The sequence below is a fragment of the Amborella trichopoda genome, chromosome 9 (genome assembly GCF_054954075.1).
Source record: "Amborella trichopoda isolate Santa Cruz 75 chromosome 9, AtrichopodaSantaCruz75HAP2 v2.0, whole genome shotgun sequence".
Taxonomy (NCBI): domain Eukaryota; kingdom Viridiplantae; phylum Streptophyta; class Magnoliopsida; order Amborellales; family Amborellaceae; genus Amborella; species Amborella trichopoda.
In genome coordinates this window covers 12714313-12786401 of record NC_142344.1, presented here as the reverse complement: position 1 = coordinate 12786401, position 72089 = coordinate 12714313, and the positions used below count along the sequence as shown (strand labels likewise).

Genomic DNA, 72089 nt, shown 5'->3' with positions numbered 1-72089 from the left:
AATTAGGAGATTTTTGCCAGCAATTTGGCTATCATATGGACCAAGGACATAACCAAGGACATATAGATAGAACTAAACCGCATAAAATACATAAAGTATATAAAAGGAAAAAACACCGAGATAAACCCGATAAAACGTATAAATCATTTCCGACTAAGCAGAAAAAATATAAGAAATTTACAAAACGATTTGCTTCTAAATCATTTCAAAATAAGAAAAAATTACCTGTTTGTTATAAATGCGGAAAGGTAGGCCATTACAAAAGCCAATGTAAAGTTAAACAAAAATTAGATTCGATTACTTTAGATGAATCCATTAGAAATAAAATCTACGATATTATTCAACTATATGATTCAGATAGCTCAAGTTCAGATACTACTTCTTCTAGTAGTGATACTTCCTTTATAGGAACAATACATAATGATGATTTTTATTGGTCAAATAACAGTTCAGATATTGACGATGATAATGAAATATGCAACTGTCCTACATCATCTGATATCCATACATTAACAAAAGAGGATAATCTTATTCTAGACTTGATAGAAAAAATATCCGATCCCAATGAAAAAAGAGAAATAATTACTCAATTTATAAATCTAACTAAATCAAAAACAAAACATACACCATTAATTAAACCTCCTGATAATTATAATTTTTCTGATATTATGAAAAGAATCAGTCAACATGAAGCTACCCAAAAGGAACCTACCATTGCTGAACTCAAAGCTGAAGTTAATACTGTCAAAATAGAATTATCCCAACTAAAAACAAGAATTCAAATTCTTGAACTTCATAATACTTCTGAAGTACAGACTGAAGAAGACATGGTAGAATTCAATCATTTACTCAAATCATACCATCCCAATGATTATTCAAAACATCCTAATGATTATTTAGAACAAATACATTGTGGTGAATCTTCATCCAATAGACATTCGGTTAATATAATAAATAAAGTAATCACACAAAAATGGTTTGTATTAATAACTATTGTAATAAATGATGAATTTGAGTTTCAATCTTTAGCATTAATAGATTCAGGCGCTGATTTAAATTGTCTTAATGAAGGATTAGTTCCTACTAAATATTTTGATAAAACCACCCAAATCCTTAATACAGCCGATGGTAGCAGACTATTTATCAAATACAAACTTTCCAATGCAAAAATATGTACGGAAGGACATTGCTTCCCTACTCCATTCATTATGGTCAAAGGACTCAGTCAAGCTGTAATTTTAGGAGTCCCTTTTCTCACTTTATTATATCCAGTTACAGTTTCCCATACAGGCCTTGAAACAAATACACATGGTACACCCATTAGATTTGAATTTCTTGATAAACCAAGAATTAAAGAAATAAATACCGTTAAACAAAATATCAAAAATAAAGAAAGCTTCTTAGGATCATTACAATTGGAAATCAAACATAAGATTATAAGCGAAAACCTCCAATCTTCTGAAATAATACAGAAAATACAACATCTTAGAAATATTATTGAAAAAAGAAATATGTAATGAATTACCCAATGCATTTTGGCATCGAAAACAACATATAGTAGGATTACCATACGAAACCAGTTTTAATGAATCAAAAATACCAACTAAGGCTAGGCCAATCCAAATGAATACTGAATTATTACAAACATGTCAAAAAGAAATAAATAATTTACTCAATAAGAAATTAATACGTCCCAGTACTTCTCCCTGGAGTTGTTCTGCTTTCTATGTTAACAAAAATGCTGAACAAGAACGAGGTGTTCCTCGACTAGTCATCAATTATAAACCCCTTAATAAAGTTTTAAAATGGATACGATATCCTATTCCTAATAAAAAAGATCTCTTAGATAGATTATTACATGCTGTAATCTTCTCCAAATTCGATTTAAAATCCGGTTTTTGGCAAATTCAAATAGACGAAAAAGATAAATATAAAACAGCCTTTAATGTTCCCTTTGGACAATACGAATGGAATGTCATGCCATTTGGATTAAAAAATGCTCCATCAGAATTTCAGAAAATTATGAATGATATATTCAATCCCTTTTTTAAATTTATGATTGTTTACATTGATGATATTTTAGTCTTCTCTGAAACTCTAGAACAGCATTTCAAACACTTACATACTTTTATCCATTTAATAAAGACATCTGGTTTAGTGGTTTCCTCCACTAAGTTAAATCTATTTCAAACAAAAATAAGATTCTTAGGACATAATATAAATCAAGGAACTATCATCCCAATTGATCGCTCAATACTTTTTGCCGATAAATTCCCTGATAAAATCTTGGATAAAACTGAATTACAACGCTTTCTAGGATGTCTAAATTACATAAGTGATTTTTACCAAAATCTTGCTTTAGATGCAAAACCTCTTTATGATCGCTTAAAAAAGCATCCTCCACCATGGACTGATATTCATACGTTAGCTGTTCAACGTCTTAAACTTAAAGCTAAAGAACTTCCATGTTTGAACCTAATTGATCCCATTGCATTTAAAATCATTGAATGTGATGCTTCTGATCTTGGCCTTGGAGGCATTCTAAAACAATCTCTTAATAATTCCAAGGAACAATTAATACGGTTTACTTCAAAAGCCTGGAATCCGACTCAAAAGAATTATTCCACTGTTAAAAAAGAAATACTTGCTATCATCCATTGTGTTTGCAAATTTCAAACTGATATTCTCAATCAACATTTTCTCATACGAACTGATTGTAAAGCTGCGAAGGATATTCTGCAAAAAGATGTCCAAAATCTTGTTTCTAAACAAATTTTTGCTCGATGGCAAGCAATTTTATCTGCCTTCGACTTTTCCATTGAACATCTGCACGGTTCTTCGAATTCCCTTCCTGACTTCTTAACCCGTGAATTTTTGCAGGGGGGACCATATCCATCATCCTAAAGAAGACAACAGGACGAAATCATTTCGCCCCACAGTTTTCTCTTCCAAAGGTTTGCACATCTCTAAACATATTACTGATACAAAAATGAATCCTTCTTCAAAAGGCAAACAGCCAATGGACCTAATTCAAAGCAATAGATATGGGCCTCTCATGCCCAGTCATTCTTCTCTCGACCTAACCCCTATGTCACCCTTGAGGTCCACAAATGTACCAGAATACATAATCCAATCTCCTCCACAAAGTCCATTTGTTACCCCAAGTCCAGCATTCACCCCAGCATCGTATCCCAATAAACAAACTTCAAATTCTCCCAAGTCAGTATATACTGATATTGCTTTCTTACCAGAAACTATCATCTCAGACAACCATATTGGCTTAGACCCATGCAAAATAGCTCCCCTATATTTATCCAACCATATGAACTCTTCTTATGGTATCAAATCCCGAGAATGGTATGAAGCCATACTTATGGAGACTGGTTCAGTTTCCATAGTACATTTCTACCAAGAAAACACCAAAATATTTGCATATTCAAAATTGCAAATCAAAAGGTTACTTTCATATGAAGATTGGGGCTGCAATCCCAATCAAGGGAAAAAGCTTCTCAATCCAATATTCCAATATAAATCATATAAGTATAGTGAATATATTGAAGCATGGCACAAAGTCTTTGCTTACCAAAATCAAAATAATACACACTCCTGGTATATCCAATTCAAATTCCCTATCCTTGAGAGATTCCCTAGCTGGTTCCGACATTGGTTCCTAATCTGGGGATCCTTAACCCAAATAATGCCAGAGCCATTTCAAGCCTTACAGACTAAATTTGTTGAATATAATACTTGCACTGAAACCGATGATTATCACATTTATTTCATGGCCATCTACCAAATTCCCTGGATTCTCAAATGGGAATATTCAATCTCTGAAAATAATACTCTTGACTATACTTACATTCCCCAACTTGGCAAAACCGTAAAGGTTAAATGGTGGGATATCTTCAATACTAATCCTGCTACTTTACCTTTAAAAAGAATACCTCCACAACCCACAACCTTCAACTCTGCTACATATAATACAGTCAGTCTCCCTACTTTCTCAGCCTATCTCAAAAGGTTGAAACAGTCAAATCCCAATGCTACGTTTGAGGAAATAGAGCAAACATTGCTCCATGTTTTCACTCCCAATAAAGCCGTACCAACATCATCAGAAGAAACAGTCCAATCAGGAAATCCCCTGTTGGATGATTTCAGCCAAAGGCCCACAGAATGACCCGACCCGGTGGTCCGATTCCTTCTTCAGCAATGATATGACTACACCGACAGTGACACCGACAGTGATAAGACTACTACAGCACATAATATTCTCTTTTCAATAAAGAAAAAGCATCCCTCTACAGGAACGATTCCTTCTGCACAAACGACAAAAGCCACGTTGCACTCCCTCTACAGGAAAGATTCCCTCTTCATAAGACGACAAAGGCCACGTCACATAAAAGACAACCTTGTCCCCTTTCAGGTCACATCAACCAATAGCCATCAGCAAATCAACGATAGCCACGTATCATCTCCTTATCTTTACGATACCTTCTCCAGCAAGCAAGCAATCCTGAGCCACAACTTCCTTCAGCCAATCACATCCTTCCCTTCGTCGGCAAGCAACTAATACCAGCCACTCGTTGAAGACCAGGCCCTCTATAAATACCTCTTCAAGCCAAGAAGAAACCAGGCAAGCAAGGATATCTTCCGGCATACCAGCAGACGATCACAGCAGCACAGCCTCTTTAGATCTAGATCTTCTCATACTTTCTCTCTCATAAGATCTCTTCTCTTCTTCTTACCTTCTTCTCTTCTCAATCTGTATCTAAGAAAGGTCATCGACGACTGAACTTCATAAAGTCGGTAACCTCCATAACTTTTATGTGTGATTATGTGTGATTGTAATCAGTCCTCTTTACCTTCCTATTTGCCTTCCGAGTGGAGGAAATTCGCAAGCCTGTGTATTTGTAATCAGTGAGTAATACAGTTCAAGTTAGTTTTTATTTTCAAGTAAGTAATGCAATTCAAGTTAGTTTTTACTTTTAAAATTTCTGAATATACTCATACTTCTTGGATTGTCTTTGACATCTCAGTATTACCAATTATTGTTATAATATTTGCATTTCTTTATTATGTTTCTATACTTCAGCAATTAATAAGTTATAATACTATAATCTTTTCCTACTTATTATAAATTCCGCAATCTTTTAGCAATCCTTTAATAATTTCCTTACCAGTTTAATACTTAGGGAGATTCTTGGGCTAGAATGGTATCATATATATATATATATATATATATATATATATATATATATATATATATATATATATATATATATATATATATATATATATATATATATATATGGAAAAGTTTATATATGGTTGCAACCTTAAATGTAGAACTATGGATGCACCTCAAAAATCCATCGGTAAAGGTTGTTTTAACATTGAAAAACCCTCTAATTGATCATTTAAACATCGAGATGTATGACTATGAGAAAAAAAGTTTAATCATTTTTTGAGTTTAAAATTTTATAATTAGTTCTGAAAATAAATTTTGAGATAATCTTAAGGGTATTTTACATCAAAATTATATGTTATGATAAAATTTGAAGGTGAATGGATTGTTTAAGGTTGCAACCTTATGGAAACCACACCCATATATATATATATATATATATATATATATATATATATATATATATATATATATATATATATATATGTACCTTGGGAATATTCCAATTCTGAATGTGATCTTCAATGTCATTTATTATAATTTGTTCCTTATTTTTTACTCTGAGTGTTTGAGATGAAGTTGCAGTTTTACTGGTAAGATTCTTAAGTAAATTTGTCATCCGTAGGTTGCGGATAATGACAATCTGGACGATCAAGGGTCCAGCGTTTTCCCCTAAGCGGCTCTCCTGGCCTTGGCGGGTACTTTGCAATAGACTTCTTTCGTCTCTTGCCTTAACTCTCGGACCAACTTTCTTGGATGTAAATTTACTTTTGTTTCTTTATTAAAGATGTAACTTTTATCTCTTACTTACAGTTTACTGTTTAAGAACAGTATTATTGTTTGTTCCAGTTTAACTGTTTGCACAGTTCCACTGTTTGAACAGTTCTACTGTATGGCTCTGATACCAAAACGCCCAGGATCTACAGTCCGATCCTATTTATTAATAATTTAGAGTATAAGGAATCTATAGTAAGTATGTAAATATGAGACTATTATATTTTATAAGTTCTTGTAGGATTTTAAAATAATTTAAGATGAAAAGGATTATGCAGACAAGGGGTATGATAGATATATCAATAACAAACCATTGAGCATAATTAAAATCTCCAATTTTTACATTGAACAATATTTTAAATTGTATAATAAACAACTGATATTACAAATATTGTATAAACAAGTTAAAACAAACTGTTACAAAGCAAATACTGTAAACAAACTGTTACAACGCAAACACTGTAAACAAACTGTTATATGCAAACAGGCTAAAACAAATAAAACTAGCACAGAACTAGAACAGAACGGATTTTGAAAACAGTAGACTTACTGTTTACAGATACAGTAACTGGAAAAGAGTTTCCAGTGTTGTGGACAATACGAAGGGAGAGAGTTTATATTGCAGTCACACATGATGTTTATAGAAACAGAAAGGTGAAGGATAGAACCTGGTAAGTGACTTAGGATGTATGGAGCTATGAAGGTCAGGATAGCTCTGATTACTGATGCAGTACTCTGAGACTCATGGGAGAGAGAGGAGTGCAGCAGAGAGAGAAGCAGAGAGAGAGAAGCAAAAGCAGAGAGAAGAGCAGAGGCTGCGAGTTTAGACCTGCCTCGAATGAGAAGGGTGAAGCCCTTTTTATAGCCGGAGGTTGCTTCATGGGGAAGTAAATCAGAGGAGAAAAGGACAAAAGGGAGGAAGCCGAGTGGGAGACAGGAGACAGGAAAAGATAGGAATCAAAAGTAAAAGACAAAAATAAAAAAGTGGGAAAGCATCTTGGTACAGTTCTTTCTTGTCCTCTTTCGTAGTGGCTACAGTGGTAGCATCTTGTACAGTAATATCTGTCGGGGACGTGGCCACAGTGAATTGCTTTATGTACAGTAATCGGCATCTTTTAACTATGCTTTCTTTGGCGTATTTGTCGGTGGAGATTCTTTTTCCTTTGACGTATTCTTCTTTCTTTGGCGTATTTATCGGTGGAGACTATTCTTCTTTTAGACTATATGTCGGTGCTGCTTTGTCTATGTCAAGGTCTCTGACTGAACTCTTCTGGATCTTCTTCTTCAAGATCTGTCTCTTCTGCTGGATCAGCCAGTAGATCCACATTACTAAGGTGTAGGTACTGATTGGTATGTAGTGGTGATGATTGGACTGTTTCGTCAGATGAAATTGGTTTTCGGCTGACTTCAGCAAATATTTCTTTCATTTGCTGTTCTAATATTTCTTTTGAGGCATTGGGATTGGTTTGAAACATGTTTCGTAAATAGGTTGGAAAATCAAAAGAGGTATTAGCTGTATTTGGGCTTGTCTGGTATTTAGGTACTTGTGGGGGTATTCTTTTTGGTGTAATGGTGGTGAGATCCATTTTGAAAATATCCCACCATTTTACTGAGATGGTTTTTCCCAGTCTAGGAATATAGGTGTAGTCTGCTGTATTATTGACTGATATTGTATAGTCCCATTTCATGATCCATGGGATCTGGTATAACGCCAACAAGCATCTCAACAAGATACAGATACAGATGAAATAGAATTTGATCAAATCATAATGGAAGAACCAGAAGAGATTCCAGAAACATCAGAAAAGAAATCTTATCTGGTAACTCTCCCTTCAGTTAATCCTTCAGTTAATCTAATAGATAAAATACTAATTCAAAAATGGTTTGTCCAAGTCAAAATTATAGTGGTAAAAGATTATAGTTTTGAAACTTCAGCCTTAATAGACCCAGGCGCCGACCTGAATTGCATCAATGAAGGTCTTGTACCTTCAAAATATTTTGATAAGACAACTCAAATATTGAATACAGCAGATGGAAGTAGATTATTTATATTGTATTCCACAAATTGTTCCTGCACGTTTTTTAAAGCAGGAGGTAGAACCAAAGATGTTGAGCCCTACACTAAAAACCAATTTTGAAACCATGTGGGGAATCTTTCAAATACAGGTAGCCGGAATTGGAGGTACCAGCTGTGTGTGTTATTTGGATTTTGATAGTAAAAGAATTTATGCCAAGCTTCAATATATTCGGCATACTTATAATATTTATAAGAGAAATCTGGGTTGTACAATTTCTTTCCTTGCGCGGGATTACAACCCCACTCATCATAAGAAAGTAGCTTTTTTATTTGGACCTTAGAGTAAGCAATTACTCTGATGTTCTGCTGGTAATAGTGAACCACAGAAATAGACCCTGTCTCCATTAAAATGGCCTCATAGTATTCTCTGGTTTTTACACCATTGGTTGAGTTTAAATGGTTAAGCAAATATAATGGTGCAAGTTTAATTAGGTATGTATGGATGTGTTGGTCATCTATGGTAATATCCATGAGATAGGCTCGTTCAATATATGCGGATCGAGGCATATTGGGTATTGAAGCAGACTTGGATTGGGCTGGAGAATATATAGGATTTGAAGCATGTGCTTCGGGATAGGTGATTTGATGAATAGGAGAGTGTGAAGGTGAACGGATTGACAAAGGCGAAGGTTCTCCTTCAAAAGGTATTATATATATATATATATATATATATATATATATATATATATATATATATATATATATATATATATATATATATATATATATATATATATATATATATATATATGTCATTTTTTCTAATGTTGGATTGCTTAAGAAGTTTAGTTGTCTGGTATTAGAAACACTGAACAATGTGTCTATTTGGTTTTGGTCATACTCCTACTAATAGAGATGGTTGAAAACTTGAAGGATTTGGAAATGCCAAATAGGTGAGTAATTCTAGAAAGACAAGTGCAGACAGAGATGGTCTCCACGTAATTTTTGTAAAAATGTGACCCATACCATAATAAACGCATTGAAATCCTGTGCATACGTAATTTTTTCAAATAATAAGATGAAGAAAAATGACATCTTCATAAAATTCAAAAATTTTGAGGTATTTATTAAGGAAAAAGTTATATAAGGCCCAGGCTCTAAACAGTCAAATTAGAGCCCACCTCAAAAATTTTACTAGGTTGTTTTGATGCCTAAATATCCTTCTTTTTTTTTTGACAATGTTACTAAAGCTTTGTTAATCAGTCAAAGGTTACATCCAATCAAAAAGGAAAAACATCCGAGACACCCCTCATTTTGTCAATCCATCGGCAATGTCATTAGCCTCCCTATACACATGCTGAAATAAGATTTGGAGACCCTCACACATATCCATAATATTTGGCCATTTCCTCTTCAAGCTCCATGCTGGCCTGGATATCTTATTGCACCAATTTATCACATTAAGATAATCCTCTTCTACAATACATGCATTCTGATATTCTTCTGACTCACAATCTGAACTCCGCACTCTAACGCAACCAATTCTGCTTCATTAGCAGTTACCTCCCCACAAGGGCTAGCAAAACAAAAGATCGCCTCTCCAAATGCATCTCATAAAATTCCTCCAACTCCAGATAGGCCTGGGTTTCCTAATGAGCTTCCATTGAAGTTTAGTTTGATACTCCCTAGCATAGGTAAGCTCCACTTACATTTTGGTCTCACTTTCATTACTTTTTGAAGCATTAAATTATGCAAATTAATCCCACCATCCACTTTGGTCACTCCAAACCCTTCTTTTGTCTCAGAGAACCAACTCCAAACCGAATGTAGAATCTTTCTTTTAACCAATTCCACGTCCAGAGCTTTATTATCAAATGTCCTCTTTTGATACCTAAATATCTTAAAATTGATCATCTTGACCTCAAGATGCGTGGACATAAAAAAAAAATGGATTTCAAAATTTGAAAACAGAAAGATCATTTGGATTTCCAGGAAAGCAAGCAAGGATATAAAAGGTCGATGTCTAATCATTTTCAATTCATTCTCTCCTGATTTATGATTTGGGAATTTTTATTGTGTTTTACATGTTAAAATTTTAATGGGTTTTTCTCAGTTTTACGAGAATTCACTGATCAATGAATTAGGCTAAATTTTATGATAATGAAATTAAATTTATGGGAAAGTCTGAATTACAGTTGAATACATGGTTGGCAATTACTTTGGCCTTCTTCAATTACACAATGAATTAGATTTTTTATTTTTGTGAGCTGTGGCAATTATTTTGGCCTTCCTCAATTACACAATGAATTAGATTTTTTTATTTTGTGACGCGGACACAAGCAGTAATTATCATGGAAAACTGCAATGTTGAACCTCAAAGGAACAATAGACCGAGGTATCTGACAATGGTGTAGAATCCACTAAATTGGGGAAATATGTATTGAAAATTTTAAAATTTTAATGGTTTTTTCTCAGTTTTACGAGAATTCACTGATCAATGAATTAGGATAAATTTTATGATAATGAAATTAAATTTATGGGAAAGTGTGAATCACAGTTGAATACATGGTTGGCAATTACTTTGGCCTTCTTCATTTACACAATGAATTAGATTTTTTAATTTCCTGAGTTGTGGCAATTATTTTGGCCTTCTTCAATTACACAATGAATTAGATTTTTTTATTTTGTGACGTGGACACAAGCAGTAATTATCATGGAAAACTGCAATGTAGAACCTCAAAGGAACAGTAGATTTAGGTATCTGACAATGGTGTAGAATCCACTAAATTGGGGAAATATATATTGAAAAGTTTGTTGGTTTCTTTGATAACTTTCATACCAATTCCTCTGTTACTTGCTCCTTCAATACTAATTCATGTGGTTTAGAAGGATATGTTAATCATTTCTTTTTTCTTTTTTGTTTTTTTGTTTTAATATTGACTAACAGGGAAATATTGGTTCCTTAGCAATTTTCTCATGAACCAAGAAAAAAAGAATTTCCACACGCTGATCCAGCATTTGAGGAATCCATAATTTTGCCCCAACACAAGGTGATTGTCATTTTCGTAACATATAGAAGAAGAAGATGAATGGTTGGGAAAACTGCCCAACATGATCCTTGGTCTATTGTGGATGATCAAAATAGTAACTTAATACAACTGCCAATGCAAATTCTTTTGAATTAAAACGGTTAATTACCTGGTCTCCAAGGTAATAGCTTTACCAAACAGGTTTCCCAGCTCCCTCTAAATTCTAGAAAAGTTACCAAACACAATAGTTTTCGAGAAAGATCATCTAGCTTCTCTGACAGAAAGAACTTCCAGGTTCTAGATATAGCTCAGTTGTCAAACAGGCCCTTAGAGATTTTTTGAGTAGGGGTGCAGTAGGCATACTGGCCCTTAGAGATTTTTTGATATGAGAACTGCAATTTTGGTTTAGTTTTGAGGAGAGGTGCAGTTGGCATACGGGGCCCTTAGAGATTTTATGTTACTAGAACTGCAATTTTGGTTTAGTTTTGAGGGGTACAGTTGGCGTAGCTGCACCTTCAAAATTTATCATGGTATATAATTTTGATGTAAAATATTTTTAAGATTATCTCAAAATCTATTTTTATATTTAAGTATAAAATTTTAAATTTCAAAAATGATTAAAATCAAGTAGATCTATAAACATATGAAAATCTTAAAAATGGACGGTGTAGGTAATATGTTGTAAAATGCACTATTTATGAGACTTAAAATCTCTTTATTTTTTATGGTCATACATTTCGATGTTGAGATGATCAATCAAACGTTTTTCAACATTAAAACTACCTTTTCCGATGGGTTTTTGAGGTGCATCCGTAGTTCTACGTTATAAGGTTGTATCCTTATATAAACTTTGTCCTTTGAGATGAGGCTTTGCTTTATTTTTTTTAAAACTACAAACCCCTCACTCCTAAAATGGACTCTTAAGCACTTTACCCATCCAACTTTTCCTAGCAACTTCCCACAAAAAAAAATCATGTTTCCTGATCAATACCCTTACACAAAAGGTTTTTGGATGCCAATAAAAGGAAACTCAGACCGAGACTGCTCATTCCAAGACGTCGAAAGGTATTTTTATTTTAAAAAAAAAAAAAGAACGGGTATTTGCTGACAAAAGTTGAGCGAGTAAATTGCGTAAAAAGTCGAGGCCTTTTTTTTTTTTTTTTTTTTTTTCGGCTTTTACTTATTTAGATAGGGCTGCAGCCCTATCAAACATTTTCTTATATGACAATATAGTTACCATGAGTCAAGCCGGAAGCAGAGAGGCCATGGCGGACGAAGGTGAGCAGGGGGTTAAGCGGAGGAGGGTGGGGTTATGGGGAAATGCTTTCAAGAGAAAGCACAGCTTCGTACAGTTGTTTCTGATGACAGGCGTAATGATGCTGAGCATGCGGTCTCTCGGCCAGAAATACCGCATTCACGACCTCCTGGAGGACACAGAGGCTCTAAGAGAGGAGCACCACCATCTCTCTCAGAGGATGGCCTCCATCGAGAACGCCTTGACTGATGAGGCCGCCCTAGAACCCACTGGCTCCTTCGCTTCCACCCTCAAGCTTCTTTTCCAGGGCTATCCTCCTCCTTCCTCCGAATAGGTATAGCTTGTCTCTCTCTCACTCATAGAAGATGCCGCTTCATTTAAAAAACTGGTCATTTCTGTGGAATCTTTATTGCTGATTTCAAGAAATGGGTAAGCTTTCTCATGGAAGATTGAGTGATGGGATCAAATTTTGAGTAGTTTGTTGTTTGTCGTGAGCCATCTTGTACTGTTGTGTTATTCACATATTGAATGAAAGGAATAGAAGCAGTCGGTGTTTATTTTATTATGTAAGCACTGGACTTGAACACTTTGTGTTTAGCTATTGTGAATTTCTGCATCTCTGATTCATAATCAATGTGTTGCTGATCGTTTGTGACTGTGAGCTTTTATTGTGGTTTTATGGATTCAATCAAGTGTTTGCGTTTTGGCCACAGTCTTTCTTGTGTGGTGATGGCTTACATTCAGGTTGATTTCTTGTCCTGGCATGGGGGTGGCTTTGCCTGCAGTTTTATGACCCTATGTTTGTATTTTTTTTTTTTTTAGGGACACTTTTTTTTTGTTCATGCACAATCAGTTTCCTCCGTTTGTTAGGTTTGCATGACCTTGCTTAATATACCCCAGTCCCAATGTATGCAATGGATTACAGTGCTCATTTGAGTTTTATCTCATTGATTCATTTTGTCCTACAGTCCAGTTGCATGCAAACAACGAAGCATCAATTAATTGTATGAATCATTTAAAAAATGTTTCTGTTTGTATTTACGATTACAGCAAGGAAGATTGCTTACATAATATGAATGAGTGTTATTGTAGTTTTGTGTTATATAATGAAGCAATCAACATATAGCATGAACCCATTATAAAATGGTCACGATATTATAAGATTCCATTCTATCCTCATTTAGGACATCATGTTTCTCCTGGAGGATAAAATCATGACTTGTTCTGTTGATGCAAGAATCCACTTTAATTAAGGTACTAATATGAAGTCGTTCTGGTTTTCTCAAGAAAGGCATGGGATTTGAGACAGATGGTTCATCATGTTAAACAACCAAAAAGCATGGATCTTCCCATTGATTAGGGCCTTTAGGGGTATACTTGAACACAGCTGACCATGATGAGGACTTAGCATATGTTAGATGTTACTCTTTTTCTTTTTAACAGGTGTATTAAATGTTAGTATTATTAATTGATCAAATAGAATATTTCTCGACAACATTCAAGGACAAGAGGAATCAGCAAAATATTTTGCAAGAGAAGCTGGTATGAAATTTCCTCCACAATGAATAGAATACAAGAATTTCAAAACAGTCAAGCAACTTAATTCTAAACGAAATATTGTCAAAACCCATGATTGAAATTACCTAATCTTGAATAGGAATTAGTCACTCCAAGACCATCCTTTGAAGTTACATGTGCCATGAAACACATGTCTGGACCATGTCAGGCACAAAAGGGGTCATGTGGCAAGGCTATTTGTCAAAGTTTGTATATGGAAATCTTGCATAGTTGTCTTTTACTGCCCCAAATAATAAAAAAGAGTTGCAGATGAAACCAGTTTTAGCACTCATAGGACAAAAACCGATGTAGAATGGATGTCCCTTCACTTGTGCAGGGATGATGGTTGCTGCACATGTGGCTGCTTTAAAACTTCTATTTGTTTTGTTTGGTCTCGAATCTCTATTGAACAAAACCTAGTACCTTGAAGAGCATTCACACTGTACCTTAAGCAACACGAAAGAATCTACATGACCCTTGTGAAGGTGAAAAAACAATGACTAGCCATGAACTTTTGAATTGAGGGCTTACATACATATCATGAGATATCTACAAATGTTGAGAACCAAACCTTGGGCCTAGTACCTTGATAGCTTTTGGCCCGGCATTTATGAAACTAATGATATTAAAGGCCCACATATACACAGATTGGTACTTTAGGAAATAATACTAATGTCTGTTAGGCATAGTCAATAAGTAAAAACCTAAATAGAAGCAGTGTTTTAAAATGCGGCTGCATCAGCCGGGATGCGCTCGCATCCGCATCGCGAACTGGCGCATATGCGCTTTTGACAGATGCGGGCGCATATGTGCCGCATTATGGCCGCATCCCGCATCGCGCCGCAACATGGCCGCATCCCGCATCAGACCGCATTGCGCCGCATCTGTTTTTGTGGAAAAAATTTTCTATTTTGCCCCTCAAGGAGGGGCAAAATGGTCTTTTTGTAGTTCCAAAGTTTAGGGAAACTGTTTGGGGGGTTATTATACTCCCTAAACGAAGATTTCCAGCCACTTTTGTGGCTTTTTTTGCATCAAATCGAGGGGAAAAAAAAATTTCGTGAAATTATTTTTTTCAGCAAATCTTTGATTTGGCGGTTGTTTGATCCTTGGATGTTCATTTGATGCCTTTGATTGTTGATTTGGGGATGTTAAGGTGAATTTGTGATAAGAAATTGGGGATTTCAGAATCGTAAAGAAATCGAGCACTATTTTATAGAGTCGGTAACTTTTTATTCCTTCTTGTACAATAATACTGTTATACTTATTTTTGGGGCAATGTCTTCTTCCCAATCTTCTAGTAACAAGGATCCGGCTTGGAAATATGCTAAACTAAAAAATCCGAAAGATAGAAATTGTGTGATATGCTTGCTCCGTGGAAATACTTATATGGGTGGTATTTTTCGACAAAAAGAGCATTTAGCCGAAATTTTTGGGAATGTAAGAGCATGCCCACAAGCTACATATGATATAAAAAAGGAGATTAGAGTGGATAGATTGGAAAAGGCTAAAGAGGAAAAAGAAAAGAAAATAAAGGAATTACTTGATGATATGCAATTATTTGATGATGTTGATGATGATGATGATGATATGTCTGAAGTTGCGATGAGGCAAATGGGTACTTATACTCCAACCTCAAGAGAGAGGGTTATAAATATTGGTGGTAGTGCTGAGAGAAGAACACCTCTATCTAAGGGGCCAATGGATTCTTTTTTCACCCTTAGCCCCGATATTGTGGTTCAGAAGAGAGAAAAAAACAAAACAAACCACAATTGATAATAAATATAAGACAAAACAAAGGAAGTCGGTATGTAAGTGGGTTGCAAAATGGATTTACATGGCTGGCATTCCTTTTAATAGTATAACTCTGGATAGTTTTGCATATATGGTCCAGGCAATTGGGCAATATGGCTCAGGACTTATTCCTCCTTCACTACATGAGGTTAGGGAGCTCTTGTTGAAGGATGTTGTATTTAATGTGAATAAAATTTTGATTTCTCAGAGAGAAGGGTGGGAGAAATATGGGGCCACTATTATGTGTGATGGTTGGTCCGATGGGAAATCAAGGGCATTCATTAATTTTTTGGTTAACTGCCCAACAGGTACTTTTTTTGTTAGGTCTATTGATACATCAGACAAGTCACATGATGGTACATACTTATCTAGCTTGATGGATGAGATTATCGATTTTGTTGGGGAGCAAAATGTGGTACAAATTATCACTGACAATGGTGCCAACTATGCTGCAGCTGGGCATTTCTTGACTTTGAAAAGGAAGCATATGTTTTGGACTCCTTGTGCAGCTCATTGTGTTAATCTTATGCTTAAGGAAATGGGTACAACATCTTTATTTAGTGGGGCGATTTCAAGAGCTATGTGTGTTGTTGGATTTATTTACAATCACACCATAGTCCTAAGCATTGTGAAGTCTTTTACAAAGAAGAGAGAATTAGTAAGACCAGGTATCCCTAGATTTGCCACGTCATTTCTCACTCTTCGAAGCCTAGTCAAGCAAACTTGAGAACCATGTTTGCTTTAGAGCAATGGAGTCAAAGCAAATGGTCAAAACATAAGGATGGGAGAAAGGCTGAAAAAATTATTCTGAATACGTCTTTTTGGAGTCAAATAATTATTGCATTGGAGGTGGCTCGCCCTTTAGTGAGAGTGCTTCGACTGGTTGATGGTGATGCGAAGCCCACCATGGGCTACATACATGAGGCAATGAATAGGATAAGAACTGAAATAAAAGATGTTTTAAAGGATGATGAAAATATGCGCAAGGCTATACTTGAAATTATTAATAGGAAATGGGATACCTAGCTTCACAGGCACCTCCATTCAGCCGGTTATTTTCTAAACCCATCTCTTCACTACAAGCACCCATCCATTGAGTCAGATCCTGTAATAAATGGTGGGTTCTTAGATGTGCTGGAGAGGTTGGTGCCAGACAAAGATATCCATGATGAGATCCAAAACCATGAATTGATTAAGTTCAAGTTAGCCTTGGGAAACTTTGGGAGAGATATTGCCACTCGAAATAGGGACATTACAGATCCAGGTAAAGGCCAAAAATAATCTTACTGGTCTCTTACTTTATGTATAGTTCCATTGTTTATTTTATACACTTAATTTTTAATTATATTCTAAAAATAAAATATTATACAGCTGTATGGTGGGCATTATATGGAAGCGAGACGCCAAATCTACAACGTCTCGTTATTCAAGTGTTGAATCTCACATATAGCTCATCTGATTGTGAGCGCAATTGGAGTGCATTTGAGTATGTTAGTCATTTACTCCTAATTCCTTAATCCTTATTTCTTGAATTCAATTTTCTAATCTAAAATCTAATTTATTTGATTTCAAATTTCTACCACAGCTCCATACAAAAAAAAGAAATAGGTTGGAGCAGAAAAAGTTGAATGATTTGGTTTATGTGCGGTATAATGAGCGGCTTAAGGAGAGGTATGATAATCGCACGAAGCTCAACCCTATTCAATTATATGAAGCTGGTGGTGATTACATAAGTGAGTGGACCATGAATCCAAGACAAGAGCATGTGTTTGAAGGTGAGGATCTTACATGGCTTGATGTCGAGCTAGCAACAGGGGCTAATAAAGAAGATTGACCTAACACTAGAGTAAAAAGGAGTAGAGGAGTTGCGGGGTCTAGTCGCACTCGCACATTAGCTTCAGAGGTTGAGGAGGAAGCTGACTCAAAGGAGACCGATGAAGAAGAATACATGGTGGCCGTCGAGGATGATATTGATGATGCGCTTGACGACTCTCAAGATAACTTGTCTGATTGATATTTGAAAAAATGAAGTTCAAGTTTCAAAATTGACTCTCAAAATGGATGGTTGTATTAAGTTATTATTTATTAACTATTAACTCTTCTTGAGCTTGACTTTTGATTTGTATTTTGTAATATCATTATTTTGTGCTTATGGTTGTTTATGGTTGTGCTTAATTATAGTTGTGCTTATGGTGTAAATTTGTGCTGATGGTTGTTGATTGTTGAATGCTTTATGAAGATGCTTTCAAGTTTCTAGTTTCTATCAAGGGATAGTGGATAACTGGATACAAAATCTATGACAGCTAATAGTTTTGAAGTTAATCATTAAACTAAAATACCTACTATCACATATATCACCTTCATAGTTTTTTTTATGTATTAACTTATTTTTTTAGATTTTTTTTACATTTATTGATCGCATCATCGCGATGCACCTGCATTCGGGCTGCATCGAGCCGTATTTTCCCCCCACCGCATCAGGGCCGCATCTCGCATTTTAAAACACTGAATAGAAGGACCCAGATGAATTAAACAGGAAATGGAGAAGTAATTAATAAATGAAGAAAATAAGAATGGACAAAAATGCCCTTCAATAATTTGAACATATGTACACATTTTAATTAGTTCGGGAAATCAGTGTCAATAGTGGTTAGCAAATCAAGATGGTCCAAATGTCACGTGTATAGACAAATTTGTCTTAGTCACTGTGCCCAAGTTCATTGCGAAGGAGAAGGAGGCGGTACAAGATAGATAGTAGGTATAATTTTTCAGAAATGGTGTCGATCTTTGGCAAGGCCCTTGTTTTTTTAATGATTATTCATGAGCTTTGGTAAGGCTGAAGGACCTGAATTAATAATTAGGTAGGAACAATGTGTGGTTGTTTGTTTGAGTATGGTTACTTGTGACGTAGTTGGCTCGGACTGGAGAGGTTGAGTATTTGTATAGGTGAGTGAAATTTGGAGTTGTTTTACACCATTAGATAACTTTGTGGTGGGGATGGATACTGGCGGGGTGTTCACTAATGACATGTTCAAGTAATAATAAATAGGGAAAATTGTAGAACCCCCCCCAAAATGAACTTTTTACACACTTTACCCTCCACTTAACTTTTCTTAGCAACTTCCCACAAAATTAACCCTATACAAAAAGTTGTGTTTTTTTTTTTGACGAAAATACCTTTCCATCATGTAACAAATTATTTTCGGATCCCAATAAAAAGAAACGTCGGACCGTACTTGTACAATGCCGGACTGCTCACTTTAAAACACCAGATTGCCCTTTCAAAATGCGGGACCGACATATCAAAATGCTGGACTGCTCCTTCAAAATGCCGAACCGCAAATTCAAAACGTCGGACCGCCCATTCTAGCAAAAAATAATCGTCGGACCTCAACCATGAAACTCCAGACCGGCCATTTCTGGAAAAATAATCGCCGAACCGCCTGTTCAAAATGCTGGACCGCCCTCTCCAACGAAAATAATTTGTTATGTGAGGGAAAGGTATTTTTGTCTAAAAAAAAGAACTTTTGTATGGGGGTATTTGCTAGGAAAAGTTGGGTGGGGGGGTAAAGTGCGTAAAAAGCCCATTTTGGAGTTTTTTTTGAAATTTCCCCTAATAAATAACTAATGATAAGCGTTTGAGCAGTTAACAGACGAGCCAATTAGGAATGGATGAATCAATTAGGATCCTGGTCGTGGGTGACTCCTCAGTCTGTCCCCCAGTTGTACAAGTCCTTCCTGCCACCATGGTCGAATGCTAGGATTCTACTTTGGTGTTCCTCGGTAGCTGCAATCCTTTGGGTATTATGGCAGGAGAGAAACAGTAGAATCTTCTGTGGGGAGAGAGCCACCTGCGAAGTCCACAAAGAGAGGTCATTTCCTTGGTGGGTTTTTGGGCTAAACGCAACAAAGCTTTCCACCTTTACTCCTTGGACTTTCACCACAACTTGAAATTGCAATCTTAGTATTCCCACCTCTCTTCTTACAAGGAATCTTTTCAAAGGGGAAAGACAGTTGTTTTGGAACAATATAGTTCAAACATTGATTTTATGAGCACCTCAATTCCCTTCTACCTTTTAGATTATATTTCTGAGTTATATGGTTGCTTGGATGAATGAGGACATTTCTCAAAAAAAACAAAAAACAAAAAAAAACAAAAACAAAACAACAAAAAAAAGGGAGAGAGAAAATTGCACTTCATTCTCTGAAGAAGGGCCTCTTAAATGAAGGGCAGTCCCTGCCTTGGTTGCTTACATGTCTCTTGCTTCAGCGGATATTCTGTTGATGTTCTCTACTGCTAGAGAACTCTTTTTCCCATCAATGCGCAGCAGTGGAGAAATCACAAGTCGAACCACACTAGTAAGAGGGAACAGAAATGAATCCCACAGATTCACAATTTTAAGAATGCAATATTCTTCACTGCTTCGTAATTTTTCATTTATTTATTAACAGGTATACCAGTTGGGATTCTGTATCACTCTCTATAACACTGTCTCAATCTTTTCACCAGAGCATGTAAAGTTTGGTTTTTAAAGTTTTATATCTTCGTTATGGAGATAGTATGTCATAAAAGTAGGTTTCTGATCATGCAAATGTTTGTCGGATGATAATTTATGTTATTATTGATGACCAACTACTTTTCTATGGCGTCTTTTTGACAGTAGACTGGGAGTTAAAATTTATGAAAACCAATGAACATGATAGTGAGCAAGTTTGGAATGTCACAATTTCTGCTGTTTTTTCTAGATTCTGAACTGATGTAAACATGCCATATTACATGCAAAACCTTGTTCCAGCAATTAGGCATTGCTGCTAGGGCATTGTATCATTGCGCAATGAAATTGAGCCGATGCAGTCAGATGCAACAGATATATGAGCAAAGCTAGTAAGATTGCCTTTTTTCTTTTTTTTGATCCATCAGACCACATTAATATGTCGAGGCTTTGTTGAGTGTTGGGCAAACTTCCATTAAGTGCTTCATCCCAATGTTATTAAATTCGGCTTGCTTCGGCCGAAACCTTCGATTTTCCTCATTCAACCGGAGAGAGGCGAATGCTTATCCTGAAACTTAGCTTTGCACTGAGCCGAAATTTTATGTGTTTTGGCAGATGATGCATATGATGTTGACAAGTATTTTTTGAAAAGGTAATAACTTTCGTCTTGACAAGGATTGACTTTGTACGTATATGAACTGATGACACGCATTGGTCTTTATCACTTTATACAAAACCACAAACCAATACGGGTATGAGTTAGCTTGGGACTGAGACAATTTATTGAATAGCGGTTTGAATATTTCGATGAGGTTTTTTTTTGAAGGGCCCACCAATATGTAAGTCGAAATTATGTTTTGATAATTTTTATTTTGTAACAACTTTATTTATTATTGAATTTTTTATATTTATTTTAAAAAATTTATAAATATTAATTTTAAAATTATAAAAAGAAAACCCGAAATCTTCTCCTGAATTAACCAAAACACCGAATTGTTTCATTTGTCAAACAAAACCGTAGCAGACTCCGAAACGAACTTGACAACATTGCGTCATCCTGTTGCAAATCCATTCAAAGATTGGGGATCTAAAATTTGTGTATGCATAAGGGCGTTAGATGAGATTTTTCTTTCGGATGAAATGGTAGATCAAAGTTTTGGGGCAAGAGCAAGAAGCAGAGAATGATGAGAGAAACTTACTGTTCATCTTTATTTATTGATGAGAAAAGAAAGAGTGGCTATTCTCTCACTGATTAGAACGCGAACTTCTCAAATGTCGAATTTCAATTTGCATGTATCTCTTGCAGATCATGGCCGACTGGGGAGTTTTCAAAAGCATAAGGATAGATTGACAAAATAGTAGTAGTCCTCCCCAGCAAAGATGCATCATGGATGTTGATTAATTTACAATCTGGATCCCCTATGTCCTACAAAGTTCTACATGGTTTTCAGAAATAGTTATCGAGCACTATTACTGATCTTTTGTACGTAAATGGAGTGGGCATATCAGTGAATAAAAAGTTGGACACAGGTAGGGACTTGTTAGGATCTCAATCCCGAGTGGCACTAATTTGGACCAATAGCATGCGTACGTGATTGATGTACAATCACATAATCAATGCTGGAAATTGATTTTTAATCACATATGCATGCCATTGGTCCAAATCATGAAGAATTCTGATCTTCATTGAAGCCCACCTAAAAAAAATATTAAAATTAATTTTTAAATTAAATATAATTACCAAAATACCACGTGAATCTTTCAAAGATATTTTGATCATTTTATTTTATTGAAAAGATTTTTTTAAGAATGCAAGCTTAAGAGAGGATTGGATGTCCAAATTTTGGTTTCAAAATATTTTGTAAAAAAAAAAAATTTTTTAAAAATAGTGCAAAAACATGACATTGTGATTGAGATCATCTTGACCATCCATTCAGAATGAACGATTCAATCAAGGGAAATACAAAGTTTTATGCTGTAGAGCTTGCCCATAAAAATAAGCATTTAGAAGAAGAGCATAACCGGTCCCCAATCGTATGTTTCACCTCTGTCAGTTTCTCCTTTGATCATCATGCAAACTTCAATATAATCTTCACTTAGTTCACGACACGGTCCGATATTGAGCTTCAGAGGGTGCAGCATGACTGACGAAGATTGTACACCCACTACAGGAGCAGCTTGCATAATGTTTCGACCGCATCTTTGGATTTTTTATAACAGTGACCAGCCTTCAGTAGCAGCAAATAGGCTCAGAACATCCATCACCCCCACAGTTTCGGAGTGGTACAGTTAACCCAATTTTTGTGATGTTTAATTTGTTTTGCAACCATTTGCCAGTAACATCCCATTAATATTGTACTTACTGTATGTAGCACAAATATCACGAGCTAGTGCGATTGATATAAGAAAAATTTCATAGAGAACGATGAATATGAATAGTGAATTCAAGATCACCTATCTTATCATACTCGAGAGAAAAATTAAAGAGGCTTGGCATTAATTTTGTTGGAAACAAAAAGGATAACAGTTGATGACCCACCAAAATCTAAGAACCGATATTATTGCATGCTCAAAACTGCCCATGCACACACACAGGCCAACGTCATCTTAAAAATGCACAAGAATGCCGTATGAGATGCTGAAATCCTCGGAGAATCTTTCTTGATTTACATGAATCTTTTTTCTGTATTAAAATGGAATCCAAATAAAAAACCAGAATAAAGGCACACTTTCATATAGGAAAAAGGAAGTGGGGAAAAACGCAGAAAGAAGACATCCCTGAATTACTCACTAAAAGTATTTCATACAATGCTTGGAAGTCTAAATGACCAAAAAGGTTCCCAGCTTTAAGATTTTCCGCCAGACTCAGATTCATGTCGGCGGCGAATTTCACGATATAACATTTCCATGAATTCCTGTCACAGAGAGCAGCTAGTTTGTCAATACCATGAAACTCACATAAAACATACAATCATCTGAGAAACCATAGACTCCAAGGTCATCAATGTGAGAGGGACCACCGTAGGGATCATGTGCTCTCTCTCTATCTCATCTAAAATGATGGAAAGAAGAGAGAGGGACCACCATTGGGAACATGTGCTCTCTCTCTCTCTCAAAATTTAGATTTTGAAGGCTGGCTATTATCCAAAAGAAAATGTTTGTACATAGTCCTTGAGGGATTATCGTGCACTTTCCCCTGAAGAGTGACAATAGTTACCTGAGCAAGACCCTCTTCATTAAAGAGATCTTCAGGACCAATTTCTAGACCAGATAAATGGCAGGTATTCTCAACCATAGTTTGGAAAACATCCCCAGCCGCATCAAGGCGCTCAATTTTATCAACCACCTGCTGCAAATCAACCTGTGTAACACATACATATCCAAAGCAGTTGAGTATAACCAGTTTCTAGAAATGCCTAAGCTAAACACAGCATAGCAGTATCTCAGATTATTAACTAGACAGTTTTCTTCCAGTAAATTGAGATGTTTCAGATTGCTAAAAAAAAATAATAATGACGAGCAGAAAAACGTGTTATTTTTCTGGAAATAAGAGGCACATTTATCATTCACCATCTCTAAGACATCAATGCAACAGAGTCACTAGCAAATTTGCGACCCAATATTTCTCAAAACACAAAATACATAAAAGTTGCTGATAAATCCAACGTGCTAAGGAAGAAGATGACGGAAATCATGTATGTACTCGGCTGTCAACAGAGTTTCAAAATAAATGTCAGATGTACCAAGTAAAGGTACAAGAAAGAGTTCCAAGATATACTTTTCTGGCTCAGGCTTGAGGAGAATTTACAACAAAATCTAGTTAGTGAATCAGTTCATTTTGCCATATTCATCCCTGACCATCACTTTATACATCAGTTACAGACTGCAAAGCGTAAAATCCAATTTGTTTAAATGGCTTTTAAGCTTTCAGAAACAGGAAACAGAAAACATATTTTTTTTAACAAATTTGGAATAATGCCTTAGAAAATTGCAAGTATGTTTTCTCCTAGAAGATCAACCCACTGAGATCGGAATGCCAACCTGAGAAATTTGACTGCCCTGACCACTTTTAGTGGCTGAATTTCTCAGTTCTCCAGATAGTGTCTGCAGCTCTCTGTCAACCCCCTCTGAAGGAACAGGTTGAGCAGAACCTTTGCTGAGGGCTTGCGCCACAACAGGCATCATCTGGTTAAAAATTCCCGACAAGTCCATCCCTCGCCCACTTCCTAAACCTGAAAGCATGCTTGTAAGATCAGGGCTACTGTCTTCCACCTGTTGAACAATTCGATTAAGTGCATTCCTCATTGGAGGACTTTGAGAGAGTTGCTCCAAGGCATTGCTTAGTGAAGCCACTGGGACACCCCCAGCTTGATCTGAAAATCGAGAGAGAAGATTCTCCATAGCAGGGCTGTGAATTAAGTCAGACATTACGCTCGCGACGTCAATTTGTTCACCAGAGCCTTGTACCCTAAACGCTGCATTTCCAGGGGCTTGACCCCCAATAACAGAGGGCCTTGACATCGAGGGACCACTTGCATCAGCAGCTCTACTTGTATTGGACGCCCCCTTTGTCGCAAGTGCCTGTAAAATACTTTGTCCTGTTGATATTAAGGATTGTTGATTCTCATTTGCATTGCTAGTTTCCACTTCCTTGGACTGTTGCTGCATTGCTGGCTTACTTCGCTTCTGACAAAGCATTAAGCCACAACCAAAAGCATCAATAGCAAAAGGAAATGACTCAATCCACTAAGGGCAAATCTTAATTCAAACACCTTCAGACAGTGAAGTTCAAGAGCCAAAACATTATATACTATAAAAGACAATTTCCAACATGAATAAGCCAAATTGTACGTTCTACACACCTTTGAAGGCAAAGGCTGTAACCCACCAGGTCCTAATCCTAGTGGAGCTGCTTTTGGGCCAGTCGATGTGGATGAAGATGTCGCAGTTCCCTGATTGTTTGCTGCATCTTTTGCAGAGTTAGTTTGCTGCATCAAAAAAAATGCACTGGTTCCATCATCATCACGTTTTGGCTGGCTACCATCAAATTGAGGCTGAGGATGAAGAAGAACCCACCCATAAGTGTGCATCTTTGAGGGAAAAATCCAGAGAATGACAGCTTGATGCCTCAAGCAAATTAAGAGGTTTGAATGCTTTACAATGTAGATGCCCAACAAAAAAAAAAAGGGTAAACCAGACAAGAAATTGTCATAAAAGGCAGACCTGGGGCTCCTCAACAGCAGTAGATGTGCTATAACCTTCAGCAACCGTTTCAGTTCCGTTGACAGACACATCTTTCTGGCTCTGGTTTCCTTCAACATCAGAACGTGATGCTGATAACAGAACAGATGATGTGCCTTGACGACTTGAATCTTGCAATAGGATTGATCATAGAACGGAAATTAGCTTAAAATCTCCTTGAGATAATTTTCATTTCCAAACTGGACAATGAGTAACATATACCTGCTGGGACTTGAGATATCTGAGAATTTCCATCGATATTTCTAGCATGAGATTCCACCTGGGCTCCACTGGAAACTGTTAGAGAGGGTGATTGAGAGGGAATTGGCTGGCCGGCATTTGATTCTTGTGACCTTGCATGAAGAGGGAGGACAACACTAAGAATATGGCCGGATGCTTCACCAGGAGGACGTGAAGGAACAGCTGCAACTACAGTTCTCATAGGCAGTACATGCATGGCACCATGCAAACCAGCTTGATTCGAGTTTGTTTGTTCTTGGCTTTGTCGTTCATTAGCATGAGCCACATCACCATTATTCGCTCTTGGAGCAAACGACGACACTCGTGGAGAAACTGAGGTACCTGTTATTTGAACGTGTAAGAGCATAAGAACAAGCAATTGTAAAAGAAACTAAGATACGTAATGGATTGCAATGTGCAAAAATATTTTTTGCTGTAAGCAGCCACAGACATGGGTAGAAAGTCTAACCAAGCACCATTTTTTATATCCATCCATGAATTGTATGGGATTATAAAAATGTACGTGCACATGTGTGTGTGTATTTTTGAGAGAGAGAGAATAAAAGCTCCTCACCAGCATGTATATGAATGTTAATGTTTCTTTGTATATCACCAGGAGCAGCTGAAACTTGAATTCCAGCAGTGGCCTGAAGTGGAGCAGTGGAAGAAGCACCAAAGAAAGGGGTGGACTGGTAAGGTAGAGGCTGCCAGACAACCGCTCATCAGTACATCAAGTGGATGAAGTAAAATAATTTCTAGAGGACTGATGATTACCTGAACCATAATGGGATTTGGTCCAGACGGGGATATATAAACTGCGGGCCCAGCATTCACAACTGCTTCAGCCTATAGTTTTTACATACAGTAAATATAACTTTTCCAAATGCTCAAAAGTGAATTGAAAGCAGTTCTTAGACAAAGAAATTCATACAGGAGATTGCCCCATCCGCAATGTCATAATTGTGCGACCAAGCTCAAGCAGAAGAGCCCCTAAATGGTGCGTATATATTCCAGCTTGTATCGCTTCAGCCTGAATCTGATTACGCACTACTGGATCGTTAACAGCAGCCTCACTTGCCAAACGACTTGCAAGATGCTGCAGATTTCCACAAAAACAATGAATAATACTATTCCTACAAACATAAATGTAATTCATTGGCTAAGGTAATTTATAACAATGTAACATTACTCATCAATAATCTCTTGGAAAAAATTTTATCGTGGTACACAATATTCATCTCAGATAATTATAGAAAATGCAATTAAATTTTCTGATTCTAAGACAAGAAGGTGCATAAGTGTTACGTTTATTCTGCATGAAGCCTATAAGGAAAGAAAATAAGCTCTGGAACTTTATCGGGTTGTTAGTTGCCGGAACCTCGCACTCAAAGTAAATAATTGAGAAAGGACAGGAGGTTATTGTGGAAATCAACGGTGGCTGCCTCTTTATGGGCCATTTGGATTGAATGAAACAATTGTATCTTTCATGGAGAGTATTCCTCTTGGCAAAGCACTTCCTAAAGCTCAAATATTAAGTAATGTTTTGGGTGACCAATAACAAGTTCTCCAAAGGGATATCCACAGCTGCCTTCAAACAGAATTGGGAGGCCACTCTCCAGCTCAATCCTTTGCGTCCCTCCCAAGTAGCTCTCTGGAGACCTCCTGCATAGGGCACTCTTAAGCTGAACTTCAACAGATGTTCCCTGGGCAACCCAGGGGCATCGGGAGTCAGTGAGATCCTTAGAGACCACCTGGGTTTTACAGTCACCTCCCTCTCCATGCCTATCAGGCATTCCGACTCTACGGAAGCGGAGACGAGAGCACTGCTGGAAGGCCTTAAACTTATCCACCCCCTAAATATTGAATCCCTTCAGATAGAAGGAGATTCTAGGAATGTGATTTCCTGAGCCTCGAGCTCTTCTCCCCCCCCACCCCTGGCATTTGGCTCTTCTTTTTTATGAGATTCACCATCTCTTGTAAGCATATTTGGCAGGAAGGGAATCAAGCTGCTGACACCCTAGCTAAAGAAGTAGCGACCATGGAAGACTCAGATTTTTTGGGAATGGCATCTTATTTTGGGTTGCTTTCTTTGTAACCTTCTTTAAGAAGACTTTTTGCGTCTTGTTTATTTGCTTTCCTTTTCATTCGTTCTGAGGAGCTTCCAGGTTGTGGATAGCCCTCTCTTTCTATCAATTTAAGGTTAACTTCATCAAAAAAAGTTAGCAAATTAATGGAAAACCTAAATTAGAAGTAAGAAACTACTGAAAGTATACAGAGACTGGAACAGAGACAAAGGAAATGAAGCAAGGCATCCCTTTAGATTGGTCAAAGGTCTTCTAAAGGCATCCCTTTAGAGTGAGAGAGAGACAGAGGGGGGGGAGGGAGTGCAGCAAGTTTTGCTGAGAGGTCTGAGACAATAGGAAAATGCAGCAAGTTTTGTTACTAGAATGGCACTTGTATGTTTACAATCTGCAATACGATATAGTTATCAACAATGAAATATCGTCTAAGCCATATTTCCAAAAACTATTTGGGAGATTGGGACTTATGAACCAATGGGTAACTGCATACAACAAGAGTGAAAGAAATTCGCTGGATATTCTTTCCAGAAGTCATATTTAAAACTAATTGAACTATATCCTGATGTCTGGTGTCAAATGAACTACCTTAACAGTTTGATTGTGAGGAGGGTTTTCATCATTGCCACCCTCACACGTGACTTATTTTCTAAAAGATATTCATGTATACTACTCACACAGCAACACAAAAAAGCAACAAAATACAACTTCGGAACCTTGATATGTTTGGAGGACACCGCACCTATGGTAGGATCAAGAACATATACAGAGTAAATTACAAGATACAACTTCAGAAGCTTCATCTGTTCAGAGGGCAGACCACCTATGGTAGGGTCAAGAACATATAAAAGAGAATTTGGGTCTGGGATGTGGGTATCTCGTTTGACATTGACGGCGATGACAATTGCAGTTCTACTTCCCAGCTTCAAAACCCACAAATGACCTAGCCAAGAAAAGTAGAAGAGCATTCGCATCAACCAGTGGTTTAAAAAACGGATCGGTGACCCGGATCGGGCACCCCCAAAAACCGATCCGGATAGGCGAATCGGTGATCCGGATCAGGAATCGGGCCGAATCGCTTGGATTAAGCTTTCAAAAAATTCAAAAAAATTATTAAAATTCATTATAAATGTTGTTTTCTAAGAATCCAATAAGAAATGGGAGTACTACATTATTAACTTTCATTGTTTTCATCAATTTATGAATATCGAGATGTTCTTTCTCTGTATGAACTTATGTTGACCATTAAATTTACAGCACACAAAAGAAATCACAGAATTATCATGGATTAAGTATATAATCATATATAGACTACAATAAAGAGTTGACTAAATCGATGAAAAATTGGCCACTAAAATCTCGAATTGGAGGAAAACCCTAATCTACTAAAAAAACTCAAATTATTACAACCTAACTAACTATAATATTATATACCAACAATATTTTATAATTATTTTATTATATAAATAACAACAAATCCAAAATATTTTATAATATCATCTAATTTAAAATGTATTATTGACAACTGTAAGAAAAATAGTACACTACATGATTTATAATACAAAAATTAATAAAATAAATAAATTATTTAGTTATCAATGTAGAAATTATTAAAATGCGTACCAATTTTTTTAAATTTTTTTGGTTTCTAGAATAAATTAGTGGAAGAGATTGTTAGTAGAAAGAGAGAGATTTAAAATGGTCTCATTGTATGAATCCTATCTTTAAATTAATATTACTAAATTTATGTTAAAGACCATCATGTTATAAAAATAAAAAATATAATTAGACCATTTATTCCTAGGTTGTATTAAAAAATACCTTCTATTTTTTGAAAAAAAATACTTATTGTGTTATCTTTTATTTTTTTTTACAAGAAAAATATGATACTTGTTGATTATCTTCTTCTTCGTTTTCGACAAAAGAAGAAGATGTGCTACATTTTTTTTTGCTTGTTGTATTACTTTTTTTTTTTTTTTACAAGAAAAATAAAAAATGATGCTGCCAAAGTACATTTTATTTTTTTATGCCTTTTGTTTTATTGTTTTGCAAGAAATACTTATTATATTACCTTGTATTTTTTTACAAGAAAAATAAAAAAATGTTGCATTATCTTTTTTATCTGTATCTTGAAAAGCCTTTTATTTTATATTTTTTCTATTTTTTTACAATAGTATTTTCTGCCTTTGTTTATTTTTTTCACAACAAATGGTATTTTTTTTACAAGAAAAATAAAAAAATGTTGTTTTTTTTTTTTTATCTTTATCTTGGAAAGCCTTTTATTTTATATTTTTTCTATTTTTTTACAACAGTATTTTCTGCCTTAGTTTTTTTTTTTGACAACAAAAAAATTTTTATTGTGTGCTAAGGGGTTCGAACTAAAAATGTTTTTTGTTGTGCGCTAAGGCTAAGGGGTTCGAACTCAAAAAAAATTTTATTGTGCGCTAAGGGGTTTGAACTCAAAAAAATTTTGGTTGTGCGCTAAGGGGTTCGAACCCTAGACGTCCACCGCAAAATCCGTGTTGTGAACCAACACGGCCTCGTCGCTTCATGTGATTTTAATTGATTCTATAATAATATCCATTCAAACATCTTGCTTTAATGATTTTTTGTGGGAATTATCCCACATCGAAGGATGAGCGTCGCTTGGTTCTCAATAAAGTCCTTTGTAATAGATATTCTAATGAGCGTGTAGAAAAGCAAAGGGGAAGACATGTGAGGTGAATTACCATGTGTTGCTCCCGTGAGGCGGCCAAGTGTTGCTCTCGTGAGGCGGACACGTGTAAACCCAAAAATTACATATTTTTTTGGTGAGACTCGCGATTCACTACTGGGAATCGCCCGGTTCTCTCTAGACACGGGCGATTGCCGGTTTTTTTGTGGAACCGGCTTGGTAGCAGACGATTCCCGAGTCGAACCGGGCGAGTCCGGCTCGACTCGACGAGTTTTCAAACACTGGCATCAACCATTACTGACTTGGGGATTCTCTGCACGTTATATGATAGGAGAACAAAGTAAAAGTGCTCCTTTGAGGACTATTAATCCTTTGTTACAAGTACCCCAGCCTTTTTCTTCTGAAGATCATTGGCAGACAAGGACCCCGAGCTTAGAACAGGTTTCCACTTCCAATAGTAACACTTGGTTTTCACAATCTTCACCCATTCCTCCCCCCAAATTTCTTTCCTAGGCATTGTTGTTGAAATGATAAGTACTAGATAATCCTATCATACTATTGTTTTTCTTTTGGGTGCAGTTGGCATACGGATGCATCTGTTGCTGTAGAGGTAAGGTGCACCTTCAAATTTTACCATGGTATATAATTTTGATGTAAAATGTTCTTAGGATTTATCTCAAAATCTATTTTTATATCTAATTATAAAATTTTAAATTTCAAAAATGGTTAAAATCAAGTAGATCTATAAACATATTAAAATTTTGAAAATGGATGGCATAGATAATATGTTGTAAAATGGACTATTTCTGATACGTAAAATGTTTTTATTGTTCATGGTCATACATCTCGATGTCGAGATAATCAATCAAAGGGTTTTTCAACATTAAAACTACCATTTCCGATGGATATTTGAGGTGCATCTGTAGTTCTACATTATAAGGTTGCATCCTTATATAAACTTTTTCCTTTTCTTTTTTATCATTAAGACACTTGTAAATATAAAGATAAAATATTATGAAATATATAATATGAACAAACGTAAAACTTGCATTACGATATGTGTTAACTCAACATTTCCCTTGGAGCTTGATGTTGCATGTCAAGTGCCGATACTTTAACATATGTGAACAACAGGGGACACTGCAGGTGAATCGAAAAGTGGCATTAATTCATGTTGGAGCTTGATTCTAGAACCTCTTACATGGGAGCCCCAAATCTAACAATCCACCACTTCATTTTATATGTAATAAAAGAAGAAATTATATTAAAACTCTAGTATTTTATTCAAAAAATGGCTTTACCAGACGTGTCTCATCCAATTGCCTTTTTAGGATGTTGGCTTCTTCAAACACATATTAGACACAACAGTTGTGGTGGTATCCATGTAACACTGATTATGGTATGGTATATACATGTATTGATGCATCTAAAACATATAATTACGCGTTATATAAGCTACAATATATATTATATCATCATCATTATCATCAGAGCCTTATCCTAAATCATGGGCCACAACTCAGTAAGACCATAAATCCCCTAATCTTTTCTCATAGTGTCTATCCATGACTGCTTGGACCAACCCCTTTGCCCTTTTACAGCCTTCTGCTCAGATCAAATCACACGCCCTAATTGATGTTGTATTAGGTCTACGCTGCACATGGCTAGCAAACCTAAGTCTACTTTCCCTCATCTTATCGTCTATTAAAACCACACCTAAGTTCCCTCCCTCAAACGGCTTCATTTTGAATGTTGTCCTTTCTTGTCTTGCCACTCATCCATCTCAACTTATCCTTTCTTGTCTTGCAACAATATATATACATCCTTATCATCATCATCAGATCTTTTTCCCAACTATTTGGGGTGAGCTACATAAATCCTGGTCTGCCATTCCCCTCTACCAAGTGCCATACCCTCAATGAGATCATAAGTCCCCATATCTTTCTTCACTACTTCCAACCATGTCCTTTTGGGCCTACCCCTTGCTTTTTTTGAGCCTTCCACTAGAGCGAACTCGCACATCCTAACAAGTGCACACTGGATCTGAGTTGTACATGGCTAGCCCACATAAGCCTACTTTCTCTCATCTTATGACCTATTGGAACCACACGTTCACACCTAAGTTCTCCTGAATGTATTCATTTTGAATTATGCATTACGACCCATAGAACAAAGTTAGTCTCACGAAAATCCTATAGAACTTTCCCTTCAACTTCATTGGTATGCGGTGATCACATAAAACTATGGTTGTACATCTCCACTTTGCTCACCCAGCTCTAATTCTGTGCGACATGTTTCTCAATCTCTCCATTTTCTAGAGTTATTGACCCAATATATCGAAAGTGCGTTATTTTTGGTACTTTTTGCCTTCAACCTTAATTACTTCATCGTCTCTACTATTATTACTAAACTTGCATTCCATATATTTTGTCTTAGTCTAGCAAATTTTAAAACATTTTGATTCTGAAGCATCCCTCCAAAATTCTAGCTTCGTGTTGACTTCGTTTCAGGTCTCATCAATCAAAACTATATCATCTGCAACCGCAAATAACATACACCACGGTACCTTATCTTGTAGGTGCCTAGTTAAGTCATCATAACTAACACAAAAGGTATGAGCTCAACGTTGACCCCTGATGTAGACCTATTGTCACTAAAAACGCATCCATCTTTCTACTAACTATTTGCACACTAGTTAACGCTCCCTTGTACATATCAATCACCAACCCAATATAACATCAGGAGACTCCTTTCTTTTCCAACGCCCACCAAATTAAATTTCGAGGTATTCTATCATAATCTTTCTCTAGATCAATAAAGACCACGTGGAGGTCTTTTCTCTTTGTCCTAAAACGTCTCAACCAGTTTTCTAAGTAGGAAAATAGCCTCAATTCTGGACCTCCCGGGCAGAAAACCAAATTGGTTTTCTAATACACTTGTTTCATGCCTTAGTCGTTGCTCAATCACTCTCTCCCATAGCTTCATAGTGTGGCTCATAAGTTTGATCCCTTGATAGCTCACACAACTTTGTACGTCTCCTTTGTTCTTATAAATAGGTACCATACTTTTTCTCCATTCTTCTGACATTTTATTTGTTCTCAACACCTTGTTGAACAACTTGGTCAGCCAATCAATGCCGATCTCCTCCATGCACTTCCAAAGCTCTATTACAAAGCTCTATAGGAATACAATCTGGTCCCCCTTTCTTATCTTTATCCTCTTCAAAGCTCCTTTCACTTCTAATATTTTAATCCTACGAATGTATCTATGACTTCACCCCTCATCTATGCCAACGGTTCCTTTTACCATTGTGTTCCTATTGTGGTCGTTACTTAATAATTTTTGAAAATAAACTCGCCACCTTTCCTTGGCCTCTTCATCCTTCACTAAGACCCTTTGATCCTCACTCTTAATGCATTTAATATGGCCTCAATCCCTACACTTTTTCTCTCTCATTTTGGTAATTTGAAGAAAACTTTTTCACCTTTTTTTGTTCTCAGTTTACTATATAGATAATCATATGCCTTAAGTTTAACATTATTATTTGTATAGAGTTTTTTTAGCATTTTTATACTTTTCTAAGTTTTGATCATTTCTACTAAATTGCCAAGTTTTATAACATAATTCCTTTTTGCTAATGGCTTTCTGAACCTCATCACTCCACCACTACGTTTCTTTAGAGGAATTTCTTTTGTCTCAAATTTCTCCGAAAACTTCTTTGCCACTGTCTTAATACAGTCAACCATCTCATTCCACATAACAATGACCGCATGTTCAGAGTTCCATATCCTTCTTTAACTCATTTATCCTCAAATAAGTATATTTTTTAATTTTTTAAATTCCACCACCTAGTTCTTGGACACCTATTAATTTTACCTCTTCTCTTCCATCTATTTATGCATAAGTCCATAACCACGAGCCTATGTTGCATAGACACAAACTCTCTCCTAAGATAACCTTACAGTCTTTGCATGATAGGATATTTGTTTTCATATTTATGTCATGGATTTTTGGAACATTACAAGATGCATCCTTGCTCCCTTTATCCCTGACCATAGCAATAGCCATATCCACATGATCCTTAGCATCTTGGTGAAGAGGGTCTTGGATCAGCGTTGGGAGACTAATGTGGCACAAACATGGGGAATCTGTATGGGAAAGAAAAAGGTATGGAGACAACAAAGCTTTGGCAGAAATTCCTCTGTTTTTAGAAGATAGGTTTTACTTCTGTATGGGAAGCAGTATCAAGGGAACTACCATAAAGCAAAATTTTCTTCTTCTTGAATAATCTACCATGGGGCAAAGATCAAAGATTGAAGGTTTACTTTTTAAAAACCTTCTTTTGTTATCTCTCATAGACGTAAAATCGTAGTCACTTCCACATTTAAAAGGTATATATTTCAAAAAGTGCAACAAGAACTCATGTACTTATTTATTTATATCAAACAATTTTCAGCGAGCCCTTAATGACAATGAATAGCCGATTAATAGCAAGCCTTTGATTGGTTCAGATGGCTGGTAGAAGTAAAAGAGCATACTTGCAAGAAATGGCCAATGTACGCTAGTCTTAGATAAGGAATTTTGGCTTAGTTGTACTAGTTTGGGATGTTTGGATCCAATTCGAGGAATAGTAGAATGGTCATCATTCATTGTAGTTGTCCTAATATTTTTTTGATAATTAAAATACCTAGTGATGGTCCTATCTACATAGATTGATTTAAAAATTATAAGGATCATGAACCACAGACTATATACAAGTGTTTGTTATGGTTCAAAGACAGCAATAGCATGTCATGAAGAAACATATCTGGTTCTACATTTCATATATGAGAATACATGTCGACAGTTTCATTGCATGTATACATAAATGCACCAATATGACTGAAAGCCCACATTATGGAAAAAGGAGAGATAAGAGTGTACCAAAAGTGCAGCTCCAGCACGACCACTAAGAAGTTGCTGCACCTGTCGAATAACAGCTCCCAACAGTTCAGGTGTTGGCAATCCTCTGGAATTGGAAAAATTTCCAGAACTTGGTGGACTGTGTGCACTAGAAGAAGGTGCAGGAGATGAAGACTGATGACTAAAGCCTGGATGAAACAGAAAACAAAATGAAATTTGTTAACCAATGGCCCAACTTAATCTTATCTTTCAAGAAAAAATGGAAAAGTTTATTCAACAATATTCACACCACTGAGCACGAATCCCTGCTCCATGCGACTCGTGAAACCAGAAAGTGCTGTCAGAGCATCTGGGATGGCCTAATATCAAATCAAAGACAATACCAGTAATCAGAAAAAGCCACCCGTAAGAGTAATATTTCAATAGAACAAAGGAATGTATTAGGCATTCTGCCAGACCACCAACAACACATAGTCGAACCCCCCAAAAAGCATCAGAAGATTTTTATATCTGAAAAATCTCAGCTCATTTCTAATCATGACAAAGATCATCTCGAATCCTTGATTCAAAAACTATAATTTAAAAAAAAAAAAAAAAAAAAAAAAAAAAAAGGAAAGAGGGAGCTCAAATATGCTCCAAACCAAATCAACCGACTGTAAACCGCACATCTGAGGGAATAAAATATGCGACCTGAAACTTTCAAATAAAAATAAAAACCCCTAACTGTGCTTTTTGGGGGCCAGACTGTTGTGAATATTCTAGTTTTTAATCTATTTCTTCCTGTATTTAAATCCCTGAGGACATTTTTGCCATTCCTTACCTAAGGGACATTTTTGTACTTCATTATTTATGTTATTGAAAAAAGGATTTAAGTGGGGCGTGGTGATCAGATCAGATGCCACCGTGACTCTATTTCTCCTCTTCTTGCCACATCACTCTCTCTCCCTTCTCTCATCGAGGTCTCCAACTTTCTCTTTCTTCCTAGGTATTGATCTTTTCTTACACTTTTTTATTTCCACCATACTAGTGTGCTATATTTTAACTGCCACCTAATTAAGTGGTCAAGCTAGACCATAGAATCTTTTCACACAGAAAAAAACAGTGAGTAGTGTCATCATCTCCCACAGAAATGATGCAGAGAGAGTGGGATCCACATGGAAAAGACAAGAACACAATGGTGGGCTTCCCCATCCATTTTATGATTTTAGTAGATGGTGATGATTTTACTAGATTTAGTCTCGCTGAGGGAATAGCCCTTGATCTAGCAAAATGGCAGAACATGATTCGTGTAGCAGACCCCAAATAGTCGGGATAAGGCTATGATGATGACTAGATGGTGATGATCCTGGGGATTATTATTTTTCCCATGCTTTTAAGGATTATAGTGAACTTCCCATAACAAGTCCTAAGGTTAATAAGAAAGAAAAGGAAATCTCACTACCATAGCTTGTAAAGGAACAGCCATTGCCCCAGGACGTGGCGCTTGAAAATATTGATAACCTGATGGGAACGGAAAGCTCGGAGGGGTATGGGCAGGATGGGCTTGGTTGGATTCTCGACTCCTGCCACTCGTATTCCCAGATGTTCCATTTGTTGCAGCTCCACGAGGAGCCTGACTAGGATCACTTGACTGAAGCACAAACAAAAGGAGAAAAGGAATGTAAGAGAACATTAAAAGAAAACAGAAAGAAAGGAAAGTTAAACTAAATGAAAACTATAGTCAAAGCACAAGTAAGGATAAAAACACAAAACAGACCCCAGTACTAGATGCTTGATTTCCAGCCCCATTGTTGTTGACAATCAAATTCTCCATTCCTAAAGAATTCAGCACTGCTCCAAGTAACTGTCAAACAGGCCCAAGTATATCAGAAATAAAACATTTTTTGTATGTTGTATCATTGATAGCAACAAGCTTTTAGATGTTCTGCATTGAAAATGGAGTCCACCAAATTTTCCAAAACCAAAGAGTTAAGAAACTGACCCGAGAAACATCAGGTACCACATCACCTTGATCTGCAACATTGAAGGTTTCAAGAACTACACTATGTGAAACTTGTCCAGCCCTGTTATTGAAGGCAGCTGGAGCATCAGTACCTATCCATTATCAACAATCAATAATACCCAGGTCTTAGTAACTCGTCATCGAAACCGGCTTCCAATTCCTCGGATATTATAACCTATATGGGGGGCATGGATGGTGAGCAAAAATAATTGATCAAGAAGTTGGTCAACTTTTGCATGATCGATGGTAAAAGAACGAAAGTTCGTGCACACAAATAAACCTTCTTTCCTCAAAAAAAAAAAAAACCAAAATAAAAGTAACTCCTTTACACAAAATGATATGCTGCACATTTACAATTGTTAAGGGGCCAATTACACATGTATTCTTAGACTTAATTAATTGGGTATCACTCGAAAGGCTATAACAAACAACATCCTAAAATTTGCTTCAGAACCTGCCTCAATTTGGGCAGGGTAGATAAACACTTCCACAATTTAGTCACCTCCAAGGAGGACTAGTGAACTTTAATTTCACAAAAATATATAAATACAAAAACATTTAGCCTGAGAGATGGATTTCAATAATCATGAAGCAGAAAAAGGCCAAACATAATGAGCCTGGTTCATGAGCGCCACATTTGGTGTTTTGGTCAAAGTGTCCAAAAGCATCAAATTCATGTTCACTATGTGGTCTACAGATCAAAGCAAAGCAATCTGATGACATCGATAATGACATTTGTGCACAAATAAGCAAATATTATAAGTGCTATTTTGTTATTTGCAATGCTAGCTAACATACTAAACTATATAGCTGCTTAAGGCTTCTCTGGGGATAATTTTTCATTCAACTAACAATCCTTCAGTAATTAGCAGATACTAAGCACACTCACGTCTGTTCTTGTCATTGTTTTAACTTCAAGCAAAATGTCCAATCCACCCATAAAATTTTTGAGTGTCAGCAATATATAAAATGAAGGCATTGCACAAAATAAGAGATCCACCAAGATAAATTCCAATTTTATGCCTTCTTATGTAAATTATGATCCCAAGGGCCCAAGATTTTCAGACATGAATTCGCATACAATTTCCTATCTGCCATCAGACAATTTATGAACAGCAAAATTTACACTGCTTGCTCGACATTTTTCAACTTTTTCCTCCAAATTACCCCAAAATGAGTATTTTGCGGGTGGTACAGGAATAGGGTGCAAAGGGAGGTCACTTAAAGCCTGTCTTCTAAAACAACTTTTACCTGGTCAAGATAATCAAAAAGCCGTTCATGTGCTACCAAGAGGTTTGTAAAGGCAATGAGCAATAAAAATCAATATTTATTCTTTGCTAAATCAGAGAATCATCAAGGCCTTAGTTACTTGGATCTCCCAACATGGTTCGTGATGCTGCTCTGGAGACAAGATGTTGCGCTACTGAATGGGGATCCCAAGCCAAGCCATGTTCTTCATATTTTAAAAAAAAGGAAGCAACAATGCATATCCATTAAAAAAATATATAATTGCAAATCAATAAAAAGAGAGCAATAATTATTCAAATCCATTATCCGGTAAATTTTTCAAAGGAAAACAGATTCTTAAATCCGTATAGATCACAAAGAGAGAGTTGTAAATCCAATGCTCCCAAAATCACATTTAGTGGAGGGAATAATGGGTCCAACATTTGTCACTCAAGCTCCCACATCCAATTCTCCTAAAGAACATGCGATGCTTAATTCTTTACAGTATTAACACTGCCAGCAGGGGAAAAAGGAAGCCTCCCGAATGGACAAAGACCCTAATTAAGAATGAACAACAGTGATCTTACAAGTTCAGACAGACAATAAGGGTATTGGGCAATAAGATAAATTCAAAAACATTTTGTGTAGGGATTCATCTAGGATTAGGATAAATAAAAAATCCAAAAGAGCTCAAGAGATTCTAGATAAAGAAATATGGGACAACACTCATACCAAATTCGATTTGATTCAAACTTTTGCAAGAGCCACAACAATGGATTAGCTTCCAGGACCCTCATGCACAAAAATATTTGTCATGTTTGTAACACAAAATGTAATTACTAACTAATAGCAAGGCAGTATGGCCAAAATAGAAGAGCGAGGAGATCCCTTGGAATTACAATAGAGAATGTTCACATGTAGCATCTTCTTGAAGTTCTTTTAAGCTAGAAGGATTTACAACTCATCACAAACTAAGCATAGATCTCAGTCAACAAAAAAGTCTGCACATACGTGTGTTGTGTGTGGCTCTGTGTGTGCGAGTGTGTGTGTGTGAGAGAGAGAGAGAGAGTCTCACGGTGTAAAGATGTGCTTTGGGCAAGCCAATGCATGTTCCTTATCTAACAAGAAGAAAAGCAACACGAGCTCTGTACCTCTGTGTGTGTGTGTGTCTGTGCGTGAGAGAGAGATAAGAAAGATAAGAGAGAGAGAGAGAGAGAGAGAGAGGTCCACAGTGTAAAGATGTGTTTCTTCTGGCAACATCAGCCCATGCATAAGCCCTATCCAACAAGGAAAACTGCCCCATCCAGTAACAACCACTCCTCAACATCCAATTTCCCAAACACACCACCACATAACTGAGCATCCCATATAAGCCGTCCTAAGTAAAATTTTATTACAGTGAACATCTAGCCCTTCAGTCTTGGCACTTTGATTATAAATAGAGCAAAGCACAATAGGAGACACCAAAATCAATGTAACATGTTAGTCATGTGACAGACAAAATCACATATCACTGTGGTTAAAATCAGTCGATTCCTATGGTCCTACAATTCAAAACATGCAAATAAAAATCCACTATCCTTCCTCAAGCATGCACTTTTATAAGCAATCTATAGTAAAGCAAAATTATGCAAGTACTCAGATTTCAGAAAATAAAGGACTAATGCAACCATTAGTTAGATAAGTAGAGCAAATGCAACCATTTATATTAGTAGAGCAATAGATGCATTAAAACCTCTGCTAGCCGCATTCTCACCAGCACTGCCAGATGCAGTACCAGTTGAAGGTTGTGATTGAACTGGCTGTCTGACAACTAAATGTAGTGTATGCCCGTCCTCTAGATCTAGGCACAGTTAAGAAAAATACATAATAATGAAAAATCAAAGGAAATGCAACTCAAGAATCAAGACACAAATTTTAATATAACACCAACTACAAAGTGGAATCAACAATGCATACATCTTTACCAATGTAACCTCAGGAAACAACTCCTCAAATCCTCACTACACCACATGTCAGCTACAAGCAACACCTCCAATTTCCAGGTATAAATCTCATCTCTCCCCAACATAATTATCCAATTCATCCATCCTCATCATTTCATCATTATTAACAAATGATAATAGATATATCACTTTCTTATTCTGGTTGTCCTTTTAGACACTTCATATCCATTGTGGCTGTCATTCTTCAAGCACATTCCCAACCACCATTCCATCCTCTACTCAAACAGGACCCACTTCTTTCATAACTCATAATCAAGACTCAGGAGAAAAACAGGACACTCCAATTGGTTTTGTTTTCCTTTCAAGAAATGCATCACCTATAGAAATAACAAAGCCTCCTACACACCCCAAAGCTCAATATCAATGGTAACTGCAAAGGAAATCAAGTGTAGTGGATGTGAACTTTCCCATGATGATCAAAGGATAAACTAACAGAAGTTACGTACAGGGTTTGGAACCAGTCATGCTCTGAGGCCTATCCTCTTCTTATAAAAGCTTGTTATTATTTACACATTCTTGTTCATGGTAGAAACTATGAGTAAATTACAAACCAATCATCAACGACGCCACCCCTAGACATTATTAGATGGCCCCAAAGGGGTGTTCTATTCCTTGGACATTGAAAATGCTTATAGAAACAATGAATTTTTTTTTTTTAATTCACAATGGACTTGCTTTCCTAAATATTATCAAAAAGATTGAAAGGAGAACCATATTTCATGGACCAAAATAATTATATATTATCATGTTTAGAAGGAGCTTCATTGCAATGTCATGCATGGGGTACCCAACGAAGGGCATTGGTGTTATTTGTGTACCTGGGAAAGACAACAATCAATAAAGTAGAATAAGAAGGGGTTGGTTTCTAGGACTTTTAGCCATCCCAATAATTAGCTATATATATTTGTATCCTTTAAGAAAGATGAAGACAAGAAAAGCTTTAGGACTAGATGGTACACCAATAGAGGTTTGCAAGTACATGGGAGAGATTGGTATATTTTGGTTGACCAAGTTATTGAACAAGATTTTGAGAACAAAGAAAATGCCAGATGAATGGAGAAAAAGTACTTTGGTACCTATTTACCAGAATAAAAGGAACATATAGAGTTGTGCAAACTATCGAGTGTTCAAACTTATGAGCCACACTAGGAAATTGTAGGAGAATGTCATTGAGCAACAACTACGACATGAAATTATCAGAAAATCAATTCAGATTGATGTCAGTGAGATCAACCATTGAGGGTGGGTATTTTCCTACTTAAACAATTGATTGAGAAGCTTAGGGAGAAGAGAAAAACCTTCACATGGTCTTTTTTGAAATAAAGAAAGTATGTGATAGGGTACCTAGTGAGATAATTTGGTGGGTGCTGCAAAAGAAAGGGGCCTCAAGATGATATATTGACATTGGTTAGGAATTTTTATGAGGGAGCACTAAATAATGTGAAGATAACTAGTGGAGAGAAAAGTAAGTTTTCAATGACAGAAGGCTTGCATAAGGGTTCAACATTAAACCCATATTCTTTATTTTGGTTATAAATGAGTTCACTAGACATCGACAAGATGAGGTCCCGTGGTATATGTTGTCTGCAGATGACAGTTTTCATTAATGAGACAAGAGATGACGTAAACGCAAAGTTAGAACCGGGATGCTTTAGAATCTAGATATTTTAAAAAAAAAATAGTCAGACTAAGAAAGAATATATGAAATGCAAGTCTAGTAATAATAGGAGCTTATTTTGTTCATAACATATAGCCAATGAGTACCTAAAATATATTATTTTCGATATCTTGGGTCGATAATCCATGAGAAACAAACGGTGAGGAAGATGTTGCTCATAGATTTAGTGATGGATAGATGAAATGGAGATATGATTTTGGGGCCTTATGTGATCGTCACATACCAATTAAACTGAAGGAGAAGTTCTATAAGACTGTTGTAAGACCAATCATACTTTATGGGGTGTTAAGTACTCAAGAAACAAAATAACCTTATGATAAGCGTAGTTGAGATGAGGATGCTGAGATGGATGAGTAGCAAGACAAGGAAGTCTAGAATTCAGAATAAATACATGCAATAAGATTATATTATATATATATATATATATATATATATATATATATATATATATATCGAAACACACCAGCAAAATTTTCGGATAGACATACAAGTAGATCATCTATTCCTTGTTAATTGCCTTTCATATGAGTAATCATCTAAAGAAATGCAAAAAGGGAACAGCTAGGTAACAAGATAGCATAATTTCCAAAGTACTACAGCAGGTGACAAGTCCCAAAGCTATTATTTTTGCCTCAATATACTTCTTTCAAAGATAAAAAGAAACAGCTAAAACGAAACTGCTAGAAGGACTCAACTATACTAAATTAAAAGTCTAGGCTAAGCTAAAAAATATACTTGAAATTACAAAATTAATAAATTAATGTTAGACAATAATTTCCATAAAGGAAAGTCACAAGGATTGTCCTTGACATCAAAATAAACAAACATCCAAATATTTACTTTCTGACAGATAACGAACTATATGATAGCAAATATCAAAGGATGTACAGGACTCAGACATGATTGAATATCTGAATAATGATTTTTTACACTTAGAATACAGCAATCGCAAAATAGGTCCCACAGAAACTGATAAGGGAGGATACTATATTCTGCAAGGTGATGATCATCCTTTATGACCCTTCCTCTGAAAATAAGTCGTTGCTGTGCTGCAGGAACACCAATTCCACCCGCAATTTGTTCTTTGAAACTATACACAGTTATCTGCAAAAAATTAAAAAGAACCAAATAATTAATACCAGAATCGTAACGGTTATAACTGTCCACATACACATTCTAACTTCTTTTTTAAAGAAATAACACCATATTGCTAATAAGATATTTCTAAAAATTAATTCTGAGATATGAATTAAAGACATGAGCAAAAGCCCATTAAGGAGAAACACAAGCCTCAAAGGACCTCCCATGAATCATGTTAAGTTCAATGAAATGTTTGAAAGCATGCCCAAGTCAACTTGATTAATCCAAGTCAACAGGCAACATCCTACTTTCAACCAAAAGTCAGATTTCACCGACTCTTCAGAGAAGATTGGGTACGTCAACTATTTGACCCGCTGAACTTCCCATTGCTGAAAACACTCACCCAGTTTTTCAAACTTGTGTGCTTGTTTCCCTTCTCTACCTTTTGGAAAGGGGGCACAAAGCCAAAAAATTTGACTCCCAGCATTATTTCAAAGGAAACAGAGGGTCCATCAGGATCCAACTGAGCCCATAAGGATCCAACTGACCCCTTTTGCTCCCACTGCTGCGTATCATACTAAATATAAATATTTTGACATACCAATACCATTTACCAATTTAATGTATTACTTTGTAATTTATTGTGAATCAAGATACTAAATAAGTATAAAAAAAATAAAAGACACCTCTCATGGTGCATAAAGTTTATGAAAAGTAGATATGGATGCATTTCCACTTCTTTTCAACATTTTTTAAAATCTTTCCAGAAAATCAAAAGAATTAAAAACTTGCAAAGTTGCAAGTTAATCGCTACCATCTGATCAATTTCAACCCACTACAATTTGATCAACTTCGTTATTTCTCAAGTTCACTAGTCGATCATTGTACATGTCGCCCCCAGTGCGCCAGCATTGAAGCCTCCTCCCAGTAACATGTTTCAACCTGATTTCTACCATAATGCATGCCTGTGATATGAGGGAACATCTCCTCAAGAAAGTAACCACAACCTAGCAGACCTTCCAAAACTTCACCATTTCCCATGACCAATGAAAAAAATGAATTGCCCTCCGAAATACTCAACCATGTTATATCCTTTTCTATATCTCATACGAGCTTCCTTTTGTACAACCATGGCAAAATTAAATACCCTACAGAGATTCGTTTTTGGAAAGTGTCCCCCACTAACATTTTCACCCAAGATGACATTCCCTCCCATCCATGTACCTTCCTCTTAAAGATTACATAAGTCAGGATCATAAGCATGGCACAATTCTTAGTCCACACACGCATGCACAACAAAAGAAAAGGAAAAGATCCAAAGAACATTCAAACGTCTTCATGAATCCTTTTGCAACATCCACAAGCATTTGAAGAGAGGAAAGATGTAATATCAAATGGAAAAAGAACCCTTCATGATTGTATCTCCTGCCCAAATATAGCACTTACTCCTTTAACCATCAAACATTTGCCAAGTATTCTCCAGAAAAAGACTGCACAATGTTCCCAAGGAGCTCAAAAACATCGATCTTGAGCACATAAACAAAAACTCTCACCCCCCTATACTACTTTATCAAGATTTTGAAATAACTTTAAGATCAAGTCTAGCCTCAAAACCCATGTCTTCCTCGAAGTTGCTACTTGACCCTAAACATGTCATATAAATAACAAAACACAAAACGGAAGGGCAGGAGTCATTTCATTAAGCATCGTGGATGTGAAGCATACAAACTCATAAGGAGCTGTTTTAATAAAGCTTACCAAGTTCGATATCAATGTAACTACTGTAGTTTTTCTCATCTTCTGAAGACCTCTTTCTAACAATCAAGGAGGCAACGAAAAGTGGCGATTTTTATAGTCCTAAGGGGGCTTTGTGAAAGGGTCTACAATTTGGGCAGGTCTCTTCTTTCTTTTTTTTTGGTTAGATAGGGTTTTTTTTTTTTTTTGGTTAGATAGGTTGTTGACTGTTCATGAGCATAGAAGCCGAATTCAGAATGAGTAAGAGCATAAGTACGCATTTGATGCAGCACAAACCAGAGAAGGTGATAAAAAAATCAAAAGAGGGGGAATGCAACAACCATACAAGGAGCACAAAAGCTCAAGAACTCAAAAGTACTTACACAAATACTTTAATCAAAATTCGTCACCGATTTTTCATCCCCATACAAGACCTTCTATAGACTCAGTTCCCATATCTAGATGCTCGCAAGAAGTCCCCATATATTGGAAAGTTAAAACCATCTAAAACTACTCGAAAGTATCTATTAGAAATAGAAAATGCATGGGCAATAAGCAAAACAGAAACCAAGCACCAAAGAGACCAATACTCTCTTCCGAAACTACCTCTATGTTATGGAAAAATATACTGTCCCATATCCAGTAAAGACTATGATTTTTTCAAACCCCATAATACCCCCTCCCCCCCCCTTTCCCCTCTTCTTTCTCTTCTCACATTCAAGATTGGTCCTTGAGTTTTCTTTACCATAAATTTCGGCAAAAACTCTTCATCAACTTTCTATAATTACCTTTTCAAAACCCCTCTAGTCATAGATGCCATCTCCCACTTGTCATTTGGTACAACCCTAATTTTGCTTTCCAAGGTCAATCTCGAATATTTCCGGCTCTAATACATTGTCCAATTCGTTATCATATCACAATGTGGATAAGTCATAAATATTTTCCTCGATTTCCCATGCAATACCAAGACTTGTTTTCTGATATCAAATCTTTGTATTATTTCATAAAGGGCTCCAAAGTCCATGGTGGGGGGTAGTTAGTACTTGGACTTTGACTTCCGATGCTACCCCTTATGACTTTCCTTGAGGAAATTGTGTACAGAGAAGATACTCAAACGCCTCCTTATTTTGGGTTCACCAACTTCTGTTTCCACTTCATCACTCACTTCGTCTAGATTCTCATTATATATAGGATCACCAAATATGTCAATAACAGGTGATTTAAATTTACAATCAAAAAGACACTCATAATGGATTCTCTTATGAAGTTCTTAGAAAATATACGCAGTTGGTGCAAATCCTATGCACTCACCCAACAGGCCTCCGGGGTTTGTAGCTCGATTGATCACAAATCAATCAGCCGATATGTCCTTTGGGTCAAGTTTGCCATCGATTGCACTAGGGTCTCAAGGGTCATATGCAGCTCTCAAATCTCTAATCCACCTCAAATGAAGACACCATAAGAATCAGAGAGGGCAAGGAAAAACTCAAAAAAGGGAGAGTGCAATGGCCCTAAGGGACGTCAAAAGCTCAAGAACTCAACGTCCTCACACAAATACAATAATCAAAATCGTAACTGAATTTTCAGCCTCAATTCAAGACCTTTTACAGATTCTATTCCAACCTCTAGAGGCTTCTAATGAGCCATAACCAAGTCCCCCATACATTGGACAGTCAAAACCACCTAAAACCACTCTAAGTATCTAATAAAAGAAAGACAATACACAGGGAATAGGCAACAGAACCCAAACCCCAAAGAAACTAACACTCTCTTCCTAAACTACCTCTGCTTATTTTGTACAAAAACATAACCCATAAATTTCAGCATAAGACTATGATTCATCATTCATCATATAGGTGACTAAATATACCAAATTTAAATAGTAACAAGTACAACTAGCTTAGGAATAACTATGCAAAAGAAAAAAGCACAAATTGAAAGGATACCATGTTTTATTTACCAGAAAATCTAAAAAGAAAAAAGACTTCTTGTTATATAAGTTCATTAGTTGTTGGATAATAATAAAAATAGTGTAGGCATAATAGTAAACAAAGATTTTAAAGATAAAGTAGTTAATGTCCAAAGAATAGGTTATAGGCTCTTATTAATTAAATTTGTATTAGGGGAAGAGATAATTAACGTAATTAGTGCTTGTGCACCACAAGTAGGATTAGATGATAGAATTAAGAGACAATTTTGGGAGGACATAGATAAAATAGACCAAGACATACCAAATGGAGAAAGGACTGTTTTAGGGGGGCACTTAAATGGTCATATAGGGAAGGATAGTAGAGGATGTGAGGGGGTACATGGTGGGGGATATGGGTTTAGAGAAAGAAATGAGATGGGTGAGACAATTCTAGATTTTGCTATAGTGTACAACCTAGAAATAGCAAACACTTATTTTAAAAAGAGAAATAAACATTTAATAACCTATAAGAGTGGATCACATAAAAGCCAGATAGACCTCTTCTTAGTTAAGAAGGTAGATCAACCATGATATAAAGACTACAAGGTTACCTTAGGAGAGAGTTTAACTACCCAACATAGGCTCGTGGTTATGGACGTCTGCATAAAAGCATGGAAGAGAAGACGTGAAAGTAATGGATGTCCAAGAACTAGCAGGTGGAATTTTAAAATGAGAAAATAGATTTATTTAGGGATAAATTAATTTGAAGAAGGAAAATGGAACTCTAACCATGATGTCAATATAATATGAAATGAGATGCTTGATTGTATCAAGAAGGTGGCAAAAGAAGTTTTAGGAGAATCTAGAGGGAAAGGAAACTAGTGGTGGAGAGATGAGGTTCAAAAGGCCTTAGCAAAAAACGATCATGTTATTTAACTTGGCAGTGTGATAGAAATGATCAAAACTTAGAAGAATATAAAAATGCTAAAAAAACACTAAACAAATAGTAAGTAAAGGTAAACTTAAGGCATATGATAATCTATACAATAAACTGCGAGCAAGAGAAAGTGAAAAAGATGTCTTCAAATTAGCAAAAATAAGAGATAAAAAGTGTAGAGATCTGAACCATATTAAATGCCTTAAGAATGAGGATCAAAGGGTCTTGGTGAAGGATGATGAAGTCAACGAAAAGTGGATAGTTTATTCCAAAAATTATTAAATGACGAACACAATGGAAACATAGCAGTAGAAAGAGCTGTTGTTACAAATGCTGGCGGAGGTCATAGATACATTTGTAGGATTAGGAAGTGGGAAGTGAAAGAAGTTTTAAAAAGGATGAGGATAGAAAAGGCTTTAGAACCGAATGGTATACCGATGGAGGTTTGGAAGTGCATGGAGGAGATTAGCATTGACTGGCGGACAAAATTGTTCAACAAGGTGTTGAGAACAAAGAAAATGCCAAATAAATAGAGGAAAAGTATTGTGATACCTATTTACAAGAACAAAGGAGACATACAGAATTGTGCAAACTATCGAGAGATCAGGCTTATGAGGCGTACTATGAAGCTCTGGGAGAGAGTGATTGAGCAATGACTAAGGCATGAAACAAGTATATTTGAAAGTTAATTTGGTGTTATGTTAGGAAGGTCAACAACTGAGGCCATTTTTCTACTTAGACAACTGATTGAGAAATTTAAGGCAAAGAGAAAAGACCTCCACATGGTCTTTATTGATCTAGAGAAAGCTTATGATGGAGTACCTCGAGATTTGATTTGGCAGGTGTTGGAAAAGAAATGAGTCTCCAAACACTACATCGACTTCGTAAGAGATATGTATGATGAAGCGCCAACTAGTGTAAGAACTAGTGAAGCGACAAGTGAGTTTTCAGTAACAATAGATCTATATCAAGAGCCAGCATTGAGCCCATACCTCTTTGTTTTAGTAATGGACGACTTAACTAGGCTCCTACACAATGAGGTATCGTGGTGCATGTTGTTCATAGATGACATAGTTTTGATCGATAAGATTCACAATGGCGTCAACACAAAGTTAGAACTTTGGAGGGATGCTCTAGAATCCAAAGGTTTTAAAATTAGCCGGACTAATACAGAGTATATAGAATGCAAGTTTAGTAATAATAGGAGTAGAGATGAGGAAGTAGTTAAGATTAACGGCCAGAAAATACAAAAAAGACTGCACTTTCAAAATCATGGGTCAAAAATCCAAGAAAATGCAGAGATTGAGGAAGATGTTGCACACAGAATTAGAGTTGGGTGGGCGAAGTGGAGATGAGCCACTAGAATTCTATGTGATCGCCACATACCAATGAAGCTGATGGGAAAATTCTATAGGACAGCTGTGAGACCAGCTTTGCTCTATGGGGCGAAATGTTGGGCAGACAAAAAACAATATACCTTAAAATGAGTATAGCAGAGATGATGATGTTGAGATGGATGAGTGGCAAGACAAAAAGGGATAGAATTCGAAATGAATTCATTCGGGACCATTTAGGTGCGGCACCTATAGGCGACAAGATGAGAGAGAGTAGACTTCGGTGGGTTGGCCATGTGTAGTGCCAACCAAGTACAATACCTATTAGGAGATGCAAGTTAGTCCAAGTAGGACTAAAAGGGGCAAGGGGTAGGCCCAAACGGACGTGGTTGAAAGTAGTCCAAGAAGATATGGGGACTTATGGCCTCACTGAGGGTATGGCCTTTAATAGAGCAGAATTACGGACCAGGATTCATGTTGTCGACCCCAATTAATTTGAAAAAGGTCATGATAATGACGAATAATGATGATGAGTTGTTGGACTCCAAATATGCAGCAAGCGTTCTAGGTTTACACATTCAACCAAAAACAAAAACTTATTATCACATGCATGAGGCATGGGTCCAAGGATCATATGCTAAATTCAATAAATTTTGGGCGGAGATGGAAGGAAATAGATCATTTATGTGGATTTCAATAGCCATTTCACAATTATAACGAATGAAGTTCCTCTTAGTAGGGAGAAAAAGATCTTTTCTCCCCTCCTCCTCTTTCCACAACTATGGGTAATGTTTTGGACAACATTATGTCCTATAGTAGCAGAAGCAATGGGTTTGATAATATTTTCTTATCAAACTAGTTAATGATATTGCAGTATTATGAGAGGCATTAGTTGAACATGAAACTTATCACATGCCCTATCATACTTCAATACAATGTCCTCGCATACGGTGATTTCCAAATCATTAAGATTTAAGTTTCAGAAAGCCTAGTAGACCAGTCTGAAATGGTCGCAAGTGGACATGATTCCAGTATTGGATTTAATTAAACTGATTGTTCAGATGCTTTGGATTTTTATGTGATCGCCGTATACCAATGACGTTGAAGGGAAAATTCTATAGAACAACTGTGAGACCAGCTTTGCTCTATGGGGATGAATGTTGGGCGGACAAAAAACAATATACTCATAGATTGAGTATAACGGAGATGAGGATGTTGAGATGGATGAGTGGCAAGACAAGAATGGATAGAATTCGAAAGAAATCCATTTGAGAGAATTTAGATGTGGCATCAATAGGCGATAAGATGAGAGAGACAACTTAGGTGGGCTAGCCATGTGTGGCACCGACCAAGTACAGCACCTGTTGGGAGGGGTGAGTTAGTTCAAGTGGAAGGACTTAAAAGGACAAAGGGTAGGCCCAAAATGACGTGTTTGAAAGTAGTTCGGAAAGATATGAGAACTCATGGCCTCATTGAGAGTATGGTCTTTAATAGAGCAGAATGGTGGCCAGGATTCATGTAGCCGACCCCAATTAATTGGGAAAAAAAAGGCTATGATGATGATGATCCATACGCTTTGGGACACAATGGTTGAGGATTTTAAGTAGTGTAACCCTTAATTGATTGGGGCCATGCAGCCCTTAGTTGCACAAAGCTCGGAAAGTAATTATCATTTCCTGAGCAGTTCATAAAATCCTAATGAATCATTGATCAGTTCCCACTTCCACAATATTTGACAAGGAGTTCCCAATAAGGTGTAGCAGCTTGGAAGGGGAGCTCTTTCAATGAAGGTGTTTATCTTGGTAAATCCTTTCTCTCAAGTCAGTTGCCTGCTGACTAAATATGGCACCTATCAGTTCCTCCAAAAGTAGCAGCTTCTCCTAAGCAACGGCAAATCATAAGATAACAACGACCACCTTAGTAAGCCTTTGTATAGCTGCTCGAAGGAGGATCAGCTCCTCATCCAATATGACAGCATGAACCATGGCATGTTGAATTCAATTAGTTCTTTGCTGTGAATAGATGTCTTCCAAAGTTGATAGAATGTAAGTTAAATCTCAGGCCCGAATCCATGGATAAAAGGGGCCAAGGTTCTCAAATGTAGGTGTAAGAGAGTACTCATTTGTTGTGAGGGGTATGTAGCTTTTTGGTTTTGGAATTTTTTTTGCAAGGGGGGGGGGGGGCCACGGCAGGTGGGTCGTTTTTGGGGTGTTGTGGAATTGGGAGGGAGGCTTTTTTTTTTAAGATGATAATCAATGTGGAGCCTTATTGGAGGATGGATGATAATCAATGGGTCAAGCACCAAGTCTTTAGAACATGCATATATCTCCATGTCAATAAGATGACCAATTGCATGGCAAGCAAGTCATGTAAAATGTTGAAAACAAATAGAACGATTAGCGTTGAGGAACGTTCACTCCCCTAATAAGCATATACAGTGATGCATGTTTGCGAACGCGACAAACGAAATTCATGTTTCTTTCCTGAGGCATGCAAAAAAACGTGCAAAAGACATGCATGAAAGTCTCACAATGATTTTGATATATAAGAGGCTATAAGCCACTCAAAAGGCATGACAAGTTAACAACTACATGAATCATTACCACCTCTTAACCAAATGAGTTATACCCAAAGTATGTCCAGCCCAACACAAGGACTAGTCCAGTGCAGAGTGGGCTCAAACCTCCAAGTGAACTCAAAATTTCCTTGAAAAACAAAGAAGTGTCCAAGTGCCCAATACACAAAAGTGGAGACTAAAGTCTGAGAAAGGACACAAGACATGCAGGAGATTCTCCATCCCCCTTTCCAAAAGAAAAACAAAAAAAAGACAAAATATATATATATATATATATATATATATATAAAAAAAGAGGTCGCTGACCCAAGTTGACTCAAGTGCGTCTGAAGTTTCTCACCCAAATTGTGATACAGCATGGTATTCCATATATGACATCCAAAGTTACATGGGAAACCAAAGAATTTGTGAAACAACAACAAAAACCAAGATTTATACTAGAAAACAAAAAAGAAGAAGGGAAAAAGTAGGGCACCATCAAAGCCAAACGTAAAGCCCATAGCATATGAATGCATTGAGTGCAAGGTAAGTGACATTACATTTTTATTCACTCGGAAAGTGTAGATCTGAGAATCCAGCGTCTTGATGTTGACCTCAATGGTTGAATTAGAACTTTCACTTGCATTTTGGCTGGAGCTTGCATCTTCATTAACTTTATCATCAGCCATGCTATTACAAAAGAACATGATAACCAAAAACTTCATCACTCAAGTCATCAATTGTAGAAGAACAAGCAGATGTCAAAAAGCCAAAAGGACCCTCAAACAATAGCTAAAGTAAAAGACCAATCAAAAGCTTTAAGTTGCTCAAAACAATATGAGATTCACAAGAAAATGGAGTTAAAGAACATTGAATGTGTTAGAAGGGAGTAAAAACGACTTCTGGCATTACAAAAAACCTGTGGAGGAAACCCTCTTATATTAGGGAAGGAAGTCTAAAACATCCATAAATAGATCAACAAACACAAAAAAGACAAATGTAGTACCACAAAAAGTTAGAAAGGCATGAAATAAAATGCATGACTACAGGGTTTTCGTTTTCTTTTGGCTAAATTATACAAGATCTTCTACAAAAAGGAAGGCCAGCTCCAATAACAAAAAGGATCACCACAATGCCCAGAGCAAGGTAAACACCACATGGAAGAAGGATAATGCAGGCTATCTGCCCCATGAAAGTATGAGTTGCTGCCAGTAAACATTTACTCCCAAACAGCAACACAGCACCCAAAATTGGAAAACCAATCAGCTGCCTCATTTCCCTCGAAAAAACATGGGAGGCATACTATGACACATTCAACACTTATTGGATAAACAAGAGCACCAAACTCCACACCACAATGGAGGTTTGACCTACGCAAGAATACATCAGACAAGAATTTCCAGAATATGAAGGATGGATTTTTTTTTTTTAAGGACATTATGATTTTTTCTTTTGTAAATGACCTTATGGATGTTATTGAGGAATTTGCATGATAGAATGATTGCGAAGGTTGATGCAAATTCATAAAACTCATATGCAAAAGAGGAGATGTACATCAAAGATGTTAGGCTTAGGCCTGTAATCCTCAAACTGAACTACACGAACTTCACCAATGTTCACTCTACAAGGAACAATGAGGTTTTACATCTGATTTTCCAAATAAGGGTGTTTTCTAAAATTAGAGAATTACTACGTCCATGGGTTGCACATGAAATCACTTATTAAATATATTTAAATTCCAGGTTTGACTTGTAAAAAGCAAACAGATTGAAATTACTAAATGTTATGTGCAGACAAATCATGTGTGGATAAAAGGGGCAAGGATGGTGTTTATGTGCATCTCAAAAACAACATTCTATATCATGATCAATGGGGATGGAAACGGACATTTCGGGTTTTCCGCTTAAGGGTGACAGCACAGTTACCACATGGGAAGAGACATCCTACGATAAGGATGAGATTGGTGAGGCAGTAATTGGTTTCTCCAACGAGCCTTAATGGTAGATTTAGAGAGAACCTATCATCAAAAAGTGGATGACAAGAATGCGACTCCCAAAGGGGATTGTGACCAGAAAGATAAGTTTTGATGGAAGTACGATGCACTCTTTAGTTTGGCCAAAAGTAAGCCCTAGTCCATTTGCGCATTTTATTAGGACCGGATGAAAAGGATTTTCCTAGGTCTTATAGGACACCGATGAAAAGGATCCTTGGACTTTTTTGTGCATTTTTATTAGAACAACTGGATGACAAAGGGGGTCAATACCAGATTTATAACATTTATACCGAAAAGAGAGAGTTGTGAACATTTAGAAACATCTAGGATATTTGGCCTATAGGCCCAAACATAGAACACAGAAGATCACTGCAAAGTTCTGTTTAAAAAACAAGGAGGCCATCGATTATTTTCTTAAATCAAGAAGATTGCATAAAAGGAAAAGCATTAAGGGATCGTTTGCTTCATGTGAAACAGTTGGCTAAAGTGTAACAGAATTTCCTTGAAACCAATTATACAGGAAAGGATTTTTCAAGCCTGCTTGTTTCCTATGTTTACTAAACAGGTCTAGAAATCCGTGTTTTGTATGCAAATAAGTTTCTTATGTTTGGTAACTGTTTGGTAAACTGTCTTTCAGGAATTTGGTTTATAACCATTCACTATGATTTTTGTTGATTAGATATGAAGTCTGTCCAACAAAGGCAATTTACTGAAAACAATCCATCTGTAATATGACTAAAATTGGACAGTTCAGATCATAGTATGTACATTAATTTATTCATTGCTATACACTCTCTTGCCCCTCTAATATTGCAAGATGTTTAATAGATATTAATATACCTATCTGATATACCAATTTAATCTGAAGGATAATGCATATCAACATAAGATGGTGCAAACTATTCTAATTCATTTCAAAACATTCAACCTTAATTAACTGCAACTATCATAATTTTTCCTTTCAATAGAAATACGGAAGTTTCAACATACCATGATTATATTATATCCACCCCCAAAACGCACTACAAAGTCCAAAGTTCAGTATTAGGCTACTCAATGCACTTTTTTTAAATGATAAACTAAGACAATACAGATTGGCTATTACGAAGGGCAACTCTGTAGATTCTACAGCTATTCTTTTTCTTCAGCAACTCTGCTTTTAATCCATGTTCTTTACTAAAATATTCAAAATGTTCTTCGGCTTTGTTGCTAGTTGATCCATGTTGTTTCTTAAAACTCTCATAGCGTTTCTTTGCCTGCTTTGAAAGTGGGAAGACTTTTGATTCTTGGTAATATCCGCCTACAGAATTCTGACACTCTTACCAAGATGTGTACATTTGAAAACACAGTATAGTTAGGTTCAAATATCAAAAAATGTTATATTGGGTGCGATGTACTATCAAGTTCGAATAGAGACAAAGGGTTAAATGAATCAAACCAAGTCCAATCTATACAACTACAATGTCCTTGTCTTGAGTAATACAGTTCCAACACTACAGAGGAATGCATATAATCGCCATTTTGCACTAATTACTAAAAGAGACTCGTGGGATTTTGTTAAGGAAAATTGTTTCATGAAGGCTGGACCGCATTTCTACAATATGCGGTCCAGACGTATAAAGGATCCATCTTAAAGATGTATGCAAATAGGTAGTCCATGTAAAAACAATTGTAACCAACGGTCCAAATATTCTGTTACTATAATTATTATTTCTAGTTTTCAAAAAAAAAAATTCATATTCATGATCTCCATGGTAAAGATTATATATTCTCTAAAAATTAGGATCAAATTATATTTAAAATATATATTTATTGCCAAGCCCGCATTTCTACAATATGCGGACTGGTCGCATAGAAACCGTGTCCTTTTGTTAATGCCATAATTGTTTCTAGGTTTAATCTAAACAATATCCAATTCTTTCCTTCCTATTTTTTTTTTTTTTGATAAAGCTTAACTGTATTACTATAAAATGAGAACTATAAATTGGGTTTTATTCACCTAAGAATAATGATGACAAATTCTAGGTAACTTTTACCAACTAACAACACTGAATTCAAACACAAATATTGAAAAATCTCGTTTCTTCCACAAACTATAAACAATAAGGATTTCAGTTTCATAAATTTAAGCTCAAGACAACAAATTATAAAAGGAATTCTTGTAAGATAAAAAGGTATATTGATAAAAGTATAATAACAAATTCTGACTATTTTCCACGTACTCAAAAAAAATAAATTCACCCCAAATGGACATAAATTTTGCCTCATTCCACATACAGAAACTAGGAAACTATGAGTGACTTAATAGCAAAGGAAGATCACCCACGTGTTTATTCGACTGACAACACGACCCTGTTGTTGTTTTTCCTTGCATCAATATAAGTTCAAATATTATAGTAACAACCAAAAAGCAAAGAAATTACAAAACCATTTTAGTCAGGGAAATCAAACCAGAGTTTGGGTTTTATGGGCATAATAATAACAACAAACTCCTGGTATTTTTCACAAAACAACAACTGAATTCACTCATAAATAATGATAAATTCCAAGTTCCTTCCACATACTCTAAGCAATAAAGTACAGTGACTTCGTTTTTGATAAAGGTTAACTTTATATTAATAGAGTATAAGCATACAAAAACCACAGTAAGTGGTGTAGGCAGCCCACAAGTGGGTGCTCAGATTACAAAAGAGGTAGGGGAAAAGAAAATAAAGAAACAAAAAAAAACAACAAACCATAAAACAAAACAGGCCGTGACAGGAAAAAGAGGGGGAGGAATGCTGCTAGGGTGCGCCTTCGGGCAAAGAAGAGATACAAGGTAGATAGCAGTAAAACTAGAGAGAAGGGGAAAAAAGAAAAGATAAAGGGGAGAAGCAAGGGAGGAATGAGAGCCAGAAAATTGGGCTCTGAAGACGACACCATTGTTGAAAGCCATAGGACTATGGCCAGCAAGGAAAAATTCAGGCGTGCTTCCTGCTTGTGCTTCTGACAGAGGTAAGTAAATTATAAGGGATCACCTGCCTGGGAATTGGGAGAGAGAGGAAGAAGAGGAGAGAGTAAAGAGAGAGCACATGATAGGTAGGTAGAAAAAAAAGGAAGAAAAGAATGGGGGAGAGAGATTGCAGAAAGCAGAGTGAAAGGGGAGAGAGAGAATGAAGCATGGGAAAATAGAGAGAGAATTCAAAGAAGGAAAGGGACGGGAGTGAAGCGAGATGAAAAGGAGAGACGTAAATTCTTCCTGAGTGGGATGGAGAGGGCAAGAAAACGAGAAAAGGGAAAAGAGGAAAAGATATACGAAAAAAAGAAGTGACAGTGTCAAGATAAAAGCATATAAATTTTTTTTTTCTTTTTTTTCTTTTTTTATTTTTTTTCTTTAAATTACAGTAACTTTCCACATCAAGATATGACCACCCATCTAATTATACAAGTGATGCAATCGAAAAAAGTTCTTGGATTTTCCCATTTCATATATGTAAGCTCAAGCCATGGAGAATCAAGCCGAAACGCAGAGAAATAGCATAAAAATAATCGAAGAGGAGAGAGAGCACCTCAAGATCTCAAAATCCATCTGTATACAAGACAAACTTCCTTTTCATTCTCGTCAATAGATTCCCAAAATTGTCCCACCTCCCCACATTAGCAAATAAACAAACAATATCCCAATAATGGATCCCAAAGAAAGCCACAAATGAACCCAAAATTAAAACCCACCCAAAAATCTTCCAGTAATAGAAAATGGAAGCAGAAGCAGAAGCAGAAAAAAAAAAATGGCTGATCATACCGGACAGAACCAGGCGAACGGTAACACGGATTCACAGAGATTGGGCTTGAAGATGATCAACCTTCATAACTTCATGATGTGAGCAAAAAAAAGCTGAACAGGCTGCACAAGTTAAAAGAGGAGAGAGAGGTTGGGGAGATTGGGGATGAGAGAGAGAGAATTCTATCTAGAGCATTCGATGTAGGTGTTTAGATAGAGAGAAGGGTTTGGTTGGTACAGGGGAAGAGAGAAGAAGGAGAAAAGTGGGAGAGGGGCGTGACTGTAACTTCGCAGGAGGAAGGAGGATTTGGGTGGGGAAAGTGAAACGAAGGAAAAGCGAGGAAATGAGCTAAGGTGACGGGGTGCTTAAGAGAAATTCAGACTTCGGAAAAAAGATGTAGAAATTAAGAGCGTTCTAGTATGGACTATGGAGTATGGCGGTACTATGGAATATGGCCGTCAGTTCCGGTATTTCTTTTGGAAAATTGTTTCATGCGGGCTGGACCGCATTTTTACATATGCGGTCCAGAAAGTACAAAGATGGAAGATGGATGCAAGTAGGTGTTCCACCTAGCAACAATGAATATCAGCTATCTAAATGTTTTTTTTACTATAATTATAGTTTCTAGTTTTTAAAATTTATTTATTTTTTTATATTCATGATCTCCATGCTAGAGATTACATATCTTTAAAAAGTAAGTCTTAAAATCCATCTCAAAAATAGATTTATTAATAAGCTCGCATTTCTACATATGCGGGCTTGGCCACATAGAAACCGGGTCCATTCTTTTTGATATCTCATATAATGGGGGAGAGGATGGAAACGAGCCGGGTTGGGTCGAGTTTGGGCCCAAAAAGTTTATGGGACCCGAACCCGAAGTTATCATACCCATACCCAAACCTAACTAGACCTGGACCCAAGCAATAAATATATATATTTAAATAAATATATATGCATTATTTAAATAGTATAACTAAATATATATTTATATTTATATAAGAACACATTAAATATTTTGTATATTAAATATTATTTAAATAAATAACATTGTTCTGGCCGATCTGGGGTTAGGTCCACATGGCCCTGGACTTGAATAATGTTTGGATCTAGGACCCGAACCCGACCCTACCCGGACCCAAGTCAAGCCCGGTCATCAAGTACAAGTTCAGGTTCAATCCATTGCTACCCAGGGAGGAGAAGGGTTTGGGGAAGGGTTTAAAAAAAGTTGGGTCGGATTGGAATCAACCCATTGGACTGCAAAACTGTAATAGTATTTTGATTCCCTTATTATATTGGGAATCAGTCAGAAGGAGAATTTGTAATTCCTTTCAGACCACCAAAAATGAATTGTTTGCAGCTATTTTTTGAACTATTTTATTTCTTTTTTTTTGCTTTTTTAGTTCAATAATGGACTCCAATAATTGAAATGGAGCTACAAGAAGCTTTAGGTCGATAAAAATTTTTGTCTATCAAGCTTTTCATCAAATTTCTTTCTGAAAAATGCATGTGTTTTAACTGTGTTGAGAAATCCATCATTCATGGAGTTTCAATTTTTTAGAACCAGTCTTTGTAATTTGGTTCTAAATGTAGATAATTTATGTTGGGTTCACCCATTTAGATCCCTCTCGTATGAATGCGGATATGCACTGTGGAACCACGATATATAGGACACAAATATGCTACAGTCAATGTGTTTGTATATGAGTGGGGAAGCATGCAATAAAACATATAAAAGCTATAAATATTATTGGTAACGGATTTACGTAGTTCACCTTTTTAGGTTACGTCCACGGGATAAATAGACAAATCCATTATTAACTCAAGGTTATAATAGTCTTTCAAGAAACCAACTTTATTGGGATCATCGATTTCATCTAAAAACTTCTCTATATAAGATTTCTCTCTCTGATCTCGAAGACTTTTTTTTCTTGTTAGAAACTTCTCTATTTAAAAGAAAATATTCTTTTTTTCTCTTCTTCTTTTTCCCTTCTCTCTATCTATTTTCTCTCTCAACAAAGAAAAAACTTGAGAAGATGATCACTGGCTCTCTTTCATCTTCTTCTTCTCTTTAAGAAGAAAAATAGCTCTCTTTCTTCTTTTTCTCTCTTCATAGAAACATAAGTTTTTATCTTCTTCTTCTCACTTCAGATAAATATAACTTTCTCTCTCATCTTCTTCTCCTCTGCGAAAGAAAGCTTCATGTATCTCTAATACACCATGAAGAGTCCGCCCAACTATTGGCCTAAGAGAGGTGTACGCCCAAAATGGCCTAAGAGAGGCGGCTTTAGTTAAACAAAGCAAAAGCTAATGTAGCCTCCCACGTGATTTCTATTTATATGGACAAAAGGGGATAACAATCATATTTGGAAGGATATCTCATAACTTCCTAAAAAGAAGGTCCATCTCTATCTCCCTTTTTGGAAAGAGATAAGAGGAATATCTTTTCATACCAAAAGCTATCATGTAAAATCCTATGTTTATGGAAAGAAAACATAGTCAACAAGTCACCCTTTTCATATTTCCAAACTGCCTTTATCAAAAAGAGCAATTTTATTAGTGTCACTCCTTCATGAGATGGGATACCCAATAATCTCCCCCTTCAATCTCAAGAGGGAGGTCTCCCTTCGTAAATCAACCAGGTACTCAAATAGCACTCACGCCAACCATGTTTCTTCATGACTATTCCTTATCTTTGGCCAATATCTTCGACATCATATCCGACATGCTCTTGTCGACATGGATTTTCCCTAGCTGCACCAGTTTCTCACCCTTCTACAGCTTAAATTACTATACAGTAACTCCCCATGTAAAAGTAATCGAGTATCCTGAGATCGATTTTTTAGAGTTTGGTACTCTCACGATGTCTTCATCTATGTACCAATATTATACAAGTTTTCCTCCCCTAAAGCACAAGCACATTTTGGATATTCCTCTGAGATATTTGAATATCAAAATGACTATTGTCTAGTTTTTCTTGCTAATATTAATGATATTTGAATATGCTCACGATGTCATTGTCAGCCCAAAGAGTCACTGGCAGTTAAAGTGATTCACTATTAGTCAAAGTGGTGACTGACGGACCATTGGTCAAAACCTTATCTACACAGTGGCGATTCATTATTGGTCAAAGTGAAGATTAATGGTTTATTGGTCAATACCTTCTTTGCACAGTGGCAATTCATTGTTGGTCAAGGTAGTGACTAATGGTTTGTCGATCAATACTTTTTTTGTAAAGTGAGTACTCACCGACAATATCTAACTGAGCTCACCACGCATCTACTGCATGTGCTTCCTACAGCCAACCCATAGGGAACTTTCTGAGTTTCTTCTTTATTCCTCTTGGTTGAAGGGATCTCTCGGCACATGAACTCTCGCGCCTTCTTGCCTTTCGACAACTTTACCATGTCAAGGATGTAATTCTTATGCAATGATATATCTCATTTTACGTAGTTTTAACCCACAAGCTTGTGTGTTTAACCCACAAGCTTGTGCGTTTGTCGAAGGGTTTATGTCCCCTATATGACCTTCTCAGTTCAATTGTATGTGACACTTCTTAACTTGTACTCACCCTGCTCCTCATCACTTGGAACTGACATGTCAACTCTTTGAACCCATCTTCTTATTTCACTTCTCTCCCGTCTTCATTTACTACGGTGGAAGAACTATGACCGGTTCTGAACCATTGAAGATTTGTGGCTTTGCTGCCTTCTGCACGTCTTCAATAGTAAGGTCTTTTTGAAAGACCACACTCATACCTCTAATTCCTGTACTCAAGATCTGACAGCCTACAGTTAAACTTTTCATTTGAGTACCCTTAGAAGATGCATTGGAGTGTTTTCTCATTCAACTTGGATCCTTGTTCCTTGGCGCGTGCACCAATACCTCGAACACCATAAAATATGAATAAGAGATATTATTTCTGGTCTAACCTCTCTCTAGGATCTGACCATCCAGAGGAAACAATGAGATCGATATTAGGTAGCATGTTGTGAGGACTGCTTCACCCCAGTACAACTTGGTGGTGGATAATATGATCCTAACTTTGAGACACTTTGGCAGTTTGCGTGTCTCCCTTTTCACCTTGCGTGGAAATCCTGAAAGATCTCAAACACTTGATCTTTTGATTTCACCCATAACTTTCATGAAGCATCATCGATGAAGGTGACGAGGTATGATGCGCCACCATATGACTTGTAATCCATGGGGCTGCACACATTTGAATTCACTAGATCCATGATTTTCTTAGAGCCCGTACTAGAGAAAGAGGCTCTATGTTGTTTCCCTAGCAAATAGTGATAACATGGGGTTAGAAATGCATGCATCTCCCTTAACCCACAATTTTTGGAGTAACATCTGATGCTTTGGTATCCACAACCTAATCCGAGTGGCATGATGCAATATTCATGCACCATTCACCACAATTTCTGTCTACATCATCATCTGTGGTCATTACAGTGGTGTCCCTGTCATCATCTATGGCATTGTCCTCATACCGCTCATTATTGAGTTTTCGGCAATCTTTTTTGATGTGTCCTTCCTTGCCGTAATGAAAACATTGGATCCCCTTTTTCGTCTTCGATTGATTTTGGTCTCTATTCTTGGACCTTCCTCGATTTATGACAAGGGCTTGCTAGTTCGATGTGTCAGAAGCTTTTTTTCTCACCTTTTCATTGAACAGGCTGCTAGTGACCTGACTCGTGGTCACTATCCCATCCGTTGTTGAGTTATTCACAGAGATTACCAGAGTCTCCTAACTGTCCGGCAATTAACCGAGCAAAAATAGAGCATGTAGCTCATCTTCCAGGAGCAACTTCATATTGCGAGTTAGTTAACCATTCTTTGCGCCTCATTCAGGTGTTCTGCAACAGATTCCATGTCCCCGAACTTCATGTTCACTAACTTTCAGATCAAGAATACCTTATTTTCGGTGGTCTTCCTCTCGTACAAGTCATGTAGCTTATCCCATAATGACTTTGAGGATGTCTCCATCGACACATAGTGGAGCACATTTTCTTTCAACTATTGCCAGATAGTTCCAAGAGTCTTTTGGTTAAGTCTATTTCACTCATCATTTGTCATACATTTGGGCTTGTGTTCTACCCATTCAATGGGTACGTACAAGTCCTGACAATATAGTATATCTTCCATCTTTGGCTTCCAGATGATCCAGTTATTCCCATTGAGCAATATAATTCTGCTTTCAGTACTGGAATCCATCTATCCACACATATTGTCTATCCCGTGCGTTAGGGTTAGCTATCGACCATAAGTTACAGTTAAGTGCCGCCTGATCGTTATTGCCACCCAATCGTTATTGCCACCCGATCGTTACTTCCGCCCAATCGTTATTGCCGCCTGATCGTTACTGGCGCCCGATCATTAACTATCGCCCCGATCGCTACTGCCTTACGATCGTTGTGTTGCCCGATCGTTACTGCCGCTCGATCACTTGTGCTACCTAATCGCTACTGCCACCCAATCGTTGTGTCGTCCAATCGTTACTAGCACCTGATTGTTACTGCCACTCGATCATTAGTCAAGCCTTTGCAGAAATTTTCACAAAATTTCAGCAGAGCTTCCGCATGAGGGTTTGAATCCCAAAAAAATCCCCAAAGCCCAATTAATCGAAAGTCAAGTCGGGGCAAATCTTGGTGCAATGACTAAGATTAAAGGAGCGGGATTGTTTTCTTCCTTATCCATCCTACGACTGCTAGGTTCACTATACCAAAAAACAGTGATAAGGAGGACCAAGCAATGAGGGAAGCCGCATTCTGATACTACTTGTTGGGGTCACCCACTTAAAGCCCTCTCGCACGAATGTGAATATGTATTGCGGAACTATGATATATAGGACACAAATATGTCAAAGTCGATATGTGTGTGTATGATTGAAAAAATATGCAATAAAACATATAAAAAAATAAATTTTACTAGCACCAAATTTACGTGGTTCAGCTTTTCAGGCTACGTCAAGGGGAGAAAGAGACAAATCAACTATTAACTCAATATTACAATAGTCTTCCAAGAAACCAACTTTATTGGGATCACCAATTTCATCTAATGACTTCTCTCTTTAGGATTTCCCTATCTGACCTCAGAGACTTATTTTCTTTTTAGAGGCTTTCTCTCTTTAAAAGAAAATGTTCTCTATTTCTTTTATTTTTCTTCCCTTATCTCTCTTTCCTCTCTCAACAAAAAAAATGCTTAAGAAGATGATCATTGATGCTCTTTTATCTTCTTCTTCTCTCTAAGAAGAACGATAACTCTTTCTCTCTCAATCTTCTCTCTTGGGAGAAAGATAACTCTCTCTCTTCTTATTCTCTCTTCAGATAATGATAATTTTCTCTCTCTTATTCTTCTTCTCTTCTGTAAAAGAAGACTTTGTGTATCTCTGATACACCAAGAAGTGTCCGCCCAAGTATTGGCCTAAGAGATGTGTACGGCCAAAATGACCTAAGAGATGTGGCTTTGGTTAAACCAACCAAGAGCTCCCATAGTCTCTCATGTGGTTTCTATTTTTATTTGGAAAGATATTCTATAACCATCTCTATCTCCCTTTTTGGAAAGAGATAAGAATAATATCTTTCCATACCAAAAACCGTCACCTCATATCCTATTTTTACGGAAAGAAGACTTAGTCAATAAATCACATTTTTTTCATATTCCCTAACTGCCCTTTTTAAAAAAACAATTTCATTGGTGTCTCTCCCTCATGGGATGCGACCATAGTTAGCAAGTCACCGATTAGTAGCAACTTTTCAAAAAAGTTGTGCTTTTTTGAAAAATGATTTAATCCGTGACTTTTTCAATAGATCGGTAAAAAAAAGCAATCTTTTCAGAAAAAAGTTTAAAACGCGACTTTTTCAAAATTTGAAAAAAATCGTTTCAAAAAATCTTTCCTTATTTTTTGGAAAGTTCAATATCTTTTCCTGTTTTATGAAATTTTTATTTCTATTCTCCTGAAACTTTCTATGGTTCTCCGCTATGGATATGGTGCATACTTTTTCTAGTGGATATGGGTAGACCATAGTTAGCAAGTATAGGTAGACAATTTCTCTCTAGAAAGATAAAATTGAAGTCACCTACCCAATACTTATCTTGACGAATATAATAGATAATCATCTTATGATTCAGAGATATATCACATTGAATATTTGAAATTTATATTTATAGGGAGGTCATTTTTATACTAAATGATATATATAGAGCAAAAGCATTACTCCTCACTACTATTAAATTTTTCTATACCAAGTGATATATATATTTAGAGTTTTAAAAATTCTAATTTTTTAAATATATCTGATTTTTTTATTCTGATTTTTTAAGCCTATTCCGATATATTCGCAATCTCTTTACATGAAGTATTTTTGCCGATCCATATTTTTTACCCGATTTTTTTATCTGACTTTTAAAATAAAAAAAATTAGTTTCTAATTTCATGATGAGCCGATTTATTGATAATCCCCGACTTGGTAACTATGGATGGGACGCCCATAATCTCCTACAAGAAGCTTGTTTCAATTCGTGTGATTAAACAACGGATTTGTGCCGATTTTGGCCAAAAATTTGTGGGCTCTCATGCATCAGTTTTTATGGAATCTCGAAATCCATCAAAGACGAAAGAGGGTTTTTTTGAAAATTGAAGTTGGTATTTGGATCTTTGATCACTTAGATCTCTTCTTCGACAGGTAGATATATATATATATATATATATATATATATATAAATTTTTTTTTTTTTTGTGCTTTTTATGTTTCTTGTTCGAGTTTTCTGTTTTTAGTTTCTTGCTTGAGATTTTTATATATTTAATCTTTCTGAAATCCTCCTAGACATGAATTTTTTCGTATTTTTTTAACCAAATTTGGTGAAATTCGGTTCAAATTAATCATATTGACTCAATATACAACTCTATTTGTTCAATTTGTTTGATCTATAGCTATTTCTTGCTTGAGATTTTTATATATTTAATCTTTCTGAAATCCTCCTAGACATGAATTTTTTCGTATTTTTTTAACCAAATTTGGTGAAATTCGGTTCAAATTAATCATATTGACTCAATATACAACTCTATTTGTTCAATTTGTTTGATCTATAGCTAGGTTTTAGGGTTTCCTACTACATGCTATTTTATTGAAAAATTATTAATAAATTACTTATTTTTTCTTAGGGGTTTTGATGCATATGCTATTATGAAGGATCAATGCTAATAATCAGTTTTTTCAATTTTTTATAATTATCTTTATTTTTATGGTTGGTTTTTACTTCTCAAAAAATTTAGTATTTTTTACAAAGAGTTTTTTTTTTTTCAAGTTATAAAATGAAATTTTGTTTGGGAGTTTTTTTTGAAAGGTTTATCTTATTTTTTTTATAAATTCTTCAAATTTATATTTATTTTTTTATTTTATTTTATACTTTATTACAAAAGAGTGTAAGTGTATAATTCATTTTTTAAAAAGACTTATAGCTATAAAATTTATTAATTTCTCTAAACTGTCAATTTATTATATTTAATAAATATTTTTGAATCTATGTTCCTTAAAATAATTTGATATGAGATTGCAATTTACATTTATTCAATAATTAAAATGTTAGTTTGCATTATAAGGTTTCTTTTATATCCATGATGTATGGTTTAACGTTTCTACAGCCTTCTATACTTCATTTTGTTCATAAATTGAAACATTTCAACGATGGGTAACAACATCATGAAGAAGAAGAACGATGCTGTCTTTAATTTTGGTATAAGTTATATTTTAGTAGTTCTATGATTCATTTTTGAATCATGTATTCATGATAATTGTATTTTAATAGTTGTATTAGTGAATTTCTGCAAAACACCGAAAGTACATAATGCACCACTTTTATTTTATTAGGAAACTCAAAATAATGATATGTGTTAGGTTATTTAGTGATTTTCTGTAATTTTTTTAAGGCTAGATGCACCGATTCTCCGATACAAACGGTCCATCCAAATTGGGTTTTTGAATGGGCGATCCAGCCCCCGATCCATTTTTTAAATATGGGCTTAGGATAAGATCAAGGTGGAGGCACGTGCAAACGTCACATGACTACGGGTGGCATGGTGCGAACCTTAAAATTAGGGCATGAGGCGTAAGATGTGGCTTGAGAGCCGGGCCAAGGGAGGCCCATCATGGCCTGAGATTAGGGTCAGGCTGGGCCGCGACAGAGCGGCCCGCTACCCGGTGCTCTTTTTCTTTAACTTGATTTTATTTTTTAAAATTACATCTAGCCGTTCCCCCACCCAAACTAGGGTCGGACCTGGTCCTGAGCCTCCTTGGCCATAGTCCGAGCTTGGACGGGCTTTGGTTGCCCCTGTGGAAAACAGGGCAAGGTTGGTCCAACCTGTTGCCAGCCATAAACATGACATACATATGTCAACTTAAAAACTTAAAAAAAGACTTAAAAACTTAAAAACTTAAAAAAAGAAGGAGAAAGAAGTAAATTTGAGTCGGTGGAACATGTTTGATAAGATCAAATCATATCATTTTTTTAATAACCATGTAATATCTAAATCCCCAATAATTTAGCTCTGAGTTGAAATTTCCAGGATACTTAAATTAGGCAGCATTCCATTTCTCCGACTAACTTGATGGGATGTAATTTTCTATCCCTAAAAAAAAAGGTCTCTTCGTGAATCGCCTGCAAATCCTTTAAAACAGGCAAGCCTTTATATTCATATTTAACAAAATTTTAATATTCAAATTCTGTTTTGTCAAAGAGCCCCTTAATCTTATAGCAAGATGAGGCGGTCCTACAACAACTATACTTGCTAGTTTGACATTAGGGCAAATTACAAGGAAATAGCACCCTCAACCCCAACAGAATAGTCATCACAAGAGACTCCCAACATTAAGGATGAGACCTATAGATCACTAATTGGTTTCTCTAAAGAGCCCTACACGGTAGATTGAGAAAGACCTAGCATAAAAACGTGGATAATATGAAATGAAATAAAAATTGCAACCCCCCTGCCCCATAATAGTGGTCCCAGACAAACCCTTAGGTTCATCGAAAACCGGAGGAGGCCTTCCGAAATTTTATTCATAGGACTCCAAATTTTATTCTTTTGATGTCTGCCCCTCTATACATTTTTGCCCAGATGATTTAAAAATATACCCTTATTTTGAATTTATTTGAAAAAAAATAAATAAATCCTCTACTTCCTTTTTAATAATTTGGAATCATTCTTTTAAATAAATTTAGAAATAAATAGAGAACTTTTAAAAAAAAAATAAATAGAAAATAGAATTTTTAGATGCAATAGAAAATTACAAAATGGTGAATTTTCCACCTATACTATGTTGGAAATGTCAAGACATGGAAGTGAATTTCCCACCTTCCCTATGTAGAAAATGTCAAATGGGGGGCAATCTGATGCGAACCAGGGAGAGAAAATGAAAGAGCAAAAAAAAAAAAAAGAGAAAAAAAAAATGGTTTCCATTCTCACCACTAACACCACCTCATTAATACCTTCAAAAAGTTAACTCCTAATCTACTTGAAAAAATGGCTAGAGACCTGTTTTCCACATTGAATTACCCAAAAAATAAAATAAAATAAAATCAAAAGATCAAAATTATTCACTCTGCCCATGCTCACATGCACCACCTCATATGTTAAGGAGAGCGTATCCCTTTACAGGTTAATTATAGAAGGTGTACTTTATAACCAGCGTATATGGAAAGGTAGGGGCAGTATCCTATGTTTTATGGTAATTGTGGTTATAGTATGGGAGTCTTTGATTTATTTCTATTCTTGTAATATGTAGGCAGTATATTCATATTGATGGGGGCAAACATTCTATGCTTCCCCTACAACATAAAACTTATATGGTTCCCCTTATCCAACCGTCCATTCTGAATAGAGTGTTAAGATTGCCCCAATCACAATGTCACATCTCTATATTATTTTATTTTTAATTTTTTTTACAAACTATTTTGACACCAAATGTTGTATATCCAATCCTCTATTAAACTCGCATAATTGAAAAATATATAAAAAAAAATTCAATAAAATAAAATAACCAAAATACCCTTGAAAGTTTCAAGGGATATTTTGGTCATTATATTTTATCGAAAATTTATTTTTAATATTTTTAATATGTGCGCCCCAATGAGAAGATGACACGTACCAAATTTTATATTCATACAATTTATATAAAAAAAACTAAAAATAAAATTATTTGATATGTCGGATTTAAGATCAAATAGTGAGTGGCTCTCTTGATCAAAATTGGATGGCTGGATGATAGGAGAAGCATATATCTTTGTAGGGGACGTATGAAAACCTTCTCTTATTGATTGATGGACACTGAGGGGTTGTTTGGATACCTCGAAATATATTGTCTGTGAAATACATTACTGGCGTAATACATTATGGATTGTCACTGTTTGGGTAGTATTTAAATGCAACTTAGGAAATACATTATTATTGTTTAACTATGTCCAGAAGAAATATGGGAAATGTATTACCAATATTTTTTTTTGCTTTTTTGACTTTATACCCAAAACATAGTTGAACGTACAATCCCTATTAGTATGTAGCTTAAACTTTATAATTGCATCAGGCACAAGAATTAGCCACACCTTTTGTATGTCTTTGCATCTTGACTTGGAATCACATGTTTTCAAGATGTCAACACTTTGGAATAACATACTTTTATTATGATAAGCCATCATATTTTTTATGTTTTCTTTCCTTGTGCTAAAGCCTTTCGATCATCTCTCTCCATAAAACTTTCATGGCAAATTCAAGATCATCTCTCTCCATAAAACTTCCTTGGCAAATTCAAAAGAAAAAAAAGTTTGGAAAAATTTGGCTACTAACCTAAAAGGCTTTATGACTAAATGATGTATTGGTGGAGAAATTATGTTGGGGCATTGGAGGAGATTAAAGAGGTAAATTAATTTTCTTTTAAAAAAAATTCAAGCACACTTATTTGACTATCGAGTGAACTCAAGTATTTTGAATTTATCAACAAACAATAGTAGCAAAAAAAAATAAAGCCAAAAAAAATAAACAGACTAATTTTAAGAAAGTATCCAAATCCATTAATTTTTTTGGAACAATACTATAGCTGTGGTGAATAACTCAAAAAACAAATTTTTTAAATCTGAAAATAAACGATAACTACAACAGTGGTGCATAACCGAAAAATAAATCTTGGATATCTGGAACTAGGCTATCGGGTTTTAGCTGCTAGTTGAAGATGGGTTCGCTGTGTAATTTTTCGGGTTTCAGATGCTAGTTAAAGAAGATGGAGCTTGGAGTTACCGGGTTTTAGCTGCTAGTTGAAGAAGATGGGCTACCTGATTTTTCAGTTTTTAGCTGCTAGTTGAAGATGGAGAAGATGGAATTGGTGTGTAATTTTTGAGGTAGTTGAAGAAGAAGATGGAGTTGCTGTGTGATTTTTGAGGTAGTTGAAGAAGATGAGCGGCTGTATGATTTTTGAGGTAAGGGAGCTATTGGTTACAGAAAATAGGGTTGTTGTGAGTTGAAAAAGAAGATGGAGTTGCTGTGTGATTTTTGAGGTAGTTGAAGAAGATGAGATGCTGTATGATTTTTTAGGTAAGGGAGCTATTGGTTGCAAAAAATATGGTTGTTGTGGGTTTTAGTTTCTGGTTGGAGGAAATAAGGTTGTTGTGGGTTTTAGCTTCTAGTTGGAGGAGCTGCTGTGATTTTGGAGGTAAGGGAGCTATTGGTTACAGAAGATAGGACTATCGCGTTTTAGTCGGTAGTTGGAAGATTTTTATTTTTATTTATTTATTTAATTTTTATTTTTATTTTTGTGATTTATTAGGAGATGAATCACAAGATCTGTGGGTAACTAGCGAGCCGAAAAGATTTAGTCTGATAGATTTATGTAATAGATTTTCTGAATTTTAGGGAAATTTTGGTTTTCCATTGCTTGATAGATTTCTGTAATAGATTTTCTGAATTTTAAGGAAATCTTTGATAATCTTCTTTCATTTCCTTCCTATATGAAAATGTTATATTTTCGTGTAATCTATTTTCATGTAATAGATTTTCAGGTTACCAAATGGCCTCTGTCAAGGTTCCCAAACAACCCAGGAGAGTTCTCTTGGACACAGGGTTCTCTTCAGAGAAACCTACTGCTCTTCACAATATATACTCAAACTTTCTAGTCTAAGGATCCTCTAAACACCCGAAACTAAGTTCCCATACGTAAAAAAATCCAAAATCATCTAAAACCTCTCAAAGCATGTATATGGGAGTTTTCTAGGAACAAGTATGCAAATGATTATTCTTAACCAATAGATTATTAAGCAGTTCGTAATATTGTATGAAGCTCAAGCCATTATATTAGTACATTTCCTTTAAGAGACCTTAAAAGAACTGGAAGTACCAGTGAAATATTCAAGAGAAGAGGCTGTTAGTCTCTTTGCAGACCCAAAATGCCTCAACCTATAAACTCCAAGAGCAGCTGTTTGAGGTATTTCCCATTGAATAGTGGCTAAACCAGAGGCAGTAGTATTTTCCAGACTCCACTTGAAAATTAATGAAAAATCATCATCATCATATGCTGGAACCCATGTTTTCTGATCACTACTGAGCATTTCGACAGCGGCAAAAGTGCCTTCTGTTAAAAGATCATTTCTTGGGTTGCCGCTCCAAAAGGTTGCGCTCACAATTTGGCCTCTCTTAACGTTATCAGAACCGACGTCTTTCTTTACATCACCAAAGTTAACATTTGACGGTTTCCTGTCACCTGTTGGTGGTTTCACAAGGATTAGTTCGACTGAAGATAGATCCGGAGGTGATGGCCCTTCATTTCCTATATTTTCTCCTATTGCCATTGATGCGGCAAGCTTGTTGAATTCTTGGATGTATGCAGACAACGTATGAGGGCCAAATAGAGTGGAAGCAGCCTGTGAAATTCAGATTATCATTAACGTAGACAATAATCAGCATTTCATATTTCTTACTGTTACTGGGCACTGTAAAAATTATGCTTGGGTTTGAGCAGTTAGTATAGTTGTTGAATACTACATCCCTAGTCAATATCATACTGTTACTGGAACCCATTTCTTTTGAATTCTAATCCCTACATCGTTGTTTAATGCTGCATCCCAAAGTTTTTTTTTTTTCACACAAGACCCCAAAAATTTTATTTCCACAAAGTTTAAAAAAGACCATTGTAAAACAAAAAAAATAAACTTTGTTTAGTGGGAATGTCATGCATTAGGGGTATATTCAGAATTTTCTTTATGAGGATCTTTTTGAAAATTTGTAGTTCCAGTTTTAAAGATAATATGTATGCTTGTTTAAGTTTACAAATATGTTAGGGTCTCTCCTTTTTTTTTTTTTTTTTTTTGAGAATGTTGCCTAGATGGATTGGCTCTCAGAAAGGTATGTGGCCGCTGTTGGAGTGCGCTCCATTGATTTCAACTTCTCTTTTATTCATTCATTTATCTTGGCTTGCTTCTAATACTATGTCAATTGAAACCCCTAAATATCACTCACAGGATCAACTATTCCATGGACAAAGAAGTGAAAAAAAAAAAAAAATCGCACCCAGGAAAAATAAGCTATCCCATGCCAAAAATAAATAACCCAATGAAGATATCTTAAATATATCTCAGCCACTAAGTTTAATAT

At 36.1% G+C, this 72089-nt stretch overlaps 3 protein-coding genes across 17 annotated transcripts in view; 1 reads left to right on the top strand and 2 right to left on the bottom strand.

Moving 5' to 3' along the window:
• The first annotated feature begins 12147 nt into the window (after positions 1-12147).
• Positions 12148-12916, top strand: LOC18424356 (uncharacterized). The gene has a single exon (XM_006828945.4). The coding sequence runs from the start codon at positions 12244-12246 to the stop codon at positions 12592-12594; it is 351 nt and encodes a 116-aa protein (XP_006829008.1). The 5' UTR covers positions 12148-12243; the 3' UTR covers positions 12595-12916.
• A 9716-nt stretch (positions 12917-22632) lies between these two features.
• On the bottom strand, positions 22633-58028 carry LOC18424355 (Ubiquitin-like superfamily protein). Of its 15 annotated transcripts, none has more exons than XM_006828944.4 (18): positions 57472-58028; positions 52258-52387; positions 43136-43253; positions 40201-40308; positions 37218-37330; positions 36993-37079; positions 36678-36866; positions 35526-35595; positions 35258-35424; positions 26514-26678; positions 26357-26428; positions 26157-26286; positions 25565-25924; positions 25325-25473; positions 24964-25155; positions 24143-24787; positions 23319-23462; positions 22633-23016 (listed from the first exon to the last, which is right to left on the bottom strand). In XM_006828944.4, exons 2-18 carry the CDS (start codon positions 52384-52386, stop codon positions 22948-22950), a joined length of 2907 nt encoding a protein of 968 aa, XP_006829007.1. In that variant the 5' UTR covers position 52387; positions 57472-58028; the 3' UTR covers positions 22633-22947. The 15 variants fall into 15 exon arrangements, with proteins under 15 accessions (XP_006829007.1, XP_088702446.1, XP_088702443.1 ...); XM_088846320.1 differs by having other exon boundaries at positions 24964-25089; XM_088846317.1 differs by having other exon boundaries at positions 40222-40308.
• A 12703-nt stretch (positions 58029-70731) lies between these two features.
• The window catches only part of LOC18424354 (neutral ceramidase 2), a 10008-nt gene continuing 8650 nt past the window's right edge, over positions 70732-72089 (bottom strand). The window contains exon 9 of the mRNA XM_006828943.4: positions 70732-71359. Within this exon, the coding sequence (XP_006829006.3) occupies positions 70808-71359 (552 nt within the window). The 3' untranslated portion in view covers positions 70732-70807. The remainder of the gene's footprint in view (positions 71360-72089) is intronic.

Coding starts and splice junctions, on each gene's coding strand:
- LOC18424356 (XM_006828945.4), top strand. CDS start 12,244: ATGAGTCAAGCCGGAAGCAGAGAGGCCATGGCGGACGAAGGTGAGCAG.
- LOC18424355 (XM_020676653.2), bottom strand. CDS start 57,258: ATGGATTTTGAGATCTTGAG. Junction 40,309..43,135: donor TCATCACCTTGCAGAATATA/GTATCCTCCCTT, acceptor AACTGTGCCTAG/ATCTAGAGGACGGGCATACA. Junction 23,017..23,318: donor ATGAAGAGGGTCTTGCTCAG/GTAACTATTGTC, acceptor TCTCTGTGACAG/GAATTCATGGAAATGTTATA.